Source organism: Chelonia mydas, chromosome 1, assembly GCF_015237465.2.
Source record: "Chelonia mydas isolate rCheMyd1 chromosome 1, rCheMyd1.pri.v2, whole genome shotgun sequence".
NCBI classification, from domain to species: Eukaryota; Metazoa; Chordata; order Testudines; family Cheloniidae; genus Chelonia; species Chelonia mydas.
This window is the reverse complement of record NC_057849.1, coordinates 330,345,589-330,417,677: the sequence shown is the minus strand read 5'-3', so window position 1 is coordinate 330,417,677 and position 72,089 is coordinate 330,345,589. Positions and strand designations below refer to the sequence as shown.

The 72,089-nt window shown below is 43.0% G+C and overlaps 1 long non-coding RNA gene across 1 annotated transcript; it reads left to right on the top strand.

Annotated features, from left to right (window-relative positions):
- The first annotated feature begins 27,706 nt into the window (after positions 1–27,706).
- LOC119565285 lies at positions 27,707–60,716 on the top strand. The gene is made up of 3 exons (XR_005223908.2): positions 27,707–27,781; positions 32,226–32,310; positions 58,641–60,716. It is a non-coding gene; the product is annotated as an uncharacterized LOC119565285 (long non-coding RNA).
- Positions 60,717–72,089: the final 11,373 nt, after the last annotated feature.

The following is a 72,089-nucleotide window of genomic DNA, read 5'->3' as shown; positions in this document are numbered from 1 at the left end:
CTGAATTTTATTTACCTTCCAGAATTACTGCAGTGCTACAGGGGCACCATTCATGCTGCCATATTTAAGGTATGACAGTGCTTCCAATATAAACTTCAAATGTATATGACTCAGCTGTACAATTTGGCGAGGAGTCGAAAGTAAAGTAGACACATGAAATCCCAGCCTTGGTGGGATGTCTAAATAAACCCCTTGCAAAGCAACCACAGATCTGATTGTTTTACTGTTTGATTGATTTGATTTTGCTGTCTCCTGACTGATAAACATAATAAACATTTCTGGGTTTTTTAAATGGCAGTTCAGCTGTAAAATGTGAGCTTGTGGATAACTTTTTGGGGGCTGTGCATTTACAAATCCAGCCACCATAATCAATCTAGTCGCAAAAGTGACTTGAGTAAAAAGGTGGCATTTTTACATATCAACCTGCTTACTGCACAGGGGTTGGAACTAGGAGTGCTGGGGGTGCTGCTGCACCCCCTGGCTTGAAGTGATTTCCATCATGTACAGGGTTTACAGTTTGGTTCAATGGCTCTCAGCACCTCCACTATATAAATTGTTCCAGCGGCCTGGCTCACTGTGTGAATTTAGTGACTGAATTAAGTTTCTACTCATTTTTATTCCTACTAGCACAGATAAAAGAGCAAGCTGGATTGTATTCTCTTGCCCCACTGAAATCCTCCATCGTCTTTAGTTGGGTTCCACCAGCATAAATGAGAAGAATTTGGCCATTAACATTGAAATAGCTTTCTTTGAATTTCATATAAAATATACTATGTCCAGCCTTCCCGTTTAGTTCCAAACTTATAGATAAAGTGATGGTGAAGGAATGACATTAATCCTAATACAGAATATAAAAGCTGATTTAAAGGGCAAGACACAATATTTGTACTGAAATGAGTGGCATTGTGCAAATTGCTGTGCCTGCTGTCACAAATGTGGAAACAATAAAAAAGTTGTGATTACATTAAAGTTTTGACAACACTTTATTGGATAGAAAATAAATCTAAAGCAAGTTCTGCATTCTGGATTAATGAGGTGGTCGTCGAATACTTAATGAGATGTTAGATGAAGTACAACTGACTGGTAAAATATATACAGGCTATTGCTTCTTATGGTATACTGTAAATTTAAGATACATACGTAAGCACGTAGAGGATAATAGGTTTATGAGGAATAGCCGGCATGGATTTGTGAGCTTACAGAAACTCACAACTCATGTCAAACCAACCTAATTTTCTTCTTTGACAGGATTACTGGCCTGATGCATAGGGGAAGCAGTAGACATGATATATGTTGATTTGCAGTAAAGCTTTTGACACAGTCCCCTATGACATTCTCATAAGCAAAGTAGGGAAATGTGGTTTAAATAAAGTTACTATAAGGTGGGTGCACAACTGGTTGAAAGAACAGACTCAGAGTAGTTACGAAAGGTTCATTGTCAAGAGGGACGGTGTATAGTGGGGTCCCACAGGGTCAGTCTTGGATCTAGTACAACTCAATATTTTAATTAATGACTTAATGGAGTAGAGAGTGTGCTTATAAAATTTGCAGGTGACATTAAGCTTGGAGGGGTTACAAGTTCTTTGAAAGACAGGGTTACAGTTAACATGACCTTGATAAATTGGCGAATTGATCTGAATTCAGCAAGATAAAATTCAATAAAGACAAGTGTAAAGCACTTCACTTAGGAAGAAAAAATCAAATGCACGCCTACAAAATGGGAAATAACTGGCTAGGTGCTAATACTGTGGAAAGGATCTGGGGATTACAGTGGATCACAAATTGAATGAGTCCACAGTGTGATGCAGTTGCAAAAAAAGGCTGATATGATTCTGGGGTGAATTAACAGGAATGTTATATGCATGACATCGGAGGTAATTGTCCTGCTCTATTTGGCATTGGTGAGGCCTCAGCTGGAGTACTGTGACCAATTCTGGACACCATACTTTAGGAAAGATATGGAGAGAGTCCAGAGGAGAGCAACAATGATATAAGTTTTAGAAAACCTGACCTATGAGGAAAGGTTAAAAAAACTGGGCATGTTTAGTCTTGAGAAAAGAAGACTGAGGGGGGACCTGATACCAGTCTTCAGATTTGCTGTTATAAAGAGGACAGTGATCAATTGTTCTTATGTGCAGATAGGACAGGACGTAATGAGCTTACTTTGCTGCAAAGGAGATTTAAGTTGGATATTATGAACAAACTTTCTAACTATAAGGGGAGTTAAGCATTGGAATAGGCTTCCAAGGGAGGTAGTGGAATCCCTGTCACAGATGCATAGATTCCAAGGCCAGAAGGGACCACTGTGATCTCAGTCTGACTTCCCATGTAACACAAGCCAGAAAACTTCCCAAAATAATTCCCAGAGCAGATCTTTTAGAAAAACATCCAGATGGTGCAATATGCCTGATAACCATCCTCATCATGTCCGAGGTGCTCCTGGCCGCCTCGGTCAGGAGCGTCTGGCCAGATATGAGCACAGGGACTGAAATAGGAGTGACTCGACCAGGTCATTCTCTTTAGTCCTGCCGGCAGTCCTATTGCACCATCTTCTGCCGAGCAGGCAGGAGATGAGGATGGCTAGCAGTCCTACTGCACCATCTGCTGCCAGCCAAAGATGTAAAAGATAGATGGAGTGGAGCAAAACAAGAAATAGACCAGATTTGTTTTGTATTCATTTGCTCCTCCCGCCCTCCCTCCCTCTGTGAAATCAATGGCCGACAATCGTTTCGGTGAGGTCTGTCAGGGGCACCTTGAAAAGTTTAATGGAGATTCAGTCCTGCCTGAAATACCAGGGGGAGGGATAGCTCAGTGGGTTCAGCATTGGGTTGAGCATTGGCCTGCTAAACCCAGGGTTTTTAGTTCAATCCTTGAGGGGGCCATTCTGTGTGACAGTTGTTTTTGTTTCTCCTTGATGTAAAGCCACCCCCTTTGTTGATTTTAATTCCCTGTAAGCCAACCCTGTAAGCCATGTCGTCAGTCGCCCCTCCCTCCATCAGAGCAACGGCAGACAATCGTTCTGCGCCTTTTCTCTGTGCAGACGCCATACCACAGCAAGCATGGAGCCTGCTCAGATCACTTTGGCAATTTGGAGCATATTAAACACCACGCTCATTATCCAGCAGTATATGCAGCACCAGAGCCTGGCAAAGCGAAATTGGGCTAGTAGGCGACATCAGCACAGTGACGAGAGTGATGAGGACATGGACACAGACGTCTCTCAAAGCACAGGCCCTGGCAATGTGGGCATCATGGTGCTAATGGGACAGGTTCATGCGGTGGAATGCCGATTCTGGGCTTGGGAAACAAGCACTGACTGGTGGGACCGCATAGTGTTGCAGGTCTGGGACAATTCCCAGTGGTTGAGAAACTTTCGCATGCGTAAGGGCACTTTCATGGAACTTTGTGACTTGCTTTCCCCTGCCCTGAAGCGCATGAATACCAAGATGAGAGCAGCCCTCACAGCTGCGAATCGAGTGGCAATAGCCCTGTGGAAGCTTGCAGTGCCAGACAGCTACCGGTCAGTTGGGAATCAGTTTGGAGTAGGCAAATCTACTGTGGGGGCTGCTGTGATGCAAGTAGCCAACGCAATCAAAGATCTGCTGATATCAAGTGTAGTGACCCTGGGAAATGTGCAGGTCATAGTGGATGGCTTTGCTGCAATGGGATTCCATAACTGTGGTGGGGCCATAGACGGAACGCATATCCCTATCTTGGCACTGGAGCACCAAGCTGGCGAGTACATAAACTGCAAGGGGTACTTTTCAATAGTGCTGCAAACACTGGTGGATCACAAGGGATGTTTCACCAACATCAACGTGGGATGGCCGGGAAAGGTACATGATGCTCGCATCTTCAGGAACTCTGGTCTGTTTCAAAAGCTGCAGGAAGGGACTTTATTCCCAGACCAGAAAATAACCGTTGGGGATGTTGAAATACCTGTAGTTATCCTTGGGGACCCAGCCTACCCCTTCATGCCATGGCTCATGAAGCCATACACAGGCAGCCTCGATAGTAGTGAGGAGCTGTTCAACTACAGGTTGAGCAAGTTCAGAACGGTGGTAGAATGTGCATTTGGATGTTTAAAAGCACACTGGTGTAGTTTACTGACTCGCTTAGACTTCAGTGAAACCAATATTCCCATTGTTATTACTGCTTGCTGTGGGCTCCACAATATCTGTGAGAGTAAGAGGGAGACATTTATGGCAGGGCGGGAGATTTAGGCAAATTGCCTGCCACTGGTTACGCGCAGCCAGACACCAGGGCAGTTAGAAGAGCACAGGAGGGCGCGGTGGGCATCAGAGAAGCTTTGAAAACCAGTTTTGTGACTGGCTAGGCTACGGTGTGAAAGTTCTGTTTGTTTCTCCTTGATGAAGCCCCCCAAGTCCCCTTGGTTCACTCTACTTCCCTGTAAGCTAACCACCCCCCCCCCCATTCGATCACCACTTGCAGAGGCAATAAAGTCATTGTTGCTTCACATTCATGCATTCTTTATTAATTCATCACACAAATAGGGGGATAACTGCCAAGGTAGCCTGGGAGGAGTGGTGGAGGAGGGAAGCACGGGGTGAGGTGGTGGAGGAGGGAAGGACAAGGCCACACAGCACTTTAAAAGTTTAAAATGTTAAAACTTATTGAATGCCAGCCTTCTGTTGCTTGGGCAATCCTCTGGGGTATAGATTTCAGAGTAACAGCCGTGTTAGTCTGTATTCGCAAAAAGAAAAGGAGTACTTGTGGCACCTTAGGGACTAACCAATTTATTTGAGCATAATCTTTCGTGAGCTACAGCTCACTTCATCGGATGCATACTGTGGAAAGTGTAGAAGATCTTTTTATATACACACAAAGCATGAAAAAATACCTCCTCCCACCCCACTCTCCTGCTGGTAATGGCTGGGTGGCCGGAGGCCCCCCCACCGCGTTCTTGGGCATCTGGGTGAGGAGGCTATGGAACTTGGGGAGGAGGGCGGTTGGTTACACAGGGGCTGTAGTGGCGGTCTGTGCTCCTGCTGCCTTTCCTGCAGCTCAACCATATGCTGGAGCATTTTAGTTTGATCTTCCAGCAGCCTCAGCATTGAATCCTGCCTCCTCTCATCATGCTGCCGCCACTTATCAGCTTCAGCCCTCTCTTCAGACCTCCACCACTCCTCCCGGTCATTTTGTGCTTTCCTGCACTCTGACATTGTCTGCCTCCACGCATTCGTCTGTGCTCTGCCAGTGTGGGAGGACAGCATGAGGTCAGAGAACATTTCATTGCAAATGTGTTTTTTTCGCCTTCTAATCTTCGCTAGCCTCTGGGAAGGAGAAGATCCTGTGATCCTTGAAACACATGCAGCTGGTGGAGAAAAAAAAAGGGACAGTGGTATTTAAAAAGACACATTTTATAGAACAATGGGTGCACTCTTTCACGGTAAACCTTGCTGTCAACATTACATACATAGCACATGTGCTTTCATTTCAAGGTCGCACGCATTTTGCCTCCCCCCACCATGTGGCTAACCCCTCCCCTTCCCCCCTCCCTGTGGCTAACAGTGGGGAACATTTCAGCAGGAACGGGCACCTCTGAATGTCCCCTTAAGAAAAGCACCCTATTTCAACCAGGTGACCATGAATGATATCACTCTCCTGAGGATAACACAGAGAGATAAAGAACGGTTGTTGTTTGAACACCAGCAAACATACGCTGCAAAACTTTGTTCTGCAATGATTCCCGACTACGTGCTACTGGCCTGGGTTGGTAAAGTGTCCTACCATGGTGGACGGAATAAGGCTGCCCTCCCCGGAAACCTTTTGCAAAGTCTTTGGGAGTACATCCAGGAGAGCTTTATGGAGATGTCCCTGGAGGATTTCCGCTCCAACCCCAGACATGTTAACAGACTTTTCCAGTAGCTGTACTGGCCGTGAATGCCAGGGCAAATTAATCATTAAACATGCTTGCTTTTAAACCATGTATACTATTTAAAAAGGTACACTCACCAGAGGTCCCTTCTCCACCTGGCAGGTCCAGGAGGCAGCCTTGGGTGGGTTCGGGGGGGTACTGGCTCCAGGTCCAGGGTGAGAAACAGTTCCTGCCTCTCGGGAAAACTGGTTTCTCCGCTTGCTTGATGTGAGCTATCTACAACCTCATCATCATCTTCTTCCTCGTTCCCCAAACCTGCTTCCGTGTTGCCTCCCTCTCCATTGGAGTCAAAGCACACAGTTGGGGTAGTGGTGGCTGAACCCCCTAAAATGGCATGCAGCTCATCATAGAAGCGGCATGTTTGGGGCTTTAACCCAGAGCGGCCGTTTGCCTCTCTGGTTTTCTGGTAGGCTTGCCTCAGCTCCTTAAGTTTCACGCCGCACTGCTTTGCGTCCCTCTTATGGCCTCTGTCCATCATGCCCTGGGTGATTTTGACAAATGGTTTGGCATTTCAAAAACTGGAACAGAGTTCTGATAGCACGGATTCCTCTCCCCATACAGCGATAAAATCCATACCTCCTGTTCGGTCCATGCTGGAGCTCTTTTGCGATTCTGGGACTCCATCATGGTCACCTCTGCTGATGAGCTCTGCACTCACCTGCAGCTTGCAACGCTGGCCAAACAGGAAATGAAATTCAAAAGTTTGTGGGCCTTTTCCTGTCTACCTGGCCAGTGCATCTGAGTTGAGAGTACTGTCCAGAGCAGTCACAGTGGAGCACTCTGGGATAGCTCCCGGAGGCCAATACTGTCTAATTGCGTCCACAGTACCCCAAATTCGACTCGGCAAGGCCGATTTCAGCGCAAATCCCCTTTTCGGGAGTGGAGTAAAGAAATCGATTTTAAGAGCTCTTTAAGTCGAAAAAAAGGGCTTCGTCGTGTGGACGGGTGCAGGGTTAAATCAATTTAATGCTGCTAAATTTGACCTCAACTCCTAGTGTAGACCAGGGCTATGATTCTATGAAATTGTTCTAATGGTTAATTATTCTCACTATTAAAAATGTATGCCTTATTTGCAGTCTGAATTTGTCTAGCTTCAACTTCTATCTATTGGATTGTGTTATAGCTTTCTCTGCTAGACTGAAGGGATCATTATTAAGTATTTGTTCCCCATGTAGATATACACAGACTGTAATGAAGTCACATGATTGGAGGTTTTTAAGAGTAGGTTGGGCCTGGCAGTGATGGTCTAGATTTATTTGGTCATGCATTGGTAAAGAGGGCTGGACTTGATGACTCCTCAAGATCCCTTCCAGCCCTACATTTGTTTATATATAAAATGGAGTGCAAGTTTCATGGAATTTGGTTTAGAGTCTGCTTTAGGTCCTGTGTACAACTAAAGCCCTTAACATCCTTGTTAGCATTTTGCCTGAGGTTTAATCAGTTCTTCCCTAGTGGAGTTTTTTTGTGAATAGAATGGCTTCATTTCAAAACATCTTGCTTCAGTAAAAAATTAACACAGCGATGTTATCAGTGATCCTGAAGATTATTGAACTGAGTCTGTCCTTTCCACATGTATTATAACACACTTATCTGCACTACACACACTGTGTTCTGTAGATTGTACCATGTTTATAGTCTAGTGAGACAGGGTAGCTTGCTTACAAGTGATATTTATGCCACTGTCCTGGTGCGGCCAAGTTGTCTTTTAATAGAAGATGACAGTGTTTGAGCAAACACCCTTTTCTGAGTTAGCTCATCTGCTGGGCTACCATGTGGGCGGGGAATGATGGGATGCTGACTAATGCTGTGTGGAAGCATGGAAAACACTAAGAAAACTGAAATAGGCTGTATCTAAGGCATTTCCTTTACTTCTATATTTTAGGAATTTTCTCCTCCAATCCATTCCATTGTCCAAACTTAGGTTTTCTTGCCTCTGCTCTATACTGTTCCCTTTCATTTTGTGTATATATTATGTTCTGTGATTTTTACTTGCTTTTCTTTACATTGATTTAAAATTAGAACCTTAAATGCCTTTAAAGCTGGAAAAATAATTTGAAAAAGTCGAGTCCTGCACTGTCAGGGCATGTCTAAGTGATCTAACAGTTTTTCCCCTAACTTTTGTGCTTATCATGTTTGAGCAGAAAATACCCACACGTTGGGCTGTTAAGGGCCTAATCCTTCTCCCACTGCAGTCAATGGGACTTTGGGCAATGACGTCAATGAAGAAGAGACCCAGATGCACTAGAAACCATACCTGCTTCATTTTACAGATCCATTGTGCAATATTTCCATTCAAAGCAGATCACAAAGATTACATGGCAACACGTGTTTCCGAATGTGTTTGTGTGGTTTTGTTTATATTTGTTTTCATTTAGCAATGGCTTGCTGGATGGTCCTCTACACTGCTGCACTCTTTTCTTCCCAGCTAGCCTGCTGCTGCACCATGAGAATAGACACAAAGGCCGGAGATCAGCTGGGAAAACAATGAGATGGTGGTGCGAGTCTTTAGAGAAATGAAACAGCAGAAGATGGCATGATTTAATAGTAGTGCAATTGATATAACAATAAATTTCCCCTTTGTCTATGGCTAGTTCTCCTTATACTTTCTCTTCTCCTTCTTCTCTGGCTAGCTCTGTCCTGTTATCATAGTTTCTTCCTGCCTCCTTAGGTTAAAGATTCTTTTATAGGACTGAGGCATTGCTCCCTCCCATAGCACTCTTCTATGAAGCAGCAGATATTGTATTATTATATCTCATTGATTCCAATGCCCTCTAGTATGGGGCTACTCAGAGATTCTAGTATGCCCTCCTGTATAACACAGGCCAGAGAATGTCCAGAGAGTAGTTCCTAATCTTTTAGAACAACATCCAATCTTGTCAGTGATTGTCCACTATGGTCCTTGGTAAATTGTTCTAATGGCTAACTCTCGCTCTTAAAAATGCATGCCTTATTTCTAGTCTGAATTTGTCTAGCTTCAACTTTCAGTCATTGGATTATGTTACACCTTTCTTTGCTAGATTGAAGAGCCCATTACTAAATATTTGTTCCCTGTAATCAAGTCACACCTCAACCTTCTCACTTTTAAACTAAATTGATGGAGCTTCTTGAGTCCATCACAATAAGGCATTGTCAAGGTTCCTTAGAATCATAGAATCATAGAGTCATCGAATATCAGGGTTGGAAGGGTCCTCAGGAGGTCATCTAGTCCAACCCCCTGCTCAAAGCAGGACCGATTCCCAATTAAATCATCCCAGCCAGGGCTTTGTCAAGCCTGACCTTAAAAACTTCTAAGGAAGGAGATTCCACCACCTCCCTAGGTAACGCATTCCAGTGTTTCACCACCCTCCTAGTGAAAAAGTTTTTCCTAATATCCAACCTAAATCTCCCCCACTGCAACTTGAGACCATTACTCCTTGTTCTGTCATCTGCTACCACTGAGAACAGTCTAGAGCCATCCTCTTTGGAACCCCCTTTCAGGTAGTTGAAAGCAGCTATCAAATCCCGCCTCATTCTTCTCTTCCGTAGACTAAACATCCCCAGTTCCCTCAGCCTCTCCTCATAAGTCATGTGTTCTAGTCCCCTAATCATTTTTGTTGCCCTCCGCTGGACTCTTTCCAATTTTTCCACATCCTTCTTCATAGAATCATAGAATCATAGAATATCAGGGTTGGAAGGGACCCCAGAAGGTCATCTAGTCCAACCCCCTGCTCGAAGCAGGACCAAGTCCCAGTTAAATCATCCCAGCCAGGGCTTTGTCAAGCCTGACCTTAAAAACCTCTAAGGAAGGAGATTCTACCACCTCCCTAGGTAACGCATTCCAGTGTTTCACCACCCTCTTAGTGAAAAAGTTTTTCCTAATATCCAATCTAAACCTCCCCCATTGCAACTTGAGACCATTACTCCTCGTTCTGTCATCTGCTACCATTGAGAACAGTCTAGAGCCATCCTCTTTGGAACCCCCTTTCAGGTAGTTGAAAGCAGCTATCAAATCCCCCCTCATTCTTCTCTTCTGCAGACTTCTTGTAGTGTGGGGCCCAAAACTGGACACAGTACTCCAGATGAGGCCTCACCAGTGTCGAATAGAGGGGAACAATCACGTCCCTCGATCTGCTGGCAATGCTCCTACTTATACATCCCAAAAAGCCATTGGCCTTCTTGGCAACAAGGGCACACTGTTGACTCATATCCAGCTTCTCGTCCACTGTAACACCTAGGTCCTTTTCTGCAGAACTGCTGCCAAGCCATTCTGTCCTTCCCCACTCTAGGGTACAGATGTGGGGACGTGCATGAAAGACCCCCCTAAGCTTATTCTTACCAGCTTAGGTTAAAAGCTGCCACCACCAAAGTATTACACAAAGAATAATAGGGGAAGTGCTCACTTGGAAACTTTCCCCCCCAAAATATCCCCCCAAGTGCTACACTCCCTTTCCTGGGGAAGGCTTGATAAAAATCCTCACCAATTTGCATTTAGTCATATTAAAATGAATATGTTTGCTTGGGCTTGCTTACCAAGAAACAGCTAAGTGTCCCCTGCATTATTTACCACTACATCCATTCTTTTTTCTCATCTGCAAACTTTATCAGTGATGATTTTAATGTTTTCTTCCAGGTCATTAATAAAAATGTTAAATAGCATAGGGCCAAGAATGAATCCCTACAGAATCAACTAGAAACATGCCTGATCAATGGTGATTCCCCATGTACAACTGAATGTTGAGACCTCTCAGTTAGCCAGCTTTTATCCATTTAATGTGTGCCATGATAATTTTATACTGTTGTAGTTTTTTAATCAAAATGCCGTGTGACATCAAGTCAAATGCCTTACAGAATTCTAAGTACATTACATCAACACTGTTATTTTTATCAACCAAACTTATATTCCCATTAAAAAAAACCTTCAAGTTAGTTTGACATGATCTGTTTTCCATGAACCCATGTTGATTGGTGTTAATTATATTACCTGCAGGTAACCTCTCTCTGCTGCCTACTTGTGCTGTTCCTGCTGGCCACACCCACTTAGTGAGGAATCGTAGGTAGCCACACTTCACCAAAGAGGTGGGGCTTCTGGGGGGTGAGGGTAAGGAGGAGACAATGGGGCTTGGTCTCAGAGCCCTGTCTAGCTTTTTAAAGGTTCTCAATCATTCTAACTGCACTCTGCACACTTCGTGTAATGTTTTCCCACAACATGACTATTTCCATCTGTTCAGACTACAGAGCAACTGCTTGAATTCTTACACAGTGCTTCAGTCTAATCCATGACGATCCTGGTGCTGGCACTTCTGGTGCCTGGGAAGTTATTGCATCTCTGATGGTGCCATTGCGCACAGTTCTGGACTGTTAGTCATAAACTGGACCCTTGGGGGAATTTGCAATGGAAACTAATCAATCTCACCACACTACCAAAAAGGGAACTGAAGTTGTAGTAGTTATGATTGCTCCTCACTTGTCCGATGGCACTGCTATTTTAACAGACTAGAGAGGCAATCTAGTGGCTTGGGTGCTGGACTTGGGCTCTATTCCTGGCTCTCATTGACCTATTGTCTGACCTTGACCAAATAGCTTCAGTGCTCTGTGACTCTGTTTTCCCTCCATTGGTCTATTTATACTGTAAACTCTACAGGAAAGCTCTTCTACTATGTGTATGTACAGCACCGGGCACTACAGTGCTACCAGAATATAAAAGAACCTAAAAGTGAGTGTGAGAAAAGATCCAGGAAACCTGCCTGACCTGGAAAGATCACCAGAACGATTGCAAGGGGCTCAAAAAGGGCTGCTTTCCTAGATATATAATCTTGCAGGAGACACTGCATTTAGTTTGACTCTTTGGTTTAATTCTCCTTCCTTTCTTGCTTTTGCCATCTTCTTTTGGAGAGGTATAATTTTCTTTTCCTTCAAATATCTGGAAACTTTCTTTAGAGGCGGGCTAAATTTGTAGAAGGCAGAATACTGAATAGCATAATTATGGCTTCCCTTTTTTTTTTTTTTTTTTTTTTTTTGGTCAGCATGTATTGCTCATGAAAGGAAGGGACTAGCTGTGTGGAGCAGCTGTTATTGCTGAGCAGAATGAGGTGGGAAGTTCCCTCTCTGAACTGGAAAGGAGGTCTCTGGGGTGCAGAAGAAAGAGGTGCACGCTGCAGCCAGAGACAGGTGCTGGTTTGAGTGGTGTTATGTGAAATATGGAAGTATGTGAAGTATGGATTAGAGCTGCTTTTTCTTTTTTTTTTTAATTCAAGCCTTTGGTTTTCTTGTGGAGAACACCACCTTTGTAGCTCGCAACTACACCCATAGTGCAATCTTGGGCTTTCCCTGAGCAGAGCTTCAGTCCTGCCAATTGTGCAGTGCAGTGTGGTTTAAAAGTGACTTTTAACCAATGTAGTGCTTATGAAAGATTCAGGCCTCTTAGCCCTAGAACCAGATGAAAACCAAACGGTAGAATAGTTCAAGTTCCTCACTCACCAATGAGCTTCAGCCAGAATACAGAAGGAACACTCTGGGGTGTGGGAGAGATATTTGGTCTCTGCACCACTCCCTTTCTCTGGGTGATGTTCATTGTACTCGTAGCTTTGCGAAGAGGACACAACTGTCTATGAGATTTGGCCTGGTGTCTCACTCCCACTTATCTTTCACCGACACATATCTTGCAACCCTTAGACCAAAGTATCCAAAGCTGGACACCAAAAGATACTCACCTGAATCTCTGATTTTCAAAGATGGTAAGCACCATTAACTCCCAGGAGGTTAATAAATGCAATCTGTGATCAGAAGCAACAGTTGTGGCTCTGATTGCTTACATGGAGACAGTACAACAGAAAGGAATGTCAAGAAACTGATTTAAGTCTCACTTCATAAAATCTAACAGTCTAGTCCAATAAATCAGTAGAACAGAAAAGTGGGGTGGGGGAAAAAAGTATAGAGCCATGATGGAGCTAACTGATTTACACCGGCTGAGGATCTGCCCTGCAATCGTGAAAGAAATCAGATATGTGTAACTTGTTTTGCTTAGCAGGTATGCCTAAAAGAATAGACCAGGTGCTGATGGAAGCAAGTATGGAGGTGTTTGCATTCTTTCTCTGCTCCCCAGGCCCTTGAGGCAGTACTTACGGAAGTAAAAGATCAAGTTCCCTTTTAGTTCAGGAAAAGGGGATTGTTTATGACTGTCCCTGGGGGTGAGTGCCACACATATTTGAAAGCCAGGTTCCTAGGCTATGGAATTGGTGAGCCCTGTACAGTTCTTATCAAAGAGAAGGACACAAAGGTATCAGAACTAGCTGAATATTACCAGTTAATAAATAATAATAATAATTGACACTTGAATGATATCTTTTCACTTGAGGATGTCAAAGCACATTATCATAAAGCCATAGTTTTCAATCTGGGTACCTAATCTTAGGTAGCTAACACCATATTATGGGCACCAAATAAATAGATGTTCAGACCTGCTGAGCATCCACAATTTTCATTGAAAACAATGGGAGCTGCAGGTGCTCAGCACCTATGTACAACCCACTTTTAAAGAGGTGCCTAAAATGTGGTTATAGTTGCTTAATGATAGGCACTCAAGTTGGGACAATTCTGGCCTGAGTAATTAATACCCCGGCAAGATAGGTAATTATCCCTATTTTATAGGTGGGTAAACTGATATGCACAAGAGAGGTTCAAGTGACTTGCACAAGGTCACATGAAAGCCAGTGACTGAGCAGTAAACTGGGATTAGAGCCCCAAAAACACTTCTCATGATTTGTATTTCTGTAGCACCTGCAGACCTGGTCCATGACTACAGCTACTGTGGTGCTAGATGCTGTACTTTCACAGAATAAAAGACAGACCCCATGCCAAAGAGCTTACAATCTAAGCATAAGACAAAAGGCAGAGGGGGAGTACAAGGAAGCAAGAAGACAAAACTGGTCGTAACTGAATGGTGCTATTCAGAGTCCTGATCCTGAGTAATTCAAGCAGTCCATGCTCAGTTCTACTTTGAAGTATTGCAGGACATAGAAATACAATAGAAGAAGACTGAGGTCCACCAATGCATACCATTTACACTCCCACAGTCACTGGAAATGGCTCATATGGAATGTGCCAAGGTGACCCCAATGTCATCTAAATGCTACAGCTGAGAGTACAAAGTACTAGAGGAGGTCAGGCTAGATGATAGTGGTCCTTTCTAGCCTTCAGATCTTGATTATGGCTCTCCCACCCTGATGCCAGTGGAAATACGGAATTTATTTATAAAATCTTTTCAGCTGAGGAAGAAAACTGACTCGTAAGGATCTAAACATCTCATTTCTAAGGAAACCCCTCCCCCCTCCTTTCAGGATACTGACGGGCCTGACTGACATAGGTACAGTATAATCATTGGTTTAACCTCTGACCCTTACAGGACATGGAGAGGGAATTTACTACCATGCAGATATTGTATCATACAATAAGCTGTGATGAGCCCAAAGAGGAACTTTGTATGCAGTTCTCTTTCCCCAACTTTGGAAGGCAATAACTCCCTCCTGGTTGCATATTGCTAGGCTCACATATTCCCAAAGACAATAGAGACATGACTATGCAGTGGCTGAAGGTGCTACCATGTATCTGCATTCATTAAGGTCCTCCCTACCGCATTTCTATGGAACTTATTCAGTCTTGCTTTCCTTGGTGCCATGCAATGGAGGCTAACATAGCTAATAGAGAGTAATCCATTAGCTCACCGTGAGGGGGTGTTCACCCCACACCAGAAAGGAAGGAGTTAAAAAGCAGCCTAGGGAGGCTGCACAGGGAGTAGCCAGTTGGAGAGAGGCTGCATGGAAAAGCCAATCAGGGCCCAGTGGGCTTACCTAAAAGGAGCTGCAGGGTCTGAGACAGGCAGGGAGGACTTCCCAGTGGACTACCAGACGGTAGCACCTTGGACAGAGCAGTTTCCAGCAGGGACTGGGGCAGAAAGAGGGAGCTCCTGGCTGGCTGCTGGGTCATGCTGGCTGAAGGCCCTGAGAAGGGGGCGAAGAAGATGCTGGGGATGCAAGAAAATGGCCCAGGGAACTGAAGCAGCACTGGTGGAGGAGTTAAGGAGAGGCAGCAGGAGGCTGCTATCTACAGGCTCCCTGGGCTGTGACCCGGAGTCGTGGATCGAATGGAGAAAACACAGACAGTGGCACAACTGGAAGGCCGAGTCATGAAAATGACACTGTAGTTCCTGGGCTGATACACATCTGCAGGCAAAGAAGGGAGTGGGAGAAGCACCACCAAGAGAGGGTGCACTGGCTGAGAGAGCTAATCCCCAAGATGGCCTGCAGAGGTTACCTCTTTTGTGGGGAGGGATAGCTCAGCAGTTTGCTGAGCCTGGCCTGCTAAACCCAGGGTTTGTGAGTTCAATCCTTAAGGGGGCCATTTAGGGATCGGGGCAAAAATTGGGGATTGGTCCTGCTTTGAGCAGGGGGTTGGACTAGATGATCTCCTGAGGTCCCTTCCAACCCTGGTATTCTATGATTCTTTTGTGAGTAGACCCCATCACACTCACCTAGTCTATTCTTCTGCAACTGGAGAATTGCTCCCAAGGGCACAGTCCCCATTGAATACACCTAGTCAAGTTTTAATTAACTAAAATAAAACATTCTAACCATAATCAAGTGACATAATCTATGGATCGTATAAATATTAACTTTCCTTGCCCTCCCTCCAAGCTATAGAAATGGATCTCTTGACCAATCCATGGGTAAGTTTCACAGAAGTATAAAGAATTAAAACACTCCTGTTCAAGCCAACTACAGTATACTGCTTCATCAACATAAACCAGCTGATTGAGATAGCCCAAAAGCAGCAGGACAAGAACAGGTTGATTGATTCACAGTGCTACAAATACAGAGGGGCAAACTCAGTAGAGCTAGTTGGGAATTTTTCAGTGAAATGTTTTTTGCTGGAAAATGTTGATTAATCAAAACCAACCGCATTTGCAGGAAAAAAAAAGTCAGTTTTGAAGAATGTCCTATTTAAAAAAAATTGAAATGGGATATTTTGACATTTTTGAAACAAGTTCAATTTGGGAGTTCAAAACAACTTTTTCTTTCAAAATGTAAGGTGGTTTTTTAATAGCAAACTGCCCCCAAAATTGAAATGAAACATTTTAATTGAGCCCTGTTAGGATACAGATATTCAGGCCTGTCTTTAAAGGCCTATACTTTAAGAATTTAGGTATATGTTTATCATTTAGCTAGTTATAGAGGTATAAAAGAAAGAATCTGTGTAAGGGCCTTCTCTCACTGTGACAATCTGAGGCCCTGTTCTTAGGCTAAGGCCTTTGGCCAAGCAGCAGAGGCAGCCACAAACTGGGATGCATATGGTCACATCCTCACATTCCAAACTAGTCATATTGAAATAAGGCAATCTGGGGCTGTTAGAAAGGTGATCCAGTCTATCACCACCAGAGAAAGGGAAGAGCCTAGAAGTTGTAAAAGGAAATTTAGTTTGATAGTTTTCTGTTTGGTAAGAACTCACTTATCAATAGACACAGCTGGGAAACCCTTATGTCTTTATAGATGTAGTTGTGAAATCCTCACCTCTGTATTGTTCTGTTATTATAGTTCCCCCTTTGCTATTGTTTATTTGCATGGTCTCACTCTGGTCCTGTGATTGTTTCTGTCTGTTGTATAATTAATTTTGCTGGGTATAAACTAATTAAGGTGGTGGGATATAATAGGTTAGCTAATCATGTTGCAATATGTTAGGTAAATTTTAGGAGAATGATTGGTTAAGGTTTAGCTAAGAATATTACTATATAAATTAGGGGCAAACAGGAAGTAAGTTGGGATTCGAAAATAAGGAAAAGGAACTTGGATTTAAGCTTGCTGGAAATTCACCCCAATAAACATCAAACTATTTGCACCTTTGGATTTTGGGTATTGTTGGTTCTGTTCATGCGAGAAGGACAAGGGAAGTGAGAGGGTGAAGGAATAAGCTCTCTAACAAGCCCTTCCGAAGCTTCTTTGGATTTTTGGTTCACGGTTTTTTTGTTGCTGAGATTTTGACTTTTCATCCCAATTTGTGATGACACTTTAAAAAGAACACCTAAATATCTTGCAGGATGGGAAAAGGCAGCTCTAATACTCAGACTTTTAAAAGTCTGTCAAGTAGCTCTCTGAAGCTCTGATTTATGAAAGCTTTGCCAAAGGTGGACAGCACAACTCTGCTTGCTTGATTGATTTAAGGGGGTGTTCACAGGGAGACACTATGGAATACAGGATGTTATGGCATTTCCACCCCCTGCCAGGATGGAATCTGACACTCTCTGCTTTGCTAATGTTTTCTTCTCCCTCACCTCTAGCAGTGGCTTAAGTGATTGTTTATGGCTGATACTTTGAGCCATTATCACCTCCAGGGCCTCTGACTCATGCCACATGCTCTGCTTTTGCATCAGAGAAGCAGCTCTAATAATAGGGATGAAGTCCAAATGTTTATCTGGTGAGATGATAGTCAGAATGTCTCTCTTAATATTTAAAAACAAACAGCAGTAGCTCATCTCTGTTTCAATGAATGTTTTCTAGCTTCTCATTTTTATCAGAAAAAGCTGGAGACAAACCGATGATATTTGAGACTCTTTGCTGTCCAGTGTATCCCCTTAGAATGATACTTGCATGCAATTTATATATACAGCACCATAAACATGCATGGAACTTTAAAGTGAGACGGTAGAATAAAATATATGAACACATTATAAATAAATATTTTATATGTAATATGGGTGTTTATGATCAGTAGATCTCAAAGCACTTCACAATCTTTGATGCAGTTATCCTCAAAACACCTCTGTGAGGTAGGGAACTGCTGTTGTCCCCATTTTCAGAGATGAGGGACATAACACAGGAAATCTATGGCAGAGGAGGGAATAGAGTTTGCAAGGCCTAAGCTAGTGCCCTTACCACTGGGCCTTGGTGATTGCAAAGTCTGGGACCTTGTGGGTTGTTCTACAGATGGGAAAGGAAATTGAAGGAGTCTGGTACCTCTGATGCAATCTTGTTTGTTTACAAAGAGTGTACAAAGTCCTGTTTCCTATATCACAGGAGGTACCAAACAGGAGATAATTTCTTTGCTTTCAGCTCTTTTGCCTACTTTTTCAGACCTAGAAGTCCTGACTTGGCTTATCCCAGGGTCAGGGTCCCATATGATGGTTGTTCAGACTGTGTCTGTCTTTGACTGTCTCTGTATGTTCACTCTCTCTCTCATTCATATATATATGTAGACTCATAGACTTGAGGACCAGAAGGGACCATCAAGATCACCTAGTCTGACCTCCTGTGCATTGCAGGCCACAGAACCTCTCCCATTCACTCCTGTAATAGACCCATAATCTCTGGCTGAGTTACTGAAGTCCTCAGATCATGGTTTAAAAACTTCAAATTACAGAGTATCCACCATTTACACTAGTTTATACCTGCAAGTGACCTGTGCCCCATTCTGCAGATGAAGGCAAAAAAAAAAAACCCCTAAGGTCTCTGCCAATCTGACCTGGGGGGGAATTCCATCCTCACCCTAAATATGGCAATAAGTTGGACCCTGAGCATTTCAGCAAGATGAAAAGCCAGCCATCTGAGAAAGAATTCTCTGTAGTAACTCAGAGACATGCCCTCCTTGTGTCCCATCACAGGCCATTAGGGATATTTGCTACTAGCAGTCGCAGATCGGCTACGTGCTATTGTAAGCAGTCTCATCGTACCATCCCCTCCGTAAACTTATCAAGCTCAGTCTTGAAGCCAATTAGGTTTTGCCCCCCATTGTTCCCCTGGGAAGGCTGTTCCAGAACTTCACTGCTCTGATGGTTAGAAACCTTTCTCTAATTTCAAGCCTAAATTTGTTGATGAACAGTTTATATCCATTTGTTCTTATGTCTACATTGGTCCCTAACTTAAATAACTCTTCTCCCTCTCTGCTATTTATCCCTCTGATGTATTTGTAGAGAGCAATCATATCTCCCCTCAACCTTTGTTTGGCTGGACAAAACAATCCAAGCTCTTTGAGTCTCCTCTCATAAAGACAGGTTTCAGAGTAGCAGCCATGTTAGTCTGTATCCGCAAAAAGAAAAGGAGTACTTGTGGCACCTTAGAGACTAACAAATTTATTTGAACATAAACTTTCGTGAGCTACAGCTCACTTCATTGAATGCATGCAGTGAAAAATACAGTGGGGAGATTTTATATACACAGAGAACATGAAACAATGGGTGTTACCATACACACTGTAAGGAGAGTGATCAGGTAAGGTGAGCTATTACCAGCAGGAGAGAAAAAAAAACTTTTGTAGTGATAAGCAAGGTGGGCCATTTCCAGCAGTTGACAAGAACGTCTGAGGAACAATGGTGGGGCGGGGAGGGGGAATAAACATGGGGAAATAGTTTTACTTTGTGTAATGACACATCCACTCCCAGGCTTTTTTCAAGCCTAAGTTAATGGTGTCCAGTTTGCAAATTAATTCCAATTCAGCAGTCTCTCATTGGAGTCTGTTTTTGAAGTTTTTTTGTTGAAGAATTGCCACTTCTAGGTCTGTAATCGAGTGACCAGAGAGATTGAAGTGTCCTCCGACTGGTTTTTGAATGTTATAATTCTTGACGTCTGATTTGTGTCCATTTATTTTTTATGTAGAGACTGTCCAGTTTGGCCAATGTACATGGCAGAGGGGCATTGCTGGCACATGATGGCATATATCACACTGGTAGATGTTCAGGTGAACGAGCCTCTGATAGTGTGGCTGATGTGATTAGGCCCTAAGATGATGTCCCCTGAGTAGATTCATAGATTCATAGATATTTAGGTCAGAAGGGACCATTATGATCATCTAGTCTGACCTCCTGCACAACGCAGGCCACAGAATTTCACCCACCACTCCCACAAAAAAACCTCACACCTATATCTGTGCTATTGAAGTCCTCAAATTGTAGTTTAAAGACCTCAAGGAGCAGAGAATCCTCCAGCAAGTGATCCGTGCCCCATGCTACAGAGGAAGGCGAAAAACCTCCAGGGCCTTCCAATCTGCCCTGGAGGAAAATTCCTTCCCGACCCCAAATATGGCGATCAGCTAAACCCTGAGCATATGGGCAAGATTCATCAGCCAGATACTACAGAAAATTCTTTCCCGGGTAACTAGATATGTGGACACAGTTGGCAACAGACTTTGTTGCAAGGATAGGCTCCTGGGTTAGTGTTTTTGTTGTGTGGTGTGTGATTGCTGGTGAGTATTTGCTTCAGGCTGGGGGGCTGTCTGTAAGCAAGGACTGGCCTATCTCCCAAGATCTGTGAGAGAGATGGGTCGTCCTTCAGGATAGGTTGTAGATCCTTGATGATGCGTTGGAGAGGTTTTAGTTGTGGGCTGAAGGTGACGGCTACTGGCGTTCTGTTATTTTCTTTGTTGGGTCTGTCCTGTAGTAGGTAACTTCTGGGTACTCTTCTGGCTCTGCCTATTTCTCCTTCACTAGCAGGTCTTTTGCTCTGCCTGGTTCTCATAATCACATGCTTCCACAGGCCACTTTTCTCACCCAGTAGTCTACCCTCACAGTTCTCCAGTCCAGCTTGCATCTGCGAGTCTTAATTTTTCCCTTCAGACTCCTCTTGCCTTCCCTCCATCATTGCTCAAATCTTCAAAACTCAATGATAATTTCCACCTGCAACTCCAGAGCTTGAATCTTCTCTTCCATCAGCTCTTGCAGGTGGCACTTCATACAAAGTTCTTTTCAGGTACCCACTCCAGGATAATTCACATCCCGTAGCTTCCCCATCCTTCCATCTTCATTGTCTCTTCCATTCCTTGGGTCACTACCACTGACACCTCTACATCTGTCAGAGCTTTTGCACCTAAGCTCCAGTCAAGGAAAACAAAAATAAAAAAACCCCAAACAAGCACTAAAACAAAAACTGAACACCACATACTCCTTCCCCCAAACACCCCTTTCAAACTCCCCTTTTTTCAGTTCTGTTTACTGGCTCCTGTACTGCTGGCTGGCTGCTTTGCTGCCATTATAGGCACCCTAATCAGGGAAGGTCCACCCACTAATTAGGGCTCTGCTGTGATCAAAGGCTCTTCTCTCACAGCACGCTGCCCCCTACTAACCTCTGAAAAATGGAAAAGAAAAATAACCACACAAAACATGGGAGGAGCTCCTTGTAATGATGCCCTAGAAAGCTTACAATTAAAGAGCTTAAAAACTAAAGACCCATGCCTACTCCATGCTCAATGGGAGTTGAATGTCCTCACTGGGACAAATCTTGAGGTCCTCGGGTATTTAATCATTCATTACTCAGGCAACTGCTTAAATAAGAAGAATTTTGATCATTGTCAAATTTCATTGGGCAAATTCCTGAGCTGGGAGGCCTGAGACCTAAGGTGAGACTTCAGATTTGAGGTGGGATTTCAATGCGAGTTTGCCTGAGCAAGGACTGATAGTAGATGCATATACAGAAGGTGAAAAACTGGCTCCAATGACACTGATGGACTTTTTACCATTGACATCAGTGGAGCCAGGATTCCATCTACAGTATTAGATCTGAGGTTTTTGCTAAAGAAGTGGATGCTCATAATGTCTGTACTACTTGGGAAAGAAAAAAGTTAGTTTCATGGATACTAAAATCCTTCAAAGAGATGTTTTGCCTTCCAAAAACTTTAAATGTCAACAGAATGTTAATGGGTTAACATTTCTGGTTAACCATGCAACTCAGCCATTACCTCACTGCTCTGTTAAATATGTTATAGGTTTAGTACATGAAACACTTCTGACATCTAAACCAAACCAAAACACTGGTAGCAGGGGTAAACAAATCTAAATAAAGAAATCCTGATTGTGGCTTTAAAAAGCTCCTGCTGTTGTACTGCACTGAAAATATCCAGAGTTGTCCGCCCAACCAGTCCAAGGCTGATTGCACTGCCTGGATTCCCACAGAATGTCTTTAGCTGTGAGAGGAATTGCAGCTAGTCTTCTGTAACCAGAGCAAGGACAATTGTTTTGCCCATCATATTACACTACCCACTGTGATGCTCTGTACCTCGGGGGAACGCACAGCACCCCCATCTTCATCCTTGTAAAATTATTGTGGGGTATCCAATGCAAAGTTTGTCATGCTGGGTGTCTTTGGAAGGCTCATGATGCACTGAGCATTGTTGTTATAGTGATGTTATAGTAATTGTTACAGTAATGTTATAGGTTATAATTTCACTTATGTAGTTATGAGGCTGAAAATGTATCCTCATGGCTTAAAATAAGCCCAGGCAAAAACTCTCCAAGACCAAAGAGGCAGTTCACACCTCATCAGGGGAGGTATGGGACAAACCCAGTCCAGCCTCACAGGAACAAAAGACGCTGGCCAAGGCAGCAACAAAAGAATCTGTTGGACTCTTGAGTGAATCACCCCACTTTCTTTGGCCAGTTTGGGACTAGGAGGAGGTAATGCTCACTTGACTCTGAAGGGGGGGGCAAAGCCAAGAGGGAAGAAAGGACATGATAAAAGGGAGAGACATTTGCCATGCTCTTCCTCTCTCTTCCACTTACATCTACAGACACCACACCAAGTGACTGAAGCACTGATCAAAGGGGAGAGCCTGGCTGAAGAGCAACCAGCCATCCTGTGGTGAGAAGTATCTAAGTCTGCAAGGGCTTTGAAAGTAATAAGATCAGCTTAGAATGTGTTTTGCTTTTATTTCATTTGACCAAATCTGACTTGTTATGTTTTGACTTATAATCACTTAAAATCTATCTTTTTAGTTAAGAAATCTGTTTGTTTATTCTGTCTGAAGCAGTGTGTTTGGTTTGAAGCATGTCAGAGACTCTCCTTGGGATAACAAGCCTGGTACATATCAATTTATTTGTTAAATTAATGAACTCATATCAGCTTGCAGCATCCAGTGGGCATAACTGGACACTGCACGACGGGGGTTCCTAGGGTTGTGTCTGGGACTGGAGGTATTGGCGGTGTCATTCGGTTGCACAAACCAAGGAGCAGCTTAAATGCCAGAGGCTGTGCATGAACAGCCCAGGAGTGGGGGTTCTCACAGCAGAGCAGGGTGAGGCTGGCTTCCACAGTCGAAGACTGGAGTGGCCTAGCAGATCACTGGTCCAGACAACACCAGAGGGGAACATCACACCCACCAACTATAATTGTCAGGCAGCAAGCTGTAGAAAGTATCAGTGTTACTGTTCACTTGGTTTCTATTATGTGAACCAAAGAGAGATGATGTGGATAAAAACTTTTTCTATAGCAATGGGCTGACAGTACTTTCTAGTGGTCAGTGCAAAGGACTGGGAATCAGGGCTGGACTAAGACTTACTGTTTGGGTTGATGTGACTTGCATTATAGACCCTCAAAGCTTAGGCTCCCCACTTCTTCTGTCATTCTCTCCTACCCCTTACCTTTAATAATTGCTTCCTTTCCCTCTGTCTACACTCATGCTTTTCTAACCTCCCTTGACAGCCTTTCCTTAGCGTGACCCACCTCTCAAGCCACACTGTCCCTTTTGTCTCCAAACACTCAGTGCTTAGTGGTGAACAGTCCTCTCGCTGTTTTTCATCCTCTCCAACCCAAGTTCTGGACTCTTCACTCTGCCAAAAACTGCCTTGACTAAGATCCCTAAAGAACTTCTTCATGTTAATTTTATAATTCTTATCCCCACTCTCCATGCCTTTAACACAACCTCTCACTTCAACCTCCCCCTTGCCTTCTCTCATCTTTGCTTCTGTGAATTTGCTGGCTGGTTCTTCTTCCATCTTACTGGCTACTGTGTCTCCTTTGGCTGCTCATCTTTCCCTCTCCTTCTATATCTTGATGTCTCTAGATTCCATACTGTGTCTTCCTCCTTCTTTTGTTCTTCTCTCTCCCTCTGACCTCCATGGTTTGAATGACTATTTCCTCAAATGTTATGAAGTCTGCCTATCTCCCCCTGACTATTCCCATTCTCTCCAGTCTCAGAGCTCAAGCTGCTTCTCTGCCATATCTTCTTGGATGTCCCACTGTCACTTCAAACTTACTGAACCCTTGATATACTTTCCTCTTGATGCCTCTCTTACCTCCTTTCTCCATATCTGTGGATAGCACCACTCTTCTCTTTCCCTCGACTGGCAGTCTTAGAGTAATCATTGACTATTTTCTCTTCTTCTTTCCCACATTTCCAGTCTTCAACGAAAATCTATAATCTCATCCTCAATATTATTAAAATTCACACTTTCCTCACTATCCAGCTGTTAAAATCATTGCCACACCTTGGTTTTCTTGAATCTTGATTAATATAACTGTCACTTTTCCAGGGTTCACTACAGATGTAGCTTTTTTTCAGTAAAAAGAAAAGGAGTACTTGTGGCACCTTAGAGACTAACCAGTTTATTTGAGCATGAGCTTTCGTGAGCTACAGCTCACTTCATCGGATGCATAGATGAAGTGAGCTGTAGCTCACGAAAGCTCATGCTCAAATAAACTGGTTAGTCTCTAAGGTGCCACAAGTACTCCTTTTCTTTTTACGAATACAGACTAACACGGCTGTTACTCTGAAACCTTTTTTTCAGTGTATCTTGTGGGGCCAAACTAGCCCTTCCCCGGTATTTCAGTCCCAGGATAATAGAAAGGCTTCAGGAAGAGAGGATATCATGTTTCCTATGGCCCAAAAATGGGCCTTTGAGGCAGAAAAAAGACCATGTGGAGCAAACAGATACAGATATTTATGGATATTACTTTGATGACCTGGTTACCCCACCTTAACTAATGCCAACGGTTGTGTTGAGGAACTTTTACCAGAAAGATTCAATTTGTTTTTGGGGATATCACTATGTATTCACTGCATCATACTGATCTGTGTAAGTCTAATGATACGTGAAGGAGGATATGTAATACAAGTATTAGTAGATTTCACCCATTCACTGATTTTTCTCCTGGACTAATGTTTATCCCATCAGCAAAACAATTCTCTATTTTGGGGCTTAGTAAGCAGAAGAGAAACTTGCCAAAATGACCAGCCCTGAATTTAAATTCTCTTTCCAATGTGGCAAAAATATACACTAAGCCTGAAGCCTTCTCCCTAATAGGCAGGACATAAAAAACTAACTTAGAGGTCATTGTTTCAGGAGTTTCATACATCAGCCTTCTTCTGTTTAGCTCTTTGGCTTCTATCACAATCATTCCTTGTGAGCTTTCATTGCCCTGAGGAGTTCTGCTTTAATTAAACCTTCATTTATAAAGTATTAATTGTGACAAGTGGGGAGGGGGGGATAAAGAGCTATCCTTTCAATTCTACCTTCAAGCTTGATGAGCAAATATTTTCCACTAAATTCCGTTACATGGCTTTTCATTAAAAGAGACTTTAAGGCGCTTGATAGTGCACAGATTAGAACATCAGCCTTTCATCTCTGGAGAGCAGCATTCAACCAGTTTTAGGCCATAAACCAAAATGAGCTGTTGATCTCAGAGTACTCATTTGTTCACATCCTAAAACCACCACGTGGCATGGCACAGCATGTATCCTCTGTTAGGGAGCTAAGGCTACAATGGGTGTAGCAGGTCAGAGCTGAAGTGCATGCGGGGAAGACTGCATGCTTCCTAGTGTTATTTGTATGCGTATTAAAGTAATTCACAGTTGGATAGGATAAAGAACGCTTTAATGTTTGGGCTCTACTGTTAGTTTACCATCATTTCTCGATTTGTCTTGCTCCTCTTCCTGCATTCATTATGCTCCTTTTCATTTGCTATTATCTTTCATAAATACAGCTTTATGAATGGGTTTCTTATTTTGTGCCAGTGCTGTGGAAACAGTCTAGCCGCAGTGTCTCTGAGTCCGCTTGCTTTGCTGTTTGCACAGTTTACTAATAAACACAGCTGACACTGGCTTAGCCAGAAACTAAAATTTAAGCTTGATCTCCTAGCAAAGCGACCTGACCTTAGTGGTAATGATACCCTGGTCTAATGCATGGCCTCTCATGATTTTCTGAAATTAATGTTAAAGTGGATTTCGAAAAAAGGTTGAGTTTTAGCTCTTGTCCATATGTAACCAGATCTGTTGCATGCTAATTAACCTTTGCTCACTGGAAGCCAATGCACAATTACATTTTCTGTGTCAAAGGTTCAGCTTCTGAGGGGGAAGTGTTCAATTAATATTGTCAAGCTAATTGTAGACTTCCACCGTATAGAAGAAAACCTTTGTTGACTCAGAGTCAAATAGTGTCAAAAGCAGGAAATTGTCATTAGCTGATCTGGACTTTCTCAACTTTCAGCTCCTCACAAGCCAATGGTTACGGAATGTAGAAGTGTAATTTAGAGAGCAACTCAATTGCATCCATTACTGTCTGTCAAGCTACCTATGACATATGACCAGAAATGGAATATTGCTTACACATTCCAACTCCTGGGCTTTTGCTTGATTCTTTCCTTCATCTGATATGCTAAAGAACAATGGGTGAACAATGGGAGACTATTTTAATTGTGGAGGGAGAGGAGACCTCTAATGATTTAATTATTAACCTACAGTTCATTTATTTCTGTGATGACTCTGACAATACATATTCAGGTCTGTGATCTGGCATTTAAAGCCATTGCTATATTCAGAATATGTAGAGGGGTGGTAATTGCAGTCTTCTGAGGCACTGTCCACATAGGGAACTGTATCAGGCAGAATGCGCCGAAAGCATGCTGAGAAGTGGCTCCTACAATCCTTTTTTGGAGGTGTTATGTGCTTTCCTCCCTTCCCTTGCCTTTCCCCACCAAGGAAAGTGCTGGCCTGTGCACTGGCTGTATTCAGAAAGTTTGAGGGCCTACGTTCTGGCTACACACTCGGCAGCAGATGCTAAAGGGCTGTGGCAGAGGTGTACCTGTACTTTGCCTCCTTTATTCACCCACTTGGCAATCTAGTTCTCATATATATCCTGTAGAACTTAATAGAAAATAGTTTTCTTACAGCTATTTTCTTTAATCACCCTATGGAATTTAATGGAGAATTATATCCCTCCTATATACAATCTATGGCTATTTTAGGCCTAATTGACTCAAACTCAATGGTCAAGCTCATAACAAGACAAAATTAAGGTTGACTTAGTCCTCCTCCAAAGCTGGGGAGAGCTATCAAGTTAGCTTGGATTCTGTCTCATGGAACTATTCCAGCTAACCGTGTCTAGGTATCACATGTTAATATGATTCCACCCTTTTCTAATTTGCCTTTCTTCATGTGTTAAAATTTTCAGATCACATATAGTTTCTCTTACTTTGTCAAATTATGAAATGTAATAATCTAATACTGGAAATAACTACAAAAGCATGTATTAACATTTTTATTAAAAACTACAGTCTTGAGAGAATGCTTATTTGAGATGTGCTAATGGATAGAACTATTATATCAGGGGGAGGGATAGCTCAGTGGTTTGAGCATTGGCCTGCTAAACCTAGGGTTGTGAGTTCAATTCTTGAGGGGGCCATTTAGGGATCTGGGGCAAAAATTGGGGATTGGTCCTGCTTCAAGCAGGGGGTTGGACTAGATGACCTCCTGAGGTCCCTTCCAACCCTGATATTCTATGATTCTATTAGTAAAAATTGAGGGGAAATGTAAACTCCCTTCTAAAACACACCATTTGGTCAACAGTCTTTCATTCTTTGGTATTATTTCATCAGTACCGTGTGCCTTGTTTAGACAATTGTGCATTCCTTCTCATTATAGAAACCTAGTATTGTGATAGTGTATTGAGTGGAATGTCTACAATAGCTGTACCATCATGAACACTGAATGTAGAATCAAATTTTCTCAGTATTGTATCCTTAAATGTGCCTTTAATAACTGCTGAATGTTAAAAGTAACTGTTCTCAAATTTTCATTGATTGTTTTTCAGTTAAATGGATGATGAATAATAGTCTTCTCTTACCTAAACAGCATATTTTGGATACTGACAAATTACTGGTGAGTTTTAGACTTGGTATGACTCAGTTAATTACAGTGACAAAATGTTGTAACTTCTTGAATCATATTTCAATCAACAATAGCACTGCATGCCATCTGTGAAATAGTGTAACACTGATTTTATCTTTCAGTCACATCAAGTACTATTCCATGATTAATTCACTAGTGGTAATCCAAAATTCCCTTACAAAAAGTTATCACAGTTACTTCATTTTAAAAGGTCTGATCCAAATTAGACCGAAGTTAATGGAACGACTCACTAATTTCCGTGGGAGATAGAAGAACTCAAAGCATGCAAAGCAGAAACACATTTCCCCCTCCCAGTTCCATCCTATGCATTCTTTGGCTATAGTATTAAAAATCTGCAATTTTATCTTTCCGTCAGGTAAAATGCAGAATTGAAACTGTATTTGCAGTGCACATAAAAGGTGTACAATTCTGTCATCACAGGTGGAAAACATTTTAGCATATATTAACTCTGCCCTGCCCATTATCATACGTTTATGTAGGTGAGTCAAATACATTCCATGTGATTGAAATTCTTTTTCAAAGGCTTCTCCCCTTTTCATTGGTCATTGGTTTCTCCCTGTCTGAGCAGAAAACATTGTAATTAAAGACCTGAATTCTAAAGGCTAATTTCAGTTTGTTGACAAAAATAAATAAATAAAAAATGGATTGACTCCAGCATTACACACACAGCATATATTTAAACAGCCAGAGAAGGAAGTAACCCCACTGATAACTACAGTATGTGGCCTGCTGAGAAGCTCTTATAGTCTGTGACTTAAGAACTGGAATGTAAACCAATCTTTCATCTTAAAATAAATGTACAGTTGTTTGTACCATCAATCTTTTCTAAACCCATATACAAATAAAAATGGCTATTTTCAGGTTGTTTGCATCATCATACAGGAGATGTGCACACACATCTGGCAAAAGCTATGTTCAGTCTCTCTATAGATTAGTGCAAACATAAGACTTTTTGTTTGCAGCTCTGTGTGGATTAGAATAGCATTTTTCTGTACAGCAAATTTTTTGTCTGCGTCCGGTCCTCGGTGGATAAAGTGTCCACACACCATAAGTACGCACATTGCAGATGGTAACCTTGTTTAAAAGTTGGTATCTGAAATTAGCTGCTCTCTGAACCAGTTAGCTAGTTTTTCTGCACCTACTTATGCAATTGAAACTTCCCTGTATCCCATCAACTGGCATAGCATAGGAGTTCAGGATAGATCATAGAATATCAGGGTTGGAAGGAATCACAGGAGATCATCTAGTCCAACCCCCTGCTCAAAGCAGGACCAATCCCCAATTTTTGGCCCCGGTCCCTAAATGGCCCCCTCAAGGATTGAGCTCACAACCCTGGGTTTAGCAGGCCAGTGCTCAAACCACTGAGCTAATGGAGCAGATATCGGGAGAAGATGACACATTAGACATAAGGAGCTGAAGTTAGAGGACAATGGAGGTTTATGACTCCAATGTCTTCAACAGTGTCACAAATCCTTGTGGTGCCCCTTGGCACCGGGTTCTTTATTTTAATCTCTGATTTAGCTGAAAAATAAAATTTACAGGTCCCTATTGGCTATGCACTGGGTGAAGCTTGTGGCGGCTTATACCAACAAGAGAATGGGATCCGTTCTGTTTATCTACTCCTGTAGGAAGCTAACTTGTGTAACTTCCACTTCTAGTTAGCCTGCTGTCATGATGATTCTTGGGTCACGATGGGTGAAAGTCACCCAGATGTGGAGTGCTCCCAAAAGACCTTTTGCCCTGCTTAATCCAGTTATTACTTGTTTGAGAAGGGCAATTCAAGGGAACTAGCTATGAAAGGGAGTTACACAAGGAGCTCTGTGCTTGCCTCAAGCCAGCCAGGATGTGAGGCAGGTTTGGGGGAAGGCCAGGATATGGGGGATAGGAGACTGAAAATCCATTGTCCCTCATAATTTGCATATGAGATTCAGAGAAGCTATTCAAGCCTACTAGCTGGAGTTATGGTAAGCATCCACTGCAGCCGTATCTGTAGCCTACAAGTTGAGGAGTTTCTTTGCATCCCTTTTGAACCCTTGCCGAGTGATAGTCACAAAGGCTGATCACTCTGGCTTTGTGCAGAAGTTGAGGACTTTAGTAACTCAGCAAGAGATTAGGGGTCTGTTACAGGAGTGAGTGGGCGAGGTTCTGTGGCCTGTGATGTGCAGGAGGTCAGACTAGATGATCACAATGGTCCCTTCTGACCTTAAAGTCTATGCGTCTATGAGAGGTGTCTGTTCCACACTGTGCATTAGACATGAATGTCTGAACTAGTACAACAGATATTGGGATACTGAGTGTCAGGGGATCTTAACTAATCCCTTAAAAGTAATTAGCAAAACCCAAGTTAAGACAATCAATCTCAGGCACTTGTGCCTTGGCTTTGGAAACACCAGTAGAGCTAGATCTTCAAGTGTTCTGTGCCTACAATCAGGGCCAGATTTTCAAAAGAGCTCAGTAAATTGGAAATATGCCCTGTGGTAGCTCAACTTTCTCACCTCCTGCTGACGTCCATGGTTATGAAGGAGCTAGTACCTCTTTGCACCAGGCCCTAATAGCCTACGAATCTTTGCTTTTTAAAATTGCTTCATTTTTTAGTTAATAGCCTGAAAACTATTCCCAAACCAGTAGGATTCAGTGATATTTCATGTCCCTGTAACGAAATTAAAGCATTGGGAGCATGTAACTCTTTCTAATGCTTTCCTCAGCTAAAATGCCTTAAGCTACATCTGAGCCCACAACAGACTCTTAACAGCAGGGTTATAAACACCTGAAAAACAGGTTTATAAAGGACAGGCTTCCAGACACAGGCTTACAAGAATGATAACAGGCGCCATTAGGTTGGACAAGTTGCTGATGCAGATAAGAGACCGGTTAAGTATTTTCTAATCTGAATACATTTAGGAATTTTAAAACCAGCTTCTGTGGTTTTTTTGGTTGACAGTAAGTGAGTGAAATATCATATGGATTTGCCCCCATCTGGCTATATAAAAATCCCCATGAGAACATTTTCTCCCCTGTTGCCTTTCCACTTATTCACAGCCATTATTACCTACAAATACGGCTTGCATTTCCTTAAGCTTCAGGACAAGCCTAATAATGTCTCTACTGAAGAGAGCTCAAAAGCACAGCCAGCTCCTTCCATCCACATGATTTCATAAATTGCATACAGCTGCCATTTGCTCAATACCTACAGTTGTCTGGTTGGTCAGTATAATAATATCTCTGCACAGTGGGTCTGCCCAAGAAAACCACCCCTACTAAATTTTAGTAATGGAAGCTTTAATCTTTCAGTTACTGTGTACACAAGCACATGATGTTGCTACTGTTTAATTGGTAGGAATCTTGAGTGGTGAAGAGCTTGGCAATGAAAAATCGTATTTTTCTCATTTTCCCCCATAATGATCTTTAATACATGAGGCCTGGAAGTGAAGATAATCATCAGTTGTACAAGAGTGATAGTCATCTGTCTCACAGCAGACACTGAAAACTGCCTTCTCTCTTTTAATTATTCAACTAGGGTCAGGCTGCTCTGTGGCCACATTCCTGAAATTCAAAGCTTTTTTCTGTGGTCCCTGAGTAACTTAACATATTCGCTAGCACTTAATTTTTAGAGAAGCAAACTTGCATGATAATAAGCACTTATAATTCCATGGAAATCATTGTGCATCACTCGTCCTATACTGTTAAAGACCCCGATCCTTCAATCTAAGCTTCAATCTAATTCATGCAGCTGCAAACCTTCTTGCCTGCACAGAGTCCTATTGAATTCAGTAGAGATCTCCCTGTGCAGATCTGATTGCAGGGTCAGGGCCTTAGATTTCCAGTTCTGCACCAATATTGGTCCAGACATAAGGGCCATCATGAAAGAGCCCTGGTGGTGTGAAATGGAGTAGGCTTTTGAGGGTCAGCGTTCATTTATCTGCTCTCTCTCTTTGCGCTGTGGAAACTCCGCCTCATAAAGGTTTGAAAGGCGGCAGGAGAGTTAATGACAGACTGGCTCCTGTAGCAACAGCACTGTTAGGGGGCAGGGCAGTTAGTGCAGGTGCACAGGCCAAGCACTTTTTGTCCTCTTGGGCTACATGGACCTCAGGAGTTCTGTAGGTCTTGAGCACTGCGTCTCCCTCCCCACCTTTAAGTGGAATAAAATGATGGAAGCCTGTAGGGCGTGACAAAGCCTTGGATTTTTTCATAGCTCATTATAACTCTTTTGCATCATCATTTCCTATTGCAAAACCCTAGTTGCTGTGCTGAACACTTTTAATTCCACATTATGGCCATCTCAGGCTCTGCCAGCGAGCATAGTGGTTTCTTCTGTTTGTTTATTTGGTTTTCTGTGGTTGTGACTTAGACGTAAAAGTTTACAGATCTCAGTTTTTGAAACCTATTATTTGAAAATTATTTCTACTAAATGCAGTGCTCCTGGAAATGGGTTCAAAGATGGGCCTGGAGATGGAAATCTTCATTTCTCCACAGACAAGATACAGCATAGCAGCAGTAATGTAAGTTTTCTCACACCACCTCCATTTTATAATTTAGATTGACCACCTATGAGGTGAGAGAGGGTATCTTTATGTCTATTCAGTCTGGCCTTCCTACTAAGGCTGACAAGGTTCTAACTGTAGTGCTGGCTTGTTTCCTTAAGCAGATCCCCATTTATATATTGTCTGTGTTCAGCAATTGCTCATTGGGAACTGAAGTAAATCCATCATCTCCTTTTGCACTGACCACAGTCATCATGAGTTCTGGTGATTGTTGACCAGGGCTGGATTTGAACAGGCGACCTGTGGTATGCCCACACCTTGAATACTGCATGTAGTTCTGGTACCCTGATCACAAAAACAAAGCTGGGGCCAGAGGAGTTCTGCACTCCTGCTGGTGATGTGGAAAAAGCTGAAGTACTCAATGCTTTTTTTACCTCAGTCTTCTCAGACAAGGTCAGCTCCCAGGCTGCTGCACTGGGCAGCACAGCATGGGGAGGAGGTGAGCAGCCCTCAGTGGTGAAATAACAGGTTAAGGACTATTTAGAAAAGCTGGACATGCACAAGTCCACGGGGCTGGATCTAATGCGTCTGAGGGTGCTGAGAGAGTTGGCTGATATGATTGCAGAGCCATTGGCCATTATCTTTGAAAACTCATGGCTATTGGGGGAGGTCCGGATGACTGGAAAAAGGCAAATGTAGTGCCCATCTTTAAAAAAGGGAAGAAGGAGAATCCAGGGAACTACAGACTGATCAGCCTCACCTCAGTCCCTGGAAAAATCATGGAGCAGGTCCTCAAAGAATCCCTTTTGAAGACTTGGAGGAGAGGAAGGTGATCAGGAACAGTCAACATGGATTCACCAAGGGCAAGTCATGCCTGACCAACCTGATTGCCTTTTATGGTGACATCACTGGCTCTGTCAATATAGGGAAAGTGGTGGTCATGATATACCTTGACTTTAGCAAAACTTTTGATACAGTCTCCCACAGTATTCTTGCTGGCAAGTTAAAGAAGTATGGATTGCATGAATGGACTATAAGGTGGATAGAAAGCTGGTTATATCGTCTGGCTCAACGAGTGTGATCATTGGCTCCATGTCTAGTTGGCAGCCGTATCAAGCGGAGTGCCCCAGGGGTCGGTCCTGGGGCCGGTTTTGTTCAACATCTTCATTAATGATCTGAATGATGGGATGGATTGCACCCTCAGCAAGTTCGCGGATGACATTAAGCTGCAGGGAGAGGTAGATAGGCTGGAGGGTAGGGATAAGGTCCAGAGTGACCTAGACAAATTGGAGGATTGGGCCAAAAGAAATCTGCTGAGGTTCAACAAGGACAAGTGCAGAGTCCTGCACTTAGGATAGAAGAATCCCATGTACCGCTACAGGCTGGGGACCGACTGGCTAAGCGGCAGTTCTGCAGAAAAGGACCTGGAGATTACAGTGGATGACAAGCTGGATATGAGTCAACAATGTGCCTTTGTTGCAAAGAAGGCTAACGGTATATTGGGCTGGATTAGCAGGAACATTGCCAGAAGATCGAGGGAAGTGAGTATTCCCCTCTATTCAGCACTGGTGAGGCCACATTTGGAGTACTGCGTCCAGTTTTGGGCCCTCCACTACAGAAAGGATGTGGGCAAATTGCAGAGAGTCCAGTGGAGGGCAACGGAAATTATTAGGGGGCTGGGGCACATGACTTACGGTTTGAGCATTGGCCTGCTAAACCCAGGGTTGTGAGTTCAATCCTTGAGGGGGCCATTTAGGGATCTGGAGTAAAAATTGGGGATTGGTCCTGCTTTGAGCAGGGGGTTGGACTAGATGACCTCCTGAGGTCTCTTCCAACCCTGATATTCTATGATTCTATGACTTACAAGGAGAGGCTGAGGGAGCTCGGCTTATTTAGTCTTCAGAAGAGAAGAATGAGGGGGGCTGATAGCACCCTTCAACTACCTGAAGAGGAGTTCCAAAGAGGATGGAGCTAGGCTGTTCTCAGTGGTGGCAGATGACAGAACAAGGAGCAACGGTCTCAAGTTGCAGTGTGGGAGGTCTAGGTTACATATTAGGAAAAACTATTTCACTAGGAGGGTGGGTGAAGCACTGGAATGGGTTACCTAGGGAGGTAGTGGAATCTCTACCCTTAGAGGTTTTTAAGGCCCAGCTTGACAAAGCCCTGGCTGGGATGATTTAGTTGGGGTTGGTCCTGCTTTGAGCAGGGGGTTGGACTAGTTGTTCTCCTGAGGTCTCTTCCAAACCTAATCTTCTGTGATTCTCTGATTTCTGTGGGTGGGGGCGTGTCCCTACTTGGCCCCTATTGTGCATGCCCCTCCCTTCACATAACACAAGAACCAGGGGTCACCCAATGAAATTAATAGGCAACAAGTTTAAAACAAACATAAGTACTTCTTCACACAGCACACTGTCAGACTGTGGAACTCGTTGCCAGGGGATATCGTGAAGGCCAAAAGTATAAATGGTTCAAAAAAGAATTAGATAAATTCATGGAGGATAGGTCCATCAATGGCTATTAGCCAAAATGGTCAAGGACACAAACCCATGCTCTGGGTGTCCCTAAACCTCTGACTACCAGAAGCTGTGATTGGATCACCAGGGATGGATCACTCAACAATTCAGTCCCTTTGAAGCATTGACCCAGTCACTGTTGGAAGACAGGATACTGGCTAAATGGGACCATTGATCTAACACAATATGCCCATTCCTATGTTCTAATGGCCTAACAGTGACTGGCTACACATCCCATTACCTAAACCACATCTCATCCCCCAGATTTGCTCATTTCTTTTCTTTTAAAATATGTTCTTTATGTTCACTAAAAATAATATAGTCATTGACTACAGCAATCTGTTTTAAAACTTTTTAGGGTCACAAACTGATTTCTAGCATATTTCATCTTGCATGATAGGAGATTAATTTTCAATGCTTTCATGTTTATTTGATTGAAGATAGAACTGCTCTTGCAGATTTCCTTTGTGGTTTTAGGATACAGTCATTATTTTTTAATTGGTTGTCTTAAATGCAAGTATCAGGTGAACGTTGTAAACCCAGTTGCTGGCTGCTACTTAAATCAAGATACTCTTACAAAGTACATAACTGTGAGCTTTATTGAACTGCATGAGTATTCTCACAGCACCAACTAAACTGCTCAGGAATCTGCAGGGGATATCCCCAGGACATGACTGCATACCTCCTACCTCATATTATCCTCTGTTCCAGACTGCCTATTCAACCTATATTTAAACCTGTCATTGTAGACCAGCGGTTCTCAAACTGTGTGTTGGGACCCCAAAGTGGGTCGTGACTCCATTTTAATGGGGTCGGCAGGGCTGGCATTAGACTTGCTGGGGCCCACAGCTAAAGCCTGAGCTTCACCGCCGAACAGCTTCAGCCCCAGCCAGTGGGGCTTGGGCTTGAGCTTCAGCCCTGGGCAGTGGGGCTCAGGTTACAGGCCCCCTGCCCGGGGCTGAATTCCTTTGGCTTCTGCTTTGGCCCCCCACCTGGGGCAGTTGGGCTCGAACAGTTCCTTGCCTTGGGGTCATGTAGTAATTTTTGTTGTTAGAAAGGAGTCACAATGCACTGAAGTTTGAGAACCGATTAATCTGTGTCATATTCGAGTATAAACATGTTAACAGTTTAAAACATTGCTATGGAATAGGGTTATTTCTGTGTTGAAGTTTTTGTTTTTTACAGCTGATTTGCAGTTTTAGCCTTTTCCATTTGTACAGATTGCCTTTGAAAGGTGAAATATTCTTGCTATAGAAAATGATTGTACTGAACTAGATCAAAGTCTATAAAGATCATATGTCCCACTGGTGCTGTAACTCTCACTAATGCCCTTTGAAGGGAAAATATACACATTATACTTCACATCTTAAAGCACTCATGGTGTATTTTGGACACACCAGAGATATGTAGCATGACAGAAATACACATACTTAATGAGGTATCAATATATAAATTGCTTTTCTCTCCCCACTAAACAGAAGCTATTAATAGTTGTATTTATTTTGGATTTTGGGACAATATTTAGACTTGAATTCAAATATGAATATAACCTGGCTGTCAGGCTCTCCTTTCCCATTGTGCTCAAAATAGAGCTGCTTGGAAAATGGTGGTGAGGTTTTGGTTTTTAATGGACATTTTTTTTAGACTGTTTGAAATTTTGAAAATGTTTTTCCAACATATTATGTGAAAAATAGTTTAACAAACTTAACCCCCCACACCTTTAAAATACTCACTTTGCAGTCATCTTATGTGTCCTGTTGCCTCCCACACCTTACCAGTTTTAAAATGGGGTGGGTGAGATGGGAGAACAAAACAAATGTCTTTACTTTTTCTCAAAAAATCTTAAATTGGTCATTGGTGAGAGTTACACATGCAGACAGAAAGAGACTAATTATCCAGTACATCTGGAGCCATATAGTCTTACAGCTTTAGAGCTATTATTCTTACCATGAACCACTGTTTAGAAACAGGCCATCTTTGATAAAATTGTGCCTGAATAAATAATCTTAGTATGCTGTAGCTGAAAACTAAGCCCAGCTCTGATCAGTCTGGGGGGGTCATACATTTATATTCATACTCAAACTATTAATTTAACCCACCAGTAATGTGATTGTTCCTTTTATGGACATGTGAAATAAAACAATCAATACTGACAAATCGACTAATAATAATTGTACCCATCTCTTATATAGCCCTCTTCATCAGTAGATCTTGAAGCACTTTACAAAGGTGGATACTGTTGTTTTCCCCATACTACGGATGGGGAAACTGAGGCATATATGATGAATGCATGGAAACTAGCAGAGTCTGCTGACTGAGTCCAGAAATTTCTTTCTCAGAAAACTTTCCCTAATTTGCAATGTTCTCTTGATATTCCAAAGAGGTGGAAATCTGACTTACCTTTCCTAGCGGGTGTAGCATTCTGTCTGTTGTCAACTGACTCAAAGAAAGTCTGACGCAAAATACCAGGCTGCACCAAAAACCAGCCTTGTTTGTCTGTCATACTCATATCAATATGACAATTTCATTCAATGTGGAATAAAAGATCAGGCTCTTGGTTTACTTGAGCACCTAAAACTGCCATTGAAATAAATGAGTGATTGGGTACAATGAATGGCCCCATATCTAAGTCATCTATAATGGACATGTGCTTAGATGCCCTGGTGATAAAGTCAGAGGTGTGTCAGGCTTCATTCTGCATGGGAAGATATACCCACCCCTACTATAAATGGAGGTTATGTCTACACAGCAGCTGGGAGGTGTCATTCGCAGTTCGGGTAGACGCATACATAGTAGCACTGCTTGAGCGAGCATGCTAAGTAAAATAGCAGTGTGGTGGTAGCGGATCAGGCCAGCCACTTGAGTATAATCCCATCTGATCCTAGATATGTACGTGGGTGGCTGGGCCAGGCTGCTGTCCATGTGACATGTATGTCTATGTGAACTGGGTATTACACCTCCCGGCTGTGGTCTTGACACACCCATAGACAACCCTCAAGTTAAACTATGAGCCCAATATTGAGAGAACCGTGTTTCTGCAGATATCTTGGTTTCTGTTGTAGCTAAACCTGCACATAGTACATTTATGTGTTGGTAACACAGTGGAGCTATAGCACAGTGGTTTGCCCCTTAGGGGTTGGAGGCCTGGGGCCAGCCAACCCTGCTTACTGAAAGAACTGCTCCAGCCTACCTGTGCCCTGTTAACAGCCTGGATGGGGCCTGATGGAGGACAGAGGATTCCCTTATAAAGGGCAGCAGGAATGGGGAAGCTCAGGAACCTGCAGGGAGTGAGAGGTTCCTGAAGGAAAGACCCGAGACTCGGTGAGTTGAGTAGTCAGACCCAGGAGGCTGAACTCCAGCCAGGCAACTCTGGGAGTGATTGTGATAGGACCTAGCTCTGGGAAGGAGGGCTGGGAACTCTCTGCCTAAGGGGAGAGAGACAGTGAATGAGGGTAGGGGCCTGGAGGACTAGTGTGTACCCAGAAGACTAAATACACTGGGGCCCCAAAGGGGAGTAATTTAATTACCTTTGGAGTGAGAGTTCTTAAAGGTCCTGAAGAGAGGGAAAAGAGAGGCAGGCTGCGTGTAGTGTGACACTAGACCATGAGGGGGGCAATTTTACTGGAGACAGAAGTGGGCACTACTCAGTGGATTTTCTAATGGTCAGTTTGATCCATGGTATCCAGAGTCTTGACGAACTGTGTGCAGATGCCAAAGAGGACAGGGTTTGCCATCGTTCCAGCATTAACTTGTGCTCATTTTGAGGGTTCAGGTCTGCAGTTCCATTGCATCTTACACTGTTCTGTGGTAGTGATCACACTCCATGTCCTTTTTCAGAGACCATCTAAGGCACCTGCTCACAACTTGCGGAGATAGAGACCTGCTCGTTGTGGTAGGGGTGGGGCATACCATAGAGCACCACAGAGACTAAATTTGATATGGAAGCTTCCATCAGGGCTATCAATGCCTATGCAATGTCACTCTGAAGTAACATATGGCCCTAATTGTGTGTAACTGGGGCAGGATGATATTTAAACTTTCCTTTTCAAAGTATTTGAGCAGAGTGGCCATAACGAATTTGGAACAACCAATGTCAGGGAATGTGGAGACTTGAGAGCTATCCTTCTTAAGTTTACTCAGGCTGTGTCATGCATGTACCACCTACATGCTACACGTGTGTTAAAAGCTGCCTGCAAATCCATGCCATCTCTTGTGCCTATCCATGTGTTTGGTATTAGTAGAAATGAGATCCATGTTCATTACTTTATTATTTGTTCTTTCATACTAGGAAGGGAAATTTGGATCACTTCTGTATTGATATAGTTTTAAAACCTCACCCAGTGGATAAACATTTGTGTTACATCTCCAGTTTAGTATGTTTTTGTAGCCTGGAGAAAGAAGGCATCGCAAGCAAATGTCAGGGGAAAATAAAATGAACAGCCTGTCTGCTTTAAACAAAACAACTCTCATTACCATTACATTCCCCTTTTGCACATGCAGTGTGATAATATTTTACTAAGTGATCTCATTTTCTGCAGATCCCCTCGGTCCTTCCATACACAAGATGATCACTGCACAGTGCGTGAGGCTGCTGTAAACTTTCTTTCTATTGTTATCCTCCAGTGTGACCTTATACCTTACTAACTACACACAAGTCCAGTTCTGCAGTAAGAAATCTTTTACTTTTTTATATCTTTCCCCCCACTGCTGCTCATGCTAGTACCATCAGAACATGTCTCAGACAATGAACTAATCCTCAATACCCTTTTAAGGTAATGAAGCATTATCCACATCTCTCATAGTCAACCTGAGAGATTAAGTAACTTGCCCAAAGTCACATAGGAAGTCTATGGCAAAAGGAGGAAAAGACCCCAGATCTCCTGAGTCACAGTCCAGTGCCATAATCACTAGAGTGTTATATTTTTCAATGCACCCCCACCTAATTCTCTCTACACCATTCAGCTACAGTGAGGGTGGAAGGGCTAATACTACCTGCCACTTCAACAGGGAAAGATGTTCTGGGCTCCAGACCAGTCCCAATACAACATTCTCTGTCCAGCAAGCAAGCTGAGTGAGGCAGGGACCCTGTGGAAAGGATAATATGTGATCATGTAATAAGACCCTAGTGACAGAGTTAAGGTTCTTCTGGCAGCCTTAATCGTTGGTTCTGGACTGAGTGCTTCACTTAGCAAACTTAACTGTTTAATATATTTTAATGCAATTTCCTATGTTTTTAAAAACTAAAAATGAAGAAACAAAGTAATTCTACCATGTACAACTCTTTTCCAGGCAGTTATATGTGTAGTACCGTGCAGTCATAGAATCATATCCTAGAATCATAGAATATTAGGGTTGGAAGAGACCTCAGGAGGTCATCTAGTCCAACTCCCAGCTCAAAGCAGGACCAAGCACAACTAAATCATCCCAGCCAGGGCTTTGTCAAGCTGGGCCTTAAAAACCTCTAAGGATGGAGATTCCACCCCCTCCCTAGGTAACCCATTCCAGTTCTTCACAACCTTCCTAGTGAAATAGTTTTTCCTAATATTCAACCTAGACTGCCCCCACTGCAACTTGAGAGCACTGCTCCTTGTTCTGTCAACAACAAGTCAATGAGACAGAACTTTTGCTTCACTCTCTACATACTTCTTATCACATGAAGAAAGGCAGTTTTTCTTTAGAGACCTTCCATACACATGCAAAACCTATTGTAAGGCAAAAGGGAGGATTTCTTTGGAACTGTGCTTCCTTCCTTTTGTAATTATTAGAGAAATGCTCAGAAGTGCCTGCAGTGTTTCCAAAGCTAAGTGTGTATGCATAAAACCAACAGAGCACCATCAGACCTATAAAAATCACATTACACAATATAATGCACTTGCACAAAGTAAATTATAAAAGCCCTTTATAATTGTGACAAATAGTCACTTCACATAGATTCCAAAAAAACACACCTGTGACTAAGGTACCATTTTCCTGACAGACTTGAAATTTCTGTCAACCACCATTTGCATCCCAGGGACATTTGAAATAAGGTAGCAAAAAAGTGTTTTAGTGCAAAATGTAATTTTTTGGTCACTCTTGGTTCTTGAAAAATGCTGAATCAATTCAGGCTTAAGCTTTCCAGAAAAATTCATAGCTCGCTTGAGAACAAGCCTGCTAAATTTCTGATGAAAAGGTAAGACAGAGTTACAAGCAACTGAAAAGGACCCATAGGCATTGGTCCAACTTTAACTTCAGGTGGTGCCGTGCATTGTCTGCTGCAGCCAGTATAACTTGATATATGCTTAAGGAATTATTGATGTATATGCACTGATACCATGGTCCTCATCGGAGACTGAATCTCATGAGTGAAATCCAGGTCCCATTGAAGTCAATGGCAAAGATACCACTGACATCAACGTTGGCAGGGCTTTCCCTTCATGCCTTCAGAACCCCAAATCCAATCGCATCCTAGTTAAAGGAATTAGCTGTTAAGGTGGTAGGTTGTTATAGTTGCTTGGGTCACTCTCTAGTGACTGATCTAATCACTTCACTCGAGCGTAGGATTTTAAATGTAAATAGGCATGTGCTACCGAATTCTCCTCCTCTGAACATGGTTCAGGGTTAGGACTTGGAATCTGAGCAAGGCCTGGAACAGAGATTGGAGCAAAAGCAGCTGTTGTATCAGTGAACAGCATTGGTCTGTCAGGAGTAAAGCTAGTTGGGGAATTTTTGACTTTTTTTGTCAGAAATTGTTGAAACAAACTACTGGCAAAAATGATCCGATGAAGTGAGCTGTAGCTCACGAAAGCTTATGCTCAAATAAATTTGTTTGTCTCTAAGGTGCCACAAGTCCTCCTTTTCTTTTTGCGGATACAGACTAACACGGCTACTATTCTGAATACTGGCAAAAATGTATCTCTTTTGATTCAACTTTCCTCAGGAAGGTTTCTCAGGTCCATGATGTAATTTAGAGAGAGATTAAAACCAGAGTAGCTCAGAAGGAGACCTGGGTTCAAGTCCTGACTGAAAATCAGGCAGATTTCCTAACCCCAGGGCTATCGAGTCAATCTCTGTGTCTCTAGCCAATGATGATTTATACAAAATGGAAAAATCCCAACAGGAGAAATTGAGATTGACTCTCTGAATCAGAGCAGGGACTTGAACCAGGATCTCCTACATCCCTCTTGAATACCCTCATCACCAGAGTATTTTCCTTTTTCACAAACATTTTTGAAAAATCTGTATTCATTCTGCATCAGGACTTTGAAAGCCCAATTTTTTGGCAAAACAGAATTGTTGTTTTCCAACCAGCCCTATTTCAGAGAACATTAGCATGGTTAGCACAGAACAGTGATTGTCGCATCCACAGCCAAGATCTGTTGTAGAGGGGAGAAAACAGGCTCAGTGACAAACCTCAGATTAAAAAGAGTTTTTAATTAAAAAGAAAATGTATTAACTTCTGGAAGCAATAGCCAGAGGTTAAAAATCTGTTTCCTCATTTTCTATCTCTATTCTGTTTCCTGTTAACTCATCTTGCAGCAATTGCATATTAAAATAAAATAAAATAAAATAAAATATGTATTTCTGTTTTCTTGTTGCCAAAGATGCTGTTTTGCAGCAAACATCTGATCTCTCTTCCTGATACATAGGTCTAGCTCAGTAAAATTTATTTTCAAGGTGCCATTACCTGACTAACAAGAAGGCACTCATATCTCCTGCCTAGTCTTCTCCAGCAACTTCTGTATTAGTGAAAGTATGTGTTTGAATGGAAGTGGAATAGTATTTCATACCTTTTTGAACTGTTACCCTTTCAGATCTCACAAGGTAATCAGGGATGGTTTGGCTCATAGCTTGGAAGACCTCCAGCAACACATAGTTCCTTCAGGAAATGTTTAGCTGTTGAGTGTTGCAGAAGATTTTGCAGAGCTCTGGGAAAAAACAGAAGTAGGAGTCCCAATATGGTCCTGTTCCCTGATCCTTAGATCCATTCACATCGTTTCTGCATTTCATACCCCTCAGTGACTTACTTCTCCTTGCTTCCTCTTCTCCGGTATCTGTAATCACCCCTTCTGCTTTCTGGCCCCCTGGCAGCTCCCTCCAGCATTAGCTCCATGAGAAGCCAGTACTACAGCAGCATAGACTGGCTAACTGGTCATGTCAGTCCTGCCCCTTCCCAACTCCCTGAAACTGGACAACAGCCAGTCTAGGAATCTCTGGCTCTACTCATGGTTATCTGATAGCAGACAATGTGCTGAGGACTGTGCAACACTTTAAGAACGTTAAATCCTTGCCCTAGTACATGCAGATTGGGCACATAACGCACCCCAAGTCCAGATAAGCTCTTATCTCAATATAACATTTTCCTTTGCTTACAGGCCCACACCCCAACTCTTCCCTCTGAATCAGTGCCACATAAATAGCACAGCAGGGTACTCAGGACCACTGTTCTTCCAGAGGTGTTCTCTTTCCCTTACAACCAAGGCCTGGTTACAAGTGGTCATTAAAGACACCACACTAGAATGGGATTTGTGCCCCAATTCCAAACAAAACTTTACCTCTTGCCTACCTAAAAGGCAACCTAATTGTCTGAACTGGAATTTGACAGGATTCATCAGGTCTACTTAATGTCCCCAATATGCTTTACATTGCATAAGGTATTCGCCACTTCCTGTCCTAAACTGCTGTGTGATATTGCCGTGCAGAGATGGCTACATTTTGGTGGTGCAGGAAATGATTCCTGTGTGAAAATGTTTAGGGTGAAAGGTTCTGTATGTTATAAGTGCAAGATAATATTCTACTGAGGGGTGAAAGTGTTATCACAGTGAGAATCCCTAATCCATGCACCCTGAACTCCAGGTAGTAGGATCCAAAATCTGGATCTGAACCTGCCTCTTCTTGCTGCCCGGACCCTCTCTAATCTTTCTAAACCAGCAATTGATGTGTTTAGCCAGGGCATGATATTTGTTTCAAAATAACTGAAAAGAACAAAGCTGTTTGGTTCTTTTTTCCCCCAGAGCCTGAGGAAATATACAGTATTCTGATACATAAAGCAACTCTTACAGAACTTCTCAGTGTAATAAGAATTCCTGTCTTCAGTTCATGCTTTGCCTTGTGTCTTCATTTCATCTACTGAGTATTTTTAGGATGACCAGAGGGCCAAGTACATTTGCAAAAACATATTTTATATAGCTGTGTTGGAAGCTTGGATAAAATGGCTGTTTCCTTAGCTGAAATAATTACCAGTGTTATCCATAGCTGCTCAGACTTCTGCTTTAATAAAATTCCAACTTGCTTCCATTATTGATCACCCAACCCTTTGGGTGCTACTCAGGCAGTGAGTCTAAGCCTTTTCCTGGGTTGCCTCGGCCATCCCGCTATTTAGAGGGTGCTACCTTGAGCAGAGCTAGTGCATGTATGCCTACTCAAGCTGGGAATGACACCTCCCATCTTCTGTGTAGACATAAGCACTGAGAGGTGAAGTGATCTGCTTCAGGTCACTAAGGGTCTGTCTACACAGCAACTAGACACCCACGGCTGGCCTGTGCCAGACAGCTTGGATTTGCGGGGCTTGGGCTCCCGGTCTGTTTCATTCCTGTGGGGACTTCCGGGCTGTGGTTGGAGCCCGAGTTCTAGGACCCTCCAAGGTGGGATAGAATCATAGAATCATAGAATATCAGGGTTGGAAGGGACCCCAGAAGGTCATCTAGTCCAACCCCCTGCTCGAAGCAGGACCAAGTCCCAGTTAAATCATCCCAGCCAGGGCTTTGTCAAGCCTGACCTTAAAAACCTCTAAGGAAGGAGATTCTACCACCTCCCTAGGTAACGCATTCCAGTGTTTCACCACCCTCTTAGTGAAAAAGTTTTTCCTAATATCCAATCTAAACCTCCCCCATTGCAACTTGAGACCATTACTCCTCGTTCTGTCATCTGCTACCATTGAGAACAGTCTAGAGCCATCCTCTTTGGAACCCCCTTTCAGGTAGTTGAAAGCAGCTATCAAATCCCCCCTCATTCTTCTCTTCTGCAGACTAAACAATCCCAGCTCCCTCAGCCTCTCCTCATAAGTCATGTGCTCTAGACCCCTAATCATTTTTGTTGCCCTTCGCTGGACTCTCTCCAATTTATCCACATCCTTCTTGTAGTGTGGGGCCCAAAACTGGACACAGTACTCCAGATGAGGCCTCACCAGTGTCGAATAGAGGGGAACGATCATGTCCCTCGATCTGCTCGCTATGCCCCTACTTATACATCCCAAAATGCCATTGGCCTTCTTGGCAACAAGGGCACACTGCTGACTCATATCCAGCTTCTCGTCCACTGTCACCCCTAGGTCCTTTTCCGCAGAACTGCTGCCTAGCCATTCGGTCCCTAGTCTGTAGCGGTGCATTGGATTCTTCCATCCTAAGTGCAGGACCCTGCACTTATCCTTATTGAACCTCATCAGATTTCTTTTGGCCCAAACCTCCAATTTGTCTAGGTCCTTCTGTATCCTATCCCTCCCCTCCAGCGTATCTACCACTCCTCCCAGTTTAGTATCATCCGCAAATTTGCTGAGAGTGCAATCCACACCATCCTCCAGATCATTTATGAAGATATTGAACAAAACCGGCCCCAGGACCGACCCCTGGGGCACTCCACTTGACACCAGCTGCCAACTAGACATGGAGCCATTGCTCACTACCCGTTGAGCCAGACAATCTAGCCAGCTTTCTACCCACCTTATAGTGCATTCATCCAGCCCATACTTCCTTAACTTGCTGACAAGAATACTGTGGGAGACCGTGTCAAAAGCTTTGCTAAAGTCAAGAAACAATACATCCACTGCTTTCCCTTCATCCACAGAACCAGTAATCTCATCATAAAAGGCGATTAGATTAGTCAGGCATGACCTTCCCTTGGTGAATCCATGCTGACTGTTCCTGATCACTTTCCTCTCATGTAAGTGCTTCAGGATTGATTCTTTGAGGACCTGCTCCATGATTTTTCCAGGGACTGAGGTGAGGCTGACTGGCCTGTAGTTCCCAGGATCCTCACAGAGCTCGGCCTCCCGCCCAAGGCCAAATGTCTACACAGCAATTTTACAGCTCCACAGCCTGAGCCATGAAAGCCCAAGTCAGTTGACTTGGGCCAGCCCTGGGTGTTTAATTGCTGTGTAGATATACCCCAAATCAGACAAAAATAAGAGCCCACACTTACTAACTGTAGGCCCTATGCTCTATAAACTATATCACATTACCTCCCAGGAGCTGTCCTGTAATAGAGACAGGTTTCATACCAAAAGAAAAGGAGTACTTGTGGCACCTTAGAGACTAACAAATTTATTTGAGCATAAGCTTTCGTGAGCTACAGCTCACTTCGAAAGCTTATGCTCAAATAAATTTGTTAGTCTCTAAGGTGCCACAAGTACTCCTTTTCTTTTTGTGAATACAGACTAACACGGCTGCCACTCTGAAACCCATGTTTCATACAGACTACAAGAAGGGCTTGCTGCACCCAGGAGAGAAACCCTGGCCCCATTCAAATAAATGGAAGTTTTGCCATTGATTTCAGTAGAGTCAGGATTTCTGGTTAGAAAAACACATGCCTCCACCTCTTGAGCAAAGGGAAAATCTCTGTTAACAGTCATTAGCAGTAGGGCTGTTATCTTCGGTGGTCCACCAACTGCAGGGTACCATGAGGTAACAGTTCTGCTCTACTTGGCACTGGTGAGTTCTCAGTTGGCGTATTGTGTCCAGTTTGGGGCACCACACACCAAGGAGCTGTGGACAAATCAGATAGAGTCCAGAGGAGAGCAACAAAAATAAGATTAGAAAACACGACAGATGAGGAAAGGTTGAAAAAATTGGACGTGTCGTCTAGAGCAGAGAAGACTGAGAGGGAACATGATTGCAATCTTCAGATATATAACGGGTTGTTATAAAGAGTATGATGACTAGCTGTTCTCCATGTCCACTGAGTATAGCACAAAAAGTAATCTTCTTACTTTTTAGCAAGGGAGGTGTAGTTTCGATATTAAGGACAGTTGCTAACTAAGGATAGGTAAGCACTGGAACAGGTTACCTGGAGCACGAGCGCCTGGTTTGTATAATTTTTGGTGGTGCCAAGAAAAGGTCCAAGCAGAGCCATGCTGTCCATAGGAAGGACCGGGGCAACCGCCCCGGGCCCTGTGCTTTGGGGGGCCCTGTGCTTCAGGGGGATGTGGGGTCCAGGGTGGTTTGGGGAGTTAGTGGTGGGCCTGGCGCCAGCAGCAGCAAGCAACCCAGCCCCAGCAGCAGCGAGCAACCCAGCCCCAGCCCGCCCTGCCCCGCCCCACTGGCTTGAGGGAGGGGGCAGAAGCTGGGAAGAGGCAGGGCTGGGACTTGGGGGAAGGGGTGGAGTGGGGGCAGGGCAGGGGTGGGCTTGGGCTGGGTCGCTCGCTGCTGCCGGGACCAGGCCACCCTGGACCCTGCATCCCCCTGAAGTGCAGGGGCCCCCAAAGCACAGGGCCTGGAGCTGTTGTCCCGGTCCGTCCTACGGACAGGAATGCATTGAAAATATAAGCCCAAACATTGGTGGAGCCAGGCCCACCTTCCTTAATATTGGTGGAGCATGGGCATCACGGGCGCATATAACTTGCCGCCTATGACCTGGAGAGATTGTATAATCCCTGTCTTTGGGGGGGTTTAAGGACAGGGTAGACAAACACGTGTTGGTGATGGTCTAGGCTAAGTATTTTTAATCTTCCCTCAGTATGAGGGGATGCACTAGGTGACCTGAGGTCCTTTCCAGACCTACATTTCTGATTTTCTGATCACGAACATGTAGTCAGTACATCATAGTACACTGTGAGGTTGATTGTTTATAAAATACTCTGAGTAGTTTGAATGAAAGTACTGAAGTACAAGCCAAATCCAATTATTCTCTAATAATGCTTGCTTCATCTGTTTCTCCAATGTTCCTTTTTACATGTCTATTTCCAGGGTGCTGTGGTCCTAAAAGGGGTTCTTTCTCTCTCTGCTTTTTAGCCCTCAGGATATACTCAACCCCCTCCTTTTGGAGCACACATTTTGGCTAGGTGAATCAAACAACTCTGCTAAAGCAAAACCAGCTAACATCGCTGAAGGGAAGCTGGTATCATAAATATCACTACAAATTGGCATAGTTGTCATCCTTGGCTCCAAAAAGGTCCTAATTAATCATGTTTACTGAACTATCCCTGGGGACACCTTTAAGATTTCTCTCTGCGGAGTGACAGAGCTAAATACAGAGATTTTTGACTATGAGTGTTTGTATCTCCCGTATGTTTTTGTTTCCACATTCCAAGTTTAATATTCCACAACTTAGTCATTGCCAGTAAAACTGGGCACTCTTAATACTGCAAAGTAAAAATCCAATACATTGTGTTTTTAACTATGTCTCAGGGTAAATATGTTATTGCCAAAGTTTATCAGTTATTAAATCTCCAGTTATTCCAGATACCATCTGTTTGTCCCAGAGTTACAACAAGAAAGAACATGTATTCCTTCCCATAAGCAAAAAAACCCTTAGCTTATACAGTTGGCAGGATCATCGGGTAAAGTATTCTACAGTGACCCACTTAAGGATAGAGGCTCAGCTGGTAAATGAACTGGGGTAGGGTGATCAGATGTCCCGATATTATCGGGATCATCCTGATATTAGGGATTTTGTCTTATATAAGCAACTATTCCCCCTTCAACTCCCGCCCTAAAGAAAAGTATCCCAATTTTTTCACACTTGCTATCTGTTCACCCTAAGCTGGGGTCCCCCTAGTGGGAAGGGCCAATGTGGGTTCAGGATGAAGGGGGGCTAGAGCAGCAGCCAGAATGAAAGGGGCAGGGGATGTGGAGCAGTGGCAGGGAAAGATGGACCTAGTGGCAGAATGGGGTAAGGGAGAGCTGGAGCAGCCCGTGAGTGGCTAGAGAGGAGGGTGTCAGTTCAGACAGTTTCAGAAGGTAAGGACTGAGACACCAGTGACAGCTGCTTCTAGAAAAAGAAGAGAGAAGCAGAGATAAGACTGAGTCTCTTAAAGGTGAGCAAAGGCTTCAGATGGGCCAGCACAGAGCCTACTCTGTATATGCTGATGCCACTGCTAAATCTGCCCCCTGGACTAACTTCCTCATGAGCCCTCTCCCCGACCAATCTTGCCAGGTGGCATGGGCCGCAGGGCTGATCTATTTGCAAGAGCATACAGCTAGGTTTTCCAAGGGAATTGGGGGGGGGGGTCTATAATCCCAGTTTATTTCACAATTTGACACAAGGATTCTGGGTCTGGTGCTCAGCTGTGTCAATAGGCATAGCTACCTTGACATGAGTGGCGCTATGAGACTTCTCACCAGCTGTGAGTCTGCTCCAGAGTTTTGACATGCCGTTAGAATAGAAATGTTCCCATTCTCTTCAGGACTTGAACTGGGCTCACTGTTGGTTTATCCCTTCAGACCCTAATTCTCTCCCATCCCTCCCCATTGCTGACTTAGCCACTGGAATTTCTCGGTCTGCCTTTATGACTATTCCAATTGTATTGCTTTTGATCAAAAGGCAAGAACAGTTGTTTTCTAGTAAGACAGTAATGAGTAAAGAAACCAATGACTTGAGTTCACATACAAGGCATGGCAAGCCCAGTCAGACTTATGTCTCAGCTATTAATTGATGGAATGTACTGTTGCATTGGCAGGAATCGTTACTTGTTTGGTGTCTGGAACTGACATTGATTTGTAAATTTGTATTACAGTACCTCCCTTCTTATACGTGCTAGGTGCCTGCTTCCAGTGAGGTGAATGAGTCACATGTTCATAAGGCCTGCAAAGACTGGACCCTAAGTTTTGTTCATGGTGATATTCAACAGGAAGACATATAGGATGAAACTCAGCCCTATGCAGAGGGCCAGAACATTTTTTGTAGGCTTAAGTGATATGTGTGACATACCAGGATATAGTCCAGACCAGTGGAGGGGCTGTGTCACCCCTGCCCTGCCACCTTGGGTGCCTTACAATGCCTTGCAGAAGTAGCTCCCACCTGGATTGCACATAAACAGTCTTCCAGGATGCAAGCCACACACTGAGTATCTGTATGTAACTGCAGCCTGCCAGCCACACTTGGGTTACACCCTGGCTCTCACCAGCTTTTGTTATACTGCAGGGTGACCCCAACAATTCCCCAGTCTCAGACTTCCCCTAGAAGTGTATGTCCTGTACTGCCCAGCCCTCTCCTAAACAGTACAAATATTTTAAATCTGTTATTCCCAGGGTCGGTTTGAGGTTTTTTGCCGCCCCCAGCAAAATATTTGCCCCCCCAAGCTCCAAGAGCGCAACTGTCCAAGCAAAAAAAAATAAAATAAAAAATGGGTGGCCGGAATGCTGCCCCTGGAATTGTGCCCCCCCAAAGTACGTACGTGCCTTGCTGGTGCCTAGAGCCGGTCCTGGTTATTCCTTACGGGACTAATATGCCAGTTTTTCATCTCAAATAGTTATTCAGACACTGTAGCTTCAACATACTGGATTAGATAAAACAGTAAAATAAATGCATTAATGACAAAGAGAGAGATTTTAAGTGAGTATAAGTAATGAAGCTTAAAAGTCAGAAATGGTTACAAGAAAATAAAGACAAGACGTTTACAAATGCCTAATTTAGCAAACTATATTAGATTCAGGCAAAGTTTCTCACCGCATGCTCCATCAGATTACTGATCAAACTCTTAGGTCAGGACCCCTTCCCCAGAGTCCAAGGACTGCTTCCTTTCTCCTTTTAGGTGCCGTGAATACTACGGCAAGACAGAGGGGTACCTGGGGGTGTTTGTCCCTCCATGTTTTCATTTCAGTCCTTCTCTTGAAAAATATTTCCAGCTGGGCACTAGCAGACATAGTCTATGTGGAAAGATGGTCCCTACTGGCTTTTTCTCACCTGTTTGAGCATCTGTGTCTCCCTTCCTGCTTGATGACTCTGTTTACTGCTTAAATGCAAATCACAGAATCATAGACTTTAAGGTCAGAAGCGACCATTATGATTGTCTAGTCTGACCTCCTGCACAACGCAGGCCACAGAATCTCACCCACTCACTCCTGTAAAAAACCCCTAACCTATGCCTGAGCTACTGAAGGCCTCAAATCATGGTTTAAAGACTTAAAGGTGCAGAGAATCCTCCAGCAAGTGACCCGTGCCCCACACTGCAGATGAAGGTGAAAAACCACCAGGGCCTCTGACAATCCGCCCTGGAGGAAAATTCCTTCCCGACCCCAAATATGGCGATCAGCTAAACCCTGAGCATGTGGGCAAGATTCACCAGCCAGACACCCAAGAAATAATTCTCTTTTGTAACTCAGATACCACCCCATCTAACATCCCATCACAGGCCATTGGGCATATTTATCGCTAATAGTCAAAGATCAATTACTTGCCAAAATTAGGCTGTCCCATCATACCTTCTCCTCCATAAACTTATCAAGCTTAGCCTTGAAGCCAGATATGTCTTTTGCCCCCACTGCTCCCCTTGGAAGGCTGTTCCAGAACTTCACTCCTCTGATGGTTAGAAACCTTCTTCTAATTTCAAGTCTAAACTTCCTGATGGCCAGTTTATATCCATTTGTTCTGACATTGGTACTGAGCTTAAATAATTCCTCTCCCTCCCTGGTATTTATCCCTCTGATATATTTATAGAGAGCGATCATATCTCCTCTCAGCCTTCTTTTGGTTAGGCTAAACAAGCCAAGCTCTTTGCGTCTCCTTTCATAAGACAGGTTTTCCATTCCTCGGATCATCCTAGTAGCCCTTCTATGTACCTGTTCCAGTTTGAATTCATCCTTCTTAAACATGGGAGACCAGAACTGCACACAGTATTCCCGATGAGGTCTCACCAGTGCCTTGTATAATGGTACTAACACGTCTTTATCTCTACTGAAAATACCTTGCCTGATGCATCTCAAGACCGCATTAGCTTTTTTCACAGCCATATCACATTGGCAGCTCATAGTCATCCTGTGATCAACAAATACTCCAAGGTCTTCTCCTCCTCTATTACTTCCAAGTGATGTGTCCCCAGCTTATAACAAATTTTTTTGTTATTAATCCCTAAATGCATGACCTTGCACTTTCACCATTAAATTTTATCCTATTACTATTACTCCAATGAAGCAGAGTGCACACTCTCTGGAGGACAGACCTATTTGCCAACCTCAGTTTGGGCAGGGCTTTTGGGATTTGAAACATGTGTTAATAACATCATACAGGGAAATCTTATAACTTCACATACAATGTTGCCACACATATTTTATGAGGACAATACTGACCTCATAATTATGAGTTTTCAGATGATACTTTACAAGACATGCCTTGTACAAAAATTATTACAATAGTGTTTAAACACAGTGCATCACCCGCAAGATCTAGAAATTAGCTTGTTTCATGGGCAGCCTACAAAACTCTGGCCTCTTATGCTTAGAAGGGGACACCTGTCTGATTTAAGACTATTCTACTCTTTCTGTAGGAGATTGTAGAGGCAGCCCGTAAAACAGACCTCTGCCTGAAGAGCAGAAGCCATCCCTTTTGATCTCATGTTGCTTTGCTCTTGCTGTAGGCTTGCAGGAGGAACACATACAAAAATCTGAGCCTTTGCCAGGAGGACAAATCTGCCTGAGCTGAAGATACCAGGAAATCCAGATCTTTGTCTAGACTCACCATGGCTTTGCCCTTGCTGCTCAGGGGATAGTGAAGGAGTCTGCTATGTCCCACTCCAAGTCAAGGAGTCCTAGTCGTAGGGCTTGTCTAAATGGTGGGACAATGTGCCCTGCATGGGCATGATTTCTAAAACTCAGTAACATGCTGCACACCAGTTGGTCCGTGTAGACCTGACTAAAGGTTCCTTAGTGCACTTTAATGTGGTGCAGCACTTTAATGTGGTGCAGCTAAAGTGCATTAAGGAACCTTTACTGTGCTCCAGCAGCATTATACAGACCAATTCACATGCAGTGTGTTAGCATGCTTTTAAAATCACACCCCTGTAGTGTGCATTGCTGCTCTGTGTAGACATGCCCTTAATCTACCCCTAGACACCCTTTCTAAAAAGTTACCACTAATTTTGGGGTGCCTCAGTTCTTAGGTGATCAATTTGAAGTACTTCAAGACTGACTCTTAGGTTTGGTCTATGCTACAGAGTTAGGTCGATGTAAGGCAATTTATGTTACTTAACTATGGAAACGTCTACACTTAAATTTCACTCCTGCCAATGTAACAGCCCTGCTACGCCAACTTACTTACTCTACCTCCACAAGCGGTGCAGAGTCAACGTTGATGTAGTTAGGTCCATGCAGTGTCAGTGTGGACACTGCATTGCTTATGTCGACTGTTACTGGCTTTCAGGAGCTGTCCCACAAGGTTCCACACTAACAGTACAACCCATACAAGCGCTCTTGGTGAAGACGTGCACCGCCAACACAAGGAGCAAAGTGTAGACATGCAGAAGCGATGTAATAACTGCAGATGCTGTATGCCAACCTAAGTTAGGTCGACTTAATTTTGTAGTGCAGACACAGCCAAGATATGCTGAACATCCTCAGTTCCCATGGACTTCATCTGAAGATGTGGGTGTTTGAAAGTCAGACCTTCCATGTATCAAGTTTAGTACCCAAAATTAGTGGCTTATTAAAATTTTTAGCTTAAGTCAGTCCACTTCCGGTGACACTTGATTATGTTTTTATAACAAAGCTAGCCAATAATTCTTTTTCAAATGCAGACACAATACATTTGCTTTTGTAAGGGGACTGTTGCCCCCTTACTAACATTCAGTGGGGGTGCTTTGGTTGGCTAGCTCCCAGTACTCAAAGGGGAAGGGTCTATGGGAACTCAGGACCCTGAGACTGATAGTCTCTAGGAACAATGGGGAGAGGCCAGTGCTCCAGGTCAGCCTCAATGACAGGGCGGGCAGTCTAATCAGGGAGTCAGGAGGCCAGGGAGGTCACGTCCTCTGCGTGAGCTGGAATTGCCTGGGTCAGACAGAGTGGGGCCGAGCTAAAGAGAAAGCTGGGCCCCAAGCTGAGCTGGGGAACAGAGCTGTGCCAGAGCCAGAGGGGCCAGAAAAGCAGCCCATGAAGCAGGTCAGTGCTGGGAGCAGAGTCACAGAAGCAGCCTGCAAAGCAGACCTGTCCTGGGAGGAGAGCTGCAGCAACCAGAGCCAGAGGGGCCAGAGAAGCAGCCCAGGGAGCTGGAGGCAGAGCAGCAGCCGTGCTGAGGTAGAGTGGAGCTGGAGCTAAGACAGAGTGGAGCTGGAGCTGGGCCTGGAGCAGTCTGGAGCCGGGTGTCGTGAGCAGCTGGGGAGAGCGAGGGGGGACCCTGGGCAGTGGGCCCAACACAGGAAGACGCCTCAGCCAGGAGGCTCTGCAGGCCAGACTCGAAGGGGGATTGGTAACCCCGAAAGGGCGGGGGCAACGCTGGGAAGAAGGACCTTGCCACCTAGAGCCTGTGGCCACCACCAGAGCGAGTGTCCATCCCACAGCATCCCTGCAACACAGCCAGAGCCTGAGAAGGAGGCCTGGGACTTACAAGGAACAGACTGTGAACTGCCCTGACATTCCAGAGACACTATTTGTGATGTTCCCTGCCACGGAGCAGGTTGATGTGTTTCCTTTAACCTTCCCCATTTCCCCTTATTCTTTTTTAAATTAATTGTTGATTAAATAACTTGCATTTGCTTCAAATTGTATGTAATGGTCAGTGGGTCAGAGAAGTGCCCAGTGCAGAGGGAGTACCCCGGCGTGGGGACACCCTAGCCCCTGTCCTAGGTGACCACAGCAGGGTTGGGGGTCAAGCCCCCCAGGAATCCTGGGCCCAGCCTTGTTGGGGTTACGTGGACTCTGCCAGACAGGAGAGTGGAAGGGGAGTCCTCAAGGGCAGGGAGGCCACTAGGTAAAGGAAGTGGGAGTGAGAACTCAGATCCTTTCGCTAGCCCACTTCAACAGGGTAGTGCAGAAGTCAGGAAAGTTCCCCACAATAGCACTATCAGGCTACTCCCCTGCTTACACTTACCATGGTGAGGATGTTGTAATAGTTTCTCTCACTTTATGCAAGCTTAAAGCTCTGTAATATTTGACAAAAGTTATGGTCACTCATCAAGAGTAGAGTAGACATTGTAGAGAGTGGATATTTGTTTCTTTATTATTATTTATTTCTTGTTTTGATCTTCTGAAATGAATGTAATAACTAGTGAGTTCTGCGGCTCAATTATTCCAGGGCAGTTGAACACAACTTAAAAGCTTCAAATACATAATATTTGGGTCTCATTACTAGTGTTAGAATTCAGTCCCTAAAAGGTCAATAAAACACTAAAGTTGAGAATCTAAATGCACAAATTTGACAATTTTAAATGTAACTTGTCTGTGTAGCTAAGTGTATAAAGCACTTTGGGAGTCTTAGTCTTTGTTCTCTGCAGAAAACTGACATTGATTCAGACATTTAAGGACTCTCCATTTATGTATGTTGTATCTTTGTGAAACGTTTATAGTTTCAAATAAATCTTGGATTGCCTCTGCTGGCAAAGACTTTTCTTATCGTTCCAGCCTCTTCAGCTAATGCTTTATCTGTATGATTTCAAGCTGTGGTTTTCACAATCTGCTCTGCTCCAGGCAGACTGATAAAGGGAGGGAATCCATCTGTGTCAGGTGAGGCCTGAGCAATGGAGCAAAGCTCAGTGGATTACAATAACCATTTTGAAGATCAGATCTGAGCTCCACAGAACAGCTCTGAGTGTAACCACTAGTAAAAAGTAATTTACAATTTATCTCTATACTAGGTTTTTATTGCTTCCTTATTTTGCTTTTTAAATAAGGTAATGGGCTGCTATATAATCCCTGGCTTACTTGAGAATTGTTCCTGGTTCTTAAATCACTGCTGGACACTCAAGCTGGTCTTATGAGTGTGTTCTATATTCAGTCAGGGAGCAAAAGTTAGAATAGTGTACCAAAAACCTGCTGATTAATTCAGCTGGAGATCATCAAGCAGTAAAACATTTTGACTTCTTCTGTAGCCATCAATAGTGGATACTAAGAAGAGACCATCTTAACTTGGGGGTTATCTTTGGACTGAATCTTTATCTTCTAATCAGGATTTTGGATCCCCTTCTAAAGCTCCATTGCATCCTCTCCTATTCCATTCCCATGACCTTTAGAGCTCTGATATAATTCTTTGTCCTTTGGTCCTGTCCTGCTTTCCTCAGTGCATCCTTAGAGCGACTGATATCCAAAAATCCCAGAAGGGAAACTCAGATTTAGGCTTCTAAAAATGTGTGTTAAAAACAAAAATTACTTCAAGGCTACGCTTCAATGAAATAGCACTATCAGGCTCTGGTTACCTAATCCATTTAGATACTTTGTCCAGGAATTTTTGGGTCAGACAGAACGTACACCTGATGAACTGTCTAGAGCTGGCTGAAAAATTGACTTTTTGTGGAAACAAAACTGGAACAAAAGAACTTTGCTGAAAATATTTTCATGGAAACAGTTTTTTTTTTTTAAGGTTTGAATTTTCTCACTACGAAAAATCTGAAAGTTTACTTTAAAATCAAAATGTTTTGCAAAAGCTGTTTGGAATTTAACAACAGCATTTTTATGACTCAAAAGTAAATTTTGGTTGAAAATTGTTCAGCAGCTCTAGACCTGACATCTTGGTTATCAATACTTGAACCCACACTCTGCTCCCTGGCTTCTTTAATTTACACTGTGAACTAGGCAAGTCTCAGGCAGGGCCAAGAATCTGGTAAATGAAAGAGTGACTTAAAGCTACCTTTGTTCCCTCCACCCACTTGACTCCGCCAGGAACCAAATATGAGCCAGACAATCAGGGTCATTGTCATTACACCATTTCATAAGAGGTCCTCACCCAATGCTTTCCTGATAGAGGGCACATGAGATACTCCTGCCCAATTGATTTGGACTATGGGATAAAAAGTTGTTGGCTTCCTGAATGAGTTTTGACTAAGATGGTGGATACACTTGACTGTTGTGCAGCCCAGGATATTGGCTTAACCACCAGGAAACATACAAAAAGTTCATTCATATTTCTTTTAGTTGCAAAAGGGGACATTGTCTCTTTAGAAACTTAATAAAGCCTCAGCTTCAAAGCCCAGCTTGTAAATGTTAGCATTTTGGCTCCAAGAACCGTGCTTCTTACTACAAGGCGTGGCTGTAGAATCCTTCAGGGGGTGGAGTCCTCTTCTGACCTACTATGAACAAAAGAAAAGGATAATATTAGAACTGAGACAACCATCTATTCATCCTACAGGCTTAGCTTTGTTGTGCACTTTGAATACCATTCACCCAATGCAGGGGCCCTGTACAAAGCCTCATTTAAACCCAGGCGAAGGAGAATAAGGTTTGGGCGGGCTATCTGTAATGGGATGACTCTGACATTGAAGTATGGCTAAAGTCTGTCTATGCCAGGGATTGGCAACCTTTGGTACGCAGCCCATCAGGGAAATCCGCTGCCGGGCCGGGCCGGTTTGTTTACCTGCAGCGTCCGCAGGTTCGGCCGATCACAGCTCCCACCGACCACGGTTCGCCGTTCCAGGCCAATGAGGGCTGTGGGAAGTGGTGGCCAGCACATCCCTTGGCCCACGCCACTTCCCACAGTCCCCATTGGCCTGGAATGGTGAACCACAGCCAGTGGGAGCCGCAATCCTCCGAACCTGTGGATGCTGCAAGTAAACAAAATGTCCCAGTCCTCCAGCAGATTTCCCTGACGGGCCGCGTGCCAAAGGTTGCCGATCTCTGGTCTATGCCATCCACATTGTAGAGCTACTAATGTTCCTCATTAAGAGTGAAATGCACCCCACTGAGTGCACTGGTTCAAGGTGCCCCTACACTATATAAAGGATATATGTGTGGGGGAGTGCTTATGCAATGTGGGAAGGGTATCTGTCCCTGGATAGGCTGGCACAGCAGAGCTGTGGCAGCAATTTCAGCATCTTGCCCTGGCCCTGGGCTGAAGGAGGTAACTTCACCTCCCCAGCCACCCTGCACTCCACTGCCTTGAAACCAATCATTTAGCCTTTGGCAGGTGGAGTGATTTTAAAGCTAACTGAAATCCTATTGCTCACTCAATTAGGACAGAAGAATTCTACATAGAAATTGCAATGCAATGGTCCACGTAGTCCAGTATCCCATTGTGGGCAGTGACCAGCACAAGATGCTTGAAGAAGGGGCAAGACATGCTACAGTAGGCAACCTGCGTCCTAAGCAGGACCCCCAAATTCTTTGTATTTAGTGGGTTTTTGTTTAAGCTGGAGGGTTACTGTGTTGCTTCTATAGGCTGATTTTTGCACCCAATGAGAGAGATATTTAGCTGTTGTCCATGATATGTGTAGGGCGCCAGGCAGTGGGACTGATTTCCCTGTAACTCTGGTTTTCTAGTTTTCCAAATTTTCACCAGAATCAATAGAGTTATGACCTTCAATGGTGTCTAGAACAACCTCTGAAATTTTGGTATTAATTAATGAAATGTTCCAAAGCTATCTGATTGCTTACAGATGAAAAATGCCATCAAGCTGAATGAAGGCTTCTCTTCACTTAGCCAGTATTAAAAACCAAAAAGAAATGCATTCCTGCTTAAAGTCACACACATGCAAAACATATTGTTATTCTGGGATACATTAAACTTCATGAGCTACCAATTTCTCATTGACGCTAAGACAAAAAACATCCCTCAAAGTGCAATAAACTGATCGTGACATAAACTTTTTGTCAAATAATCACATTTTTTTGGATGGGTATATAATCAGTGTGGTGTATCTGTATAAATATTGCACACGGTTGCACTGGACAGTCAGTGAATAAACAATGGCTCTAAAGAATACCTTTGATTCTCTTGCTTCTCTAACAGGCTTTCAAGATGGACTTTACAGATGTTGTGAAGAAGAAAGCCTGGAGCTGTTTAAAAGACATGACAAACTGCTAAAAAGCAGATGCAGCTTTTGTTTATAAATCTTCTAGCCTTTTCCAGTAATTAAGACTTGAGTGGGTTTAGTGTGAAAATGAAAATCATTCCAACTACAGTATATAAAAAAAAAGACAATTTCTCTAAAATGAAACCATCACTTAAACTGGCCTTTTATTTTTAAGGGAATTACATCCTGGCAGAACCCAATGGAATGTCTGGCTTTAGATGGAAATGTTATAAAAGGTGTAAAACACAGGAGTTTTCAAAAAACTCCTTAATGCAGGGTTTATTTTTACTCTGTCTTGACAGATCCATACTAAGAGCAAGAAAAATGATAGTTAAACTTGGCACATACTAAGAACCCCACCTATAGCTCTTACAAAGCCAGTAAAGTCACTTTCTTAAATGAATACTCTCTTTTATACCTTATTCTGTCCCACTTACTATATAGAACTTAAACAATTCTGTCAACAATTAATCAAAAATGCAAATCACGGTAGTAGCTGATTAAATGTAATCAGGATGTATAAGAAACTGAATGGTAGTAAGCAGGAAAAGCTATCAGACCTGGGAGGCAAATAAGTATCATTGAAAAGATTAAGGGAAAAAACATTATCTCTCACAAATGTAGTCTTTAATGGATTTCCCATCATCTCACTGCAAGTAAAGCAGTCTTCTCACACCGTGTAGATGGATCAGTAATGGAACATCTAAAATTGGGCTCATATAACATGCAAAACTAGATTTCAGCTTGTGATATAATAGCTGGCCAGTTAACCCTCATTTGGGGCGGGATTGCTGATCATTCTTGCCCAGAGAAGAAAAATCCGCTGGCATTAACCAGCTGTCGACAGTTATCCACCCTGGGCTCGGTGCTTGATATGAAATTACTGATTCCAGATGTCCCAGTTTTGAGTAAAAGATTCTTACTCAGTTCAGAGACTGTGAGAGGGTAGGGTAAATAATTTCCTTTTTAGTGGCGCTAGGAGTGGAATTAGCTTGGTCAAAACTTTAAATCTGCCTGCCTAAAGTTAGGCACCTAGCTCCGTATTCAGACTCCCAAATAACGTGCTGATCACCTGCAGCTCCTGTTGATTGGGAACCTGGCCACCTTCCATACCCAACCTTATCAAAAGATGTTCAAATGAACCTTGCAAGGAATGGGAAATTCCACTCCATTTAAATACGCATGCATCCATAGTCGCAACAGAACAAAAATCATTAGTATTGAAATTATAACAAAAACTGGTACCAGTGTCCCAGGGGGGCTTGTTAAGTCCCTGCTGCCATCCAGGCTGCTGCAATTTCACTGCTTTTGTTATTCAGGCTAGTTAGACCAAACCTCAGGTATGTCAGCTTATCTCTCTCACCAACAGAAGTTGGCCCAATAAAAGATATTACCTCACCCCCCTCGTCTCTCAGGTATGTCTACATACTTCTGATTGCATCATAGCCCAATTCTGCCAACACTCTGAATGTAATTAAGCACTGGTTTACATTAGAAGAGTTGCACTGATTTAAGTAGATTTTAAAACTGATCGAATTAAACCAATGCAAAGGCTTAAGGTAGATGCATAAGTCAGTTTAGTTGAAATCTGTTATTTACTAATGCAAGCTAAACACAAGAGTTAAACTGGTTTAAGTAAGTCTACATTAGGTATTTTCACTGGTTTAACCAGATAGATTTTTTTTAAACCTATTTAATTAAAGCAATGCAACTCTTCTAGTAGAGACAAGGTTTAATTTTACTCATATGAGTCAATAAGTTGAAATTCACAGGACTATTCACAGCAATAAGCATAATGCTTGGTAATGAATATATGCAGGACTGGGCACTTGAACAAATATTGTGGGTGGAGCATGTATTTACACTCAGTTAAAGTTGGCCAAAGGATTCCATTCGAAAGAGCTTTTTTAAAAGCCATTTATAGCTTTCTCAAATCTTCATCTTTCATGCTGAAATTTACCACGTATGAGATCTGTCCCTTGGTGGGGGGGTTCTTGGGGAGGGACGTGAGGTGAGGGAGAAAGTTTAATCAGAACTGTTTCAGCTGTTTTAGTACAAAGAAAATGTAAAATAAATTTCTTATCTTCAAGGAAAGTTTTTTTATTTAACTGTTTTTTGAATGGTGCAAATGCTGCAACAGTTTGTGGTAGAAACTTGAAATTTATTTGAGAGATTATCTCTATATTATACATGTGCCTTTCAATCATCTGGTGAAAATCCATTTAGACTTGACCAATTGTCAAGGGTATGAATACCTCTAGACTCAAGCAGATAGTCCACGCTACCATGGTTTTACTGCTGTTCAAGCTGGCTAGATCTAAGCTAGCTTCGGCACATCTAGGCATACTGCAATCACACCTTTGATTGCACTATAGACATACCCTAAGGCAGTCAGACTTCAGTGCTTCAGGGGCCAAATTAACTATCAACATTACCCAAAAGAGCCACAGTCCTGTGAATTTGTTGTTTCATTTACTATTCATATTTAAAGAGTATGACAGGAGAAATATTTAGTGTATGTATATATAGATTAAGTGTGTGTGTGTGTATAAATATATATATAATTAATTACTCTCACAGCAAATAAGTTAATAACTTAGTGCAAGTTGATAACTTAATAGGTTAATAACATAGTAAAAGCATCCTGACTGCTTAATAACTTAGCCAGGTTAAAAGTTAAATCACAACCTTGTGTCAATATCACGTGCTGCAAAGAGCCACAGGAGACACACGAAAGAGCCCCTTGCGGCTCGCCAGCCACAGTCTAAGTATCACTGCCCTAAGGGTCTGTCTGCACTGCAATTAAAAACCTGTGCCAGCTGACTCGGGTTCTCAGGGCTCAGGCTAAGGGGCTGTTTAATTATGGTGTAGATGTTTGGGCTCGTGCTGGAGCTCAGGCGTTAGGACCCTGCTAGGTGGGAGGGTCCTAGAGCCTGGTCTGCAGCCTGAGCCAGAATGTCTACATGGCAATTAAACAGCTCCTTAGCCTGAGCCCACGCCAGGCCAAATCAGCTGGCACCAGCCAGCCTCAGGTTTTTAATTGCAGTGTAGACATACCCTATGCCCCATAGACAGGCTAAAGGCTTTGCTGGAGGAACCGGACCACTTAAACTCACTTTCATTAAATCAAAAAGACAAATGTGTCTGGAAAGAACATGACTATCCTGGAAGTCTAATTAATCATGAGACACTTGCCAACAGATTTTTGACAAAGTGAGAATTTGCTGGCTCGGTAAGTGTTTTGACCTTCGGTTAATGAGCCATGATATTCATTAGATCCCATCTAGCACTTTTTGGTTTATTTTAAATGAAGCTGTACAAATATAACCTTTTTAAAAACTTAGTAAAATAAATAAAGTGATACATTTTGCCTGCCTGGAGGTAAACAGTCCTGACATAATGTAAACTATTGTGAAAATGTTCATTAAAAAATGTGCAATCAGAAAGAAAAAATCAAATAAAGCAGCTCTTCTCTGCAGTCATCCATTTTAATTACTGCTTCAACTCTGGGAAACAGGCATTAAACATCACTCTGCTTTCCATACAATCTCACACACTATCTCTGGTTTGATTTCTCAAACCAGATAGATGGCGTTTGTATGTACCCAGCCTACCAAATAACTGGAAAGTCTTCTACCCCTATAAACATTTGTTCCAGGCATTATGAATCCACTTGCTCATAGACAGCAGGGAATTTTCCCTGGCAAGGGAGAGTGGGGAATATTTAGTTAACCCATCCATTTTTGCAGTCATTAAAATAATATACAATATGCTGGCCAATATAGTTTGGAAGAAAACCTTCCACGTGGGAATGGAGAATGTGATGGGGAGAGAAAACCTTTCTCACTTCAAACAGGTGGAATGAGACTCCAGTTTCATCAGATGTTAACTGGAGAATGGTGCAATGGACCATCTGAACAAGATCCAGGGACAGCACTCATGTAGAAAACTCAGAATCCTTCCGCATAACTAGGGGTGACAGTCTGACATGCTTAGCCCAAACATTGGACCCTGGACCTAGCTGTGTCTTCATTTTACTTACTATTTATTATTTGTATATATTTACATGCAGTAAAAGTTTTATGCCTTGACCTGTTTGCCCTTAAACTTCGCTGTCCTAGAAGACTAACATGAACTAGAAACATTAGCGGTGCTGCATCTAATTCACAAGATGCTGTGTCTGTATGCAATGTGCATATGTCTTTAAACACAGTGAATTTGAAATTGGCATTGGTAGTGATAACAAGTGTGTTATAATTTCACTGCCAAGTGTGATTGGCTAGTTGAACTTGGAGCTAGCACAATCCAAGGAGCATCCCTGAGGTCTCTACCCTAAAATCTGTCCAGCTAATGATGACAGGGTTCATAGTTTTATTTATTTCATATCTTGAGATGTAAAATAACCTACTGTGGGCCAGGCTGATATCCTTACTCACAATTAATAGGGACTCCTTGTGGAGTAAGGTATGAGTAAGAATATCATATTCTAGCCCTGTGTTAGAAAAGTAGGGTGTTACCTAAGAGTTATATATTTGATCCTCACAGAGAACTTTGAACGGTGAGAGTTCTGTGTGCAGATGGCAGGTAGAATACGACTCTAATCTTTCTAGGACTGTCAAAATACAAGAAAATATATTACTTATTTGTACTGTGGTAACACCTAATAGCCTAAGACTTCACTGTGCTAGGGTCTATATATAGTCCATCATGGTCCCAAGGAGATTACAGGCTAACCATGAGATAATAAACAATAGATGGATACAACAAACAGGAGGACGGCAAAGAAACAATGAGGCAGCGAGTCGGAGGTGAGAATGCTCAGCAGGAAATACAGTGCTCAAGGCACATCAGCTGGCCTAAACATTGTAGAAATTTTGCAGGTATCATTGCAAAGGAGACTTTTAAGGAGGGCAAAGAGGTGGCTCCGCAGATGTTTATGACAGGCTCCTCCCATGGAGGTAGCAAACAGGGGAGTTTTGAGACGGGGAGAAGGAGATCCCCCTGTTGAATGAACAAGGTGCGAGTACTAACATTGGGGTGAGTGAGTTTGTTTGGCTCTTTGTGTTTTTCTTTCTTTCAGGTTAATTCAGTTATTTTCAGTTATTTCAGTTACTGGATCAGTTGGGATTGTGTGTCTGGGACTGTTTGAAGCTTTGTTCCCTGGATCATCCTTGATCAACTTTGATCAGCCTCAGTCAGCCTTGTGAACACCCTCCCGCTGTGTGATTAACGAGGGGGTAGGGCTGGCCTAGGAGAGAAGGCCTTAAAAGCCAGAGGCTAAACGACCAAGGGGAGCTAGCGAACAGGGGACCGCAAATAGGGGGCCGCAAACAGCCGAGTTTGAAAGGGAGTTTGTAGGAGGGAGTTGGAATAGAGTCACTATAGTTAGGAAGGGCCACATCACCAGTGCCAACGTTGCTCCTGTCTTCTCCACCTGCGCCTGTATCCAGACAGACAACCCGACCATGGCTGCCTCTACCCAGATCCTGGCATGGATTTGAAGAGACTGTGGCCTGCATTTCCCACTCTAAGAAAGCCAGACTAGCAAAAGGTGCCTGCTGGTGGAATCTCTCAGGAAGCAGGTGGGAGAGCTACAGGAGGAGGTGGCTAGGCTGAGGAGCATCTGAGCATCCTTGAGAGTATTCACATGGAGACATCCAAGGCTGAGGAAGCTATCCAGCTCCAGAGGATTGCTGTCACACTACTGGGGAAGAGGACATGGCTCTGTCACAAGGAGGACACTGGCTGCTGGTTACTTCTGGCAGCAGGAAGTGCTCCATCCCTACTCCCAACCCACCCACCATGGTAATGGAAAACTGATATGCTGCCCTGGCAATGAGCAATCAGGAATCACCCCCAGAGGAAGAGCAGAAGCCATGTACCCCCAGGCTGGGAGGATCACAGCCACCATTCCCAGGAGAAAATGTAGGATATTGGTGGTTGGTGATTCTCTTCTGAGGGGGACAGAGGCACCCATCTGTTGCTCTGACATGGCATCCCAGGAGGTATGTTGCCTGCCATGGACTCATATTTGAGAGGGATTGTCGTTACAGAGGGATTGTCGAGGATCATCCCCATGCTCCCCTACTACCCCATGCTACTCAACCATGTGGACAGTAATGATACTGCAAGGTATGGCCCTCAGCAGATCAGAAGTGACTACAGGGCTCTGGGAGTATGGGTGAAGGAGTTCAGAGCACAGTTGTTGTTCTCTTTGATCCTTTCAGTCAAGGGTAGGGGCCCAGGCAGAGACAGATGCATCTTCAAGGTGAATGCCTGGCTGCGAAGATGGTGTCGCCAGGAAGGCTTCGGCTTCCTTGACCACGGGATGCTGTTCCAGGAAGAAGGACTACTAAGCAGAGATGGGGTCCACCTATCAAGGAAGGGGAAGAGCATATTTGGATACAGACTGGCTAACCTAGTGAGGAGTAGGGACTATTAGGTGCTGATCACTTCAATTATGTACCTACCTGGGGACTGAGATCTCTTGAGAATCTGGTCTCTTTTGAAAGTTGGGACCTTAGTTGTTAAAGGCTTCTCTACATTGCAATAACCAGTGTTAGAATTTTCTTCCTTAAACTGTGCTTTTTGTTTTTATTTAAACCTGGACTTCTTTGGGAGCTGATAGGAGAATGTAAGTGAATGGACACAACATGGGACAACTGTCATAATATATAGGAATTACTTAATAACACAGAGCTGTGAAGGGATAAAGTCCATATCTGAACTCACATGATTAGAGGCATATAAATGACAGCTGAAGTCTTAAGTAGTCTTTTTTCCCACAAAGACTGAAGCTTTACTTAAAAATTCAGAACTGTGGCTATAGGTCAGGGGTTTAACAATTGGATCAAACTGTACCCTAGGTACAGATTAGTACACTTTATTAGATGATGGTAGGAATTCTTTGTATCTTTAAACTTTTTAATAGTGTTCAGTAAAATGTTTGGACAACAACAGCTTTCAAAAGAACTTTATTTTTAAAAAGCAGATGCAAAAATTGATAACCGCAATTATAGTGCACATAGTGATATGTAATGTGCTTGTCACCACTAGAAAACCACGGCTCATACACCCACAAACTGCCAAAGTATTCCTCTCAGAAATGCAATTCAGTGGTGGTCAAAATCACACTTATTGCTCAATGCCTGGCACCTTCAAACATGAATCAAAGGGCGGTCCCACTAAATCAACTCTATTTATGGGTGATATAGGTGGGTTCACCCCTGTCGAGCTCTGCCATGATTTTTTCTTCTGGCACTTGTCTAAGACTTACATCAGGATATGGCCCTGACTGTCTTGGGAAACCATTAAGTATCCCAGCCAGCTTTATTCCAACCCTAGGAGATACTCCTCCCTGCGTTCTGAGAGCCCTACAAGGCATTTTTGAAATTCCAATATAATCACCACTCTGTTATACCAGAAACTGCATGAAACAGAGCTGACTGGAATGTGTCTGCTGAAGAAAGCTGTATGCACGCTGCAGCTCTGCCTAGTGGAGTTGACACACAACCTTGACCTTAGCTGAAGTATTCTCCCCCACCCAGCCTGTCAGAGTGTCAGGATTCTCAAAGCAAGTTCCAGAGATGTGCTCTGATCACCTATTGCATGTATATTTCCAAAGTTCCTATCTCCATCTTTTCTCTTTTCTTCCAGTTGTCCAGCCTTAACTCAAATTCCCCTCAATTCTTTAGGAGTCTTCAGGTCTCAGCTACCTGGAACATCACTGGAGTTAGAAACTCCATTAATCCCATTGCTTTCATATGGATTTGCTTTAGCCATAGCTACAGCATTGAGGACGGCTGCAAGATACCCATGAAAGAGGTAATGAAGGAAAAGCAGCAGTGTCTCAGATCCCCATTGGTTAAGTGGGGATAATAGCACATCCTTATCCCCAGGGGTGCTGTGAGGAGTAAAGACTTTGAGGTTCTCAGATACTACTGTAATGGCAGCCATTAAAAGGGACCGACAGATGGATAGATTAAAAGGGACATTGTTTGATATCTTGCTGTAGAAATGTGTACTTTGTTACGTAAATTATACCTCTGCAAATGCTTGCTTGTTATCTGAGTTGTAATCATTCAGATAACCAGGTCTCTCATATGTCTGCAGTTTGGTGGTGCAAATATATATGCAGGTTTTGCACTGTTATTTCTACCAGCATTTTACATCACTTGGATGTCTACCTGAACTCTGGGTATAATCAAGCATTTAGAGTAGAGTCCCAAATTACACACTTTGTGGAGTCTCTCCTGAAAAATCTGGCTGTAAGCCACCACTGAGCATTTCCATTAGTTTGAAAAATTTTATCTATCCCACTTACTACTAAATTAATTTGGACCAGGATCTTCTAGTATTAACAAATAGGCTAGCTGTGATTACATCTGTTGTACATTACCACTGCCTTTGCCTATGGACACAATCTTTTGTAGTGCTGAGTACCTCTTGTTCCCGTTGACTTCACTGAAGATTGAAGGATCCCTGCAGCATGTAGGATCTAGCCACTTTTCTGCTACAGAACACACAAGTGTGTAGTTTCTTCCTGTAAGGTTCTGAATGTCCTCAATATCCATCAGCTTTAGTGTCAGCTAGTAAGCTCAGCACCTGGCAGGAGCTGGAACTCAGAGCTGCAGAAATGCGACTTGTATTCAGGGCACATAATACAGGGGATGTTCTCTCTTTTTTCTCTGAATATCCTCCTATATGAACTATTATTTTGGGTATGTAAAAGTAACTGTGAAGGCAAACACTTTCTGAGAGAGAATGAAATTATATTAATTTATTTTGACTAACCAGTGGTTAAACTGGTGCTGATTTAATAATTGCTGTATTAAAACAGAAATGTAGTTTAAATTGAGTTGAGACAATGTTTGTGTTCCAAGGCTTTGCAAGTCAATAATTTCCAGTGCTGGAAAATATGAAGATATCTGGAACATGCTGTCTATTTTTTCCAAGAGCATTAGAAAGTACAAACTCCGTCTGAAACTAGACCCAAGCTCCGATGTAGCCTGGAAATGAAGTAAGAGCCACCTATGTCTCTGACATTTATTTCAGAATAAATTTGGCTTCTCCTTAGAAATGTGACTAATTGCCCTTTCATTTCTAAGTTCCTGAAAGATTGCCTGATAAAATTGTAAGAACTGTCTAAATGGGGGATGCTGTACATTAGTGACAGGGAAAATATTAATAGCCTGCAGCCATACAAAACCAGACTGTAATCCTGTCAGTTTTCACCAGCCAAACTGGATTACTAATTGGAAAGGAAACTGTTAACGGAATACCTAGGTGCTGCAGGAAGTTTTACTGGTGGTTCACTCTGTATACTGAAAAAAGAACAGGAGTACTTGTGGTACCTTAGAGACTAACAGATTTATTAGAGCATAAGCTTTCATGGGCTACAGCCCACTTCATCGGATACTGAGACAATGTTCAGTCTGTCTATGGAGCTAATGGGACTGCATACTGTTAAGACATCCACATTGCACGATGTGCTGTCTTTAAGTCACAGACTTAATAAAAAAGAAGTAAGATTCTGGGTCTTGTCACCTGTGACTGTTAAAGATCTCATGCCATTTCCCCCAAGTGTTAGGGGGGTTTGAATTTGTCAGGCCAAGTTCTGGGCTAACCACATAATCCAGCAGTTTCACCTGGGTATACAGTAGCATTTCTTCACTCCCTGCCATAAATGGCATAGTGGTGCTGTGTGCAGTTAAACAGCTGTTTTCCACTCCAGAGGTAGCTCAATGGTAGCTGAACTGATTCCACCTGACATATCTTCCTACCCTCACAGGCGTGATGTGAGGTTTCATATTGGTAAAGTGTTTTGAGATCCTCAGACACAACACTTATATACTAATATAATAAGTGCAGTTATATATATATGATTGCATCTGTTGCACATTCCCACTGCCTTTGCCTAAGGACCCAATCTTTTGTAGTGCTGAGCACCTCTTGTTCCCGTTGACTTCACTGGAGGTTGAGGGATCTCTGCAGTGTGTGTGTATATATATATATATATATATATACATACACACACAGTCCAAAACATTTGACTGCAAAGTGCTTTATTACTTTGATGTTGTACTGAGTTCAGTTAACACTATTTATCTCCCACGAAAATAACCAGCTTACCAAATAGTTCATTTTAATTCATTAAGTTCATTTTAATAGAATTGGTGTTTACCACATCTGGGATGAAGGCGTGATTCTGTTTCAGGATGTGGTTGAGGAACGTATCTCCGTTCTGGACAGCATTAAGGCATTTGCTTAATTCCCACTGATATCTATGGGACTTAAGCATGTGCTTAAATCAGATGCTTAAATGCTTTCCTGAGTTGGGCCCAAGTCCGGGAATGATGGGGTAGGAGCACTCATTCCTCAATAGAGTTGAGGGCCAAGAAAGGAGCTGATAACGACAGAGGGGTAGAAAAATGAGCACTGACTCACTTTAATGTACATGTGCCGGAAACAGAACTCTAGAATGCAAAGTCCTATGTCCGTGTCCTGGAACAGAAAAAAAAATTGTTGCTAAACCTAACTAGATGGAGAGGGAAGGTGAAGAAGCTGAGCCTAGAGGCAGAAAATGAGCAGGTGGAGTCACTCTAAGGTCAACATAGTCATAAAAATGTATATGGTGCAGGGGTTAGGGTGGAAATTAATCGTGTTGGGAGTGCTATAGAGGAGCCAATAGCTATCAACTGAGATGTTTGGCTGCTGTGAAATCCTAAAGGGGGGAAGCTGCATTGCTATAGACTCTGATTGCAACTGCGCAGAAGGGAGAGTAGAAGTGGTTTGCTCTCAGAATTAGTGTTTGTGAGTGCAACAAGAAGGGCCTTAATTCTGGAGAAGAGGACTGGAGGTGTCAAGTAGATTCAGGAAGGCCTATCAGAGTCAGATTTTCTAAATGTGACTATATCGTTATATCCTATCACCACAGATACACCAACATACTGCAAACTCATTGTGTACAAGCAGTGAGACTGACTCTTGACCTGCATAGTAAGCAGAAAGAGCAAGGTCCTGGAGAATGTCACTCCTCCATCACTGATGTGCTCTAGGGGGACCAGAAAAAATTTAATAAGGAACTTCTGAAGCGGAAAAACGCTAAAAGATGATGCAATAACCAGGATCACCTTTGAAAACTGTGGGAAAACTCAGTGCGAGCAAAAGAATCTCAGATTCTAAAAGGCAATTGATTTCTGAATGGGGCTTGGTGAATCAGAGCCAGGGAAATCCCAGACAAGAAACTTAAACCAGGAATGGGATAAACTATCAGAAAGCAACAAACTAATAGGCAGCAAACTGCTGCATTAAAATCTTACTTGATTTACTTACATCTCCTAGAGTGCTGTGTCCGGACTGCTAAGTATACTATTTTGCTCTTAAGGATCTTTGGAATTAAAAAAGTGGTCATTTTATTGCTATGGTAACTCATATGCAAGGAAACCATTGACTGTACAATAGAAAAATAATCAATTTTCGAAAACTATAAAATAGCGCTGAATGCATTTAAGACTTTTGATGAAAAATGATATTTGCATAGATCGTGAATTAATGTCACAAGAGTTGAATTTTACTAGACTTCCTGAAGTCATCTGGCTCTGGGAACAGTTACAGGATCGCTTCCCATATCTCAGCCATGAATAATCAATCAATACTCTGAATGCATGACATACTACTGTTATCTAAGAGGCTTCAGCATACATTAATTTGATTTTTAAAAACAGATGATTCATATTATGTGTTTTAGTGGAAATTACCTCTGTCATTGATCAAATAAATACGGCTCTAGAAGCTCAGCTGTGTAAATTAGTCTAACTCCATTGGCTTTAATGGAACTACCCTGATCTACACCAGCTGAGAATCTCTCCCACATTCCTTTTACTGTATCCTGCCCAGCTTCATGGCTTTGCTGGGTTTTTCATAGAGGGTATACACAGGGGATGACTACCACAAATTCCAGGGTTGGTACAGATTTTAGATCACCATCCACCCTTTTTATTTATTACCCACAAACAGAAACACAGAATTCCACACATTCATTTTAATAAATATCAAGGTATTAAAATATTTCCCACAAATGACATCTGTCCAGATCCATGGTTATGTTTTCTGTTTCATCACAAGAGCCCATAAGAGAATATTAAATCATAATGATCCTTTTAAAAGTAACACTTTTTTATATGAAACAATAAAATAAAATAAATTCTACAAGCCTTTACATCTAACTACAGAATCTTTTGGACCTAGAGCAACAACTCTGCCTTATATAAATTGTCTTCAGTGGAAATATCATGTGTTTACATTGGTGTGGTGGAGAGCAGAATTTGGAGTAGTGCACCTAATAACTTTGTTGCAGAGATACATATTATACTGCAGACATTTACAATGCCTGGTACTTAATGAACATTTGTAAATATAACCTAGAGCACCAAGGGCAAGGATAGGCCTTACAAAAATGCAAATATCAATCATACTAATTAGCTCAGGGTGATTTCTTGTGACTCTGGACCAATCCTGTTCCTGTTGAAGTCAATAGGAATTTTGCATTTGATTCACTGGCATGTGGTTTATCTCTCCTAGTGGACCAGGATGAGACCCTAATTTGTATATTATCTAGTAAGTAACTACATGAGAGTCATCTAAATGTATCTGTAGCCTTCTTCCACGCAAAATATTATTTTAAGATGAACAGCATCAGCTGCAAAGGAGAAAAAGCATACTTTGTTGTAGTAAATACCTGAATTGTGAAATATACGGACAGAGTAGGATGCTTCAAAATTTTTACCAAATATTTTGTCCTTTCTTAACCAAGGAAATATTCACATTTCTGGAATATCTGCTAGAAACAAAGCTACTTCAGAATATACTACCTGGCATGCGGTGTCTTTGTAGTTAGAACAAGGACTTTAACTTGGGAGACAGAGGTTCTGCCCAGATACCAACTGTCATGCTTTATTGGTTTAATTTGGCATCACACTGAGATTTTGGTTCAACTGAATGCCATCACTTCCACCTTCTCATGTGCAAAAATTCCTGAATACCAAAAGCCATTGATATGTTTTAAAAAGCTATGAAAACCTGGCAATCTATTATTCCTGTAACAGCAGGGATAGCAATGGGACATGGAGCTTTTCATTATTGATTTGTCGGTTTGGATCCAGCTTTGGTCAGTAGGGCTGAAAGTTAACATCTAATGATGGCTTTTTGGTGACCTATAGTATATGAAAGTAGTCCCAGTTCCTCATGCCCAGGTGTCCAAATCACAAGGCAACCCTACCCCATGGGCACTTTATTGGCAGCATGAGAAGACAGACCAAGGTTTGAGTGAGTGTGTAATCGCAATTTCTTCCTTGTAGTGGTAGTCTCTCCGGGTGGGAACTGAG